This window comes from Bufo bufo, chromosome 10, assembly GCF_905171765.1.
Source record: "Bufo bufo chromosome 10, aBufBuf1.1, whole genome shotgun sequence".
Lineage (NCBI taxonomy): Eukaryota > Metazoa > Chordata > Amphibia > Anura > Bufonidae > Bufo > Bufo bufo.
Genome location: NC_053398.1, coordinates 57,960,398 through 58,032,486, shown reverse-complemented (window position 1 = coordinate 58,032,486; position 72,089 = coordinate 57,960,398).

Here is a 72,089-nt window from a genome sequence, read left to right as displayed (position 1 = left end):
CGCTTTATATGAAACATATTATGCTCTCTGCGGCTGCCAATGAGTGTTAGGAACAAGGAATCTGCAGCATGCTTGCTAATGAGACAGATAACAAGAGAGGTAGGGAGGGAGAAGAGTGAGAGAAGGAGGGAAAGAGACGAGCAGATATCGCCTATGTAAGATGGGCAGAGGATGTATATGTCTACATGGCTGCTAGGGCTTTACACACTACACACGCGGCACTAACCTTTCCATGGTAACTGGTTCCTGGGACTAACCCTCAAGAGTGTCTGTCTCATAGAAACACAGCTGAGTGCTGATGAAATATCGGGCACCCAAGTGGATTGACTTGGCTCCAAAACTCCATGCTGCATCAATAAGGCGCTTATGACTGCACGCCAATAAATACATTTCCAGATTTTCATAAAATACTTGCAAAATGAACTGGTGGTGTCACCACAAACAAGAAAGAGGAATAACAAGTGTTCTGAAAAGCATCTACAGCCATTATCTGGTCATCTAGAGGCACAGGCCACGCAAAGCTGAGCACGGGAAGAAAAATCTGCTAAAACTAACGTAAACCTAATCTAGATAAAGGATTCATGTAAAACATGAACATCGGACATCATATAGTACACAATCTCCTCTTTCTAACAAGCTTAGAACCAGCCCTGTACCTCCCATGGATCCAGAGATCTGCCCATTCATTGCTGCAGTTGCTCTGCTAGATTTATTTCAAGCTGGCAGCTGGAGGGATGGGCACTTTCTCACTGGGCGTGTCCTTTCTGCTGCAGCTGGTAGCAGTTAAAGGACGGCACTGAGCATCTATGTCCAACCTCAATGAGCTGGCCAGAGAATTTAGAAAAAGGGCAAACTGCAGGTGGCACTATACAGATACATTTTATTAAATAACTCAGTGGCTATGCAAATTTTTTAATTACATGCAATTACAAAAGTATTCAGATCCAGATGCTGGTGAGAAAAATGTAGAATATTTAAAGTCTCTGCTCAGATTGGCTGCCTTGTATAAACACAAGTCTATCCGAGGCTCATCAGTAACAGTCTCTTTTCTTTTGCAATTATATATTTAGGTAATTTTCAAAATAAACAATAATAGATAAATGGGAGCCATAACACTGTAAGTCCAATATAACATCATAAAAGAAAACATGTACCAGTGCAATGGACAAGCATAATACGCTTGCTTATAAAAAGAGAGGTACCCAAGGAAGGGGAGGAGAGGCGGAGAGGGTTAGGTAGAAGTCCACAGACGTTATTAATGCAGGTCAAGAATCATAAAATTGCAATTTATAACATGTAAAAATTGAGGACAGCAATAAAAGGTCATGTAACCCAGCACTATGAAATGACAATTAATAGTCTGACAAATTGAAGGGCTATGTAGATGGGAGAGGGGTCTGTCTGTCAGAACGCCTTCTATACTAATTAAGCCAGGGTATCCATATTGTTAAAGAAGTAGTCTGGTGTCTCAATTGGAGATCATTTGCAACCTGCATATCTGATGTGTTACTCCATTATTGAGTCTGATCCGAGCAGTGAAGTGGCATCAACAGTCTAGCCGCATCTCTTAGATCTGTGGGAAGGTTAGTTTTGGAAGGAGAGTATGATGAAAGGGGAGGGGGGGGGGTCATAAAGGGCAGAGGTCGTAAAAGCCAAGCCATTCCACCTCACTGCAAAACAGCTTAATGGCTTCCCAGCTCCACCATATAAGAACTATGGAACCTATCTGTGAATTACATCTCCATTTGCAAAAACCTGCTTTTTACGTCTGTCTTTTTTCCACCTTGTTACACCCGTGCGACAAAATATTGTCACACGGGCATTCAAAAAGTCACAAAAATGTTCATGAATGGCCACCACTGTCTGTTAAGTAGAGATGGTATAACTGGGGTCAGCAACCCCCAGCACTCTAGCTGTTGTTAAAGTATGCTGCGTTCACTTCTACTGTATGTTACTTTTGAGAACAGCCGAGCAAGGGTGCATGCTGGGAACTGTAGCTTCACATCAGCTGGAGTGCCAGAGGTTGCTGAACCCTGTGGTATAAGAATTCTGGAGCCCTGGACCTTCTGGATGTAAGTTTGAATGAGTAAACAATGTGAAAACCCATGTGAATGAGACAAAATAAGTGTGTGGACTAGAGATAAGCGAATTTCCGCTTATGAAATTCGCTCACAATTTGTTTGGTGGTAAAAGTTGAATTGCAATATGGATTCCGTTACCACGGACCATAACGCAATTCTATGACGGAATGCATAACGGAATGACTTTAGAGGCTTTCCATTATTCATTCCGTCATAATAGAAGTCTGTGGCCTGCATAACGGAGAGGACTCCCCTGCATAACGGAGACGGGACGGATCCGTTTTGCAGCCCACAGACTTCTATTATGATGGAATGAATAACGGAAAGCCTCTAAAGACATTCCGTCATAGAATTGCGTTATGGTCCGTGGTAACAGAATACATAACACAATTCACCTTTAACCAACAAACGAAGCGTGAATGAATTTCATAAGCAGAAAATCGCTCATCTCTAGTGTGGACACTTACAAACATATCTCCGCCAGTTTTTGGTATCAAAATGATCAGTATTTTGTCATAAAGGAGTTTTTACACTGTCCTCGCCACTTGGGAGTGGTGAAGGAGTAGCGGGGGCGTGGCAGTGGCTGGGGTCAATTTACTGAGATTTATGCCTGAAAACAGGCGTAAAAAAGGAGTAAAAAATACTCCAGTCATAAAAAAGCCAGTCTTTATAAGGCCTCGTTCATATCTTCGTTTTTCACTGATGTGGACAGCAGGCGTATCCATTGATTGTCTGTCTGTTCACACATCAGTATTTTTTTACTGACTGTGGGTCAGTGAAAAAAAATCACAGAGACATGCACTACTTTGGCCTGTGATCCGGCATAAACACACCAATTTTATAGTCACTGGGACCGTGAAAACACATGGACACAACACGGATGCCATCTGTGTTGCGTCCATGTTTGGTCTGTTTTTTACTGACCACTAATAGGAGATGCCGAGCAGTGTCCATGGAATACCGATGACACATGGAAGGCAAAAGAACGGACACATGGACCAAACGCGCATCTCTCAAGGATGAAACATGTACTGATTTTTTTTCACACACGTCAAACGGACATGGAAATGTGAACGAGGCCTTAAATGACCCCCAGCTACTGTTTCTGAAAATTTTGGGGGTCACTTACAAAGCCAGCAGTCCGTGTGCCTAGAGTAAAAACGACTCCAGGCCCCCACTGGAGTAGTTTTTACTCATCTTGCCAGGGTCAAAATACCAGCTCCCACTACTACCAAGTGGCGAGGACAGAATAAAATCGTCCATGTGACAAAATATTGTCACACAGGCATTTAAAAAGTCGCAAAAAGGGGTCTTTATGCCAAAAAACTGCACGTAAAAGACTCCTGTGTTCCCAATTAGACAGTAATTTGGGAATAAGCTTTGGCATCAAAATGTAAGTATCAAACCAAGTGAGGTCTCAGTTAGGGCTCATTCACACGACCGTGGTTTGGTTCTGCATCCGAGCTGCATTTTTTGCGGGTCGGGTGCGGACCCATTCAATTCAATGGAGCCGCAAAAGATGCAGACAGCACTCAGTGTGCTGTCCGCATCTGTTTCTCCGTTCCGTGGCCCCGCAAAAATTATATGTCCTATTCTTGTCCGTTTTGCGCACAAGAATAGATATTTCTACTGTATAAAGGGCATCAGATTTAGGGCTCATGCACACAGCCGAATGTTTTACGGATCGATTCTTCTGACGCCGATTCATTTCAATGGCATGCTGTCCGCATACGCACATCTGTTCCGCGGTCCCGCAAAAAAAAAAAAAAAAATTTTTTATCTTATTCTTTTTTGTTTTGCGAACAAGGATAGGACATTTCTACAGAAGTTTGCACTCAGCCAGTTTTCTGGATTTGCGGACCACAAACACTGAGGGCCGTGTGCATGAGCCCTTAACCTATCGTCCTGCAGAGATGATCTAACCAAACAAGCGAGCACCAAACACTAATTCAATTCTCTCACAGACTGTTGTAACTGCATCAATACGGGACCTTAGGAGACCATAATATCTCTTCAGAAAAACACAATGAAAGGTCACTAGGAAGCACTGAGCACACCTCGGCACAGCGGAAGAAGTGCTTTGGGTTAATAATGAGGTGAGCGTGGCACACACGTCTGCACATTGCCCATCACGTGTGTTAAATGCCTAATAGCAGCACCCAAGGGAACAGCGCCTCTTCATCACATTGACACTTTGCCGCATTATACTGATTTCATCCATTTATCCCTGCAATATCCCTCCCAATATATATGTTTAATATGTGTTATTCTGTAAGTAGATTGTAAAAGATAAAAGCATAATTGTATCACACACAGTACAGACTACACAAGTATGACATTAATGTAAAATCATTCAATATCTGTGCACGTGGGGGTGCAGCTGCAAAGACACTTCACAAGTCTAAACTTAGCTTTATTTTTAGGTGCAGCCTCATGGTAAGGTTTTTTAATGCAGTCTTTGAAGCCAAAACCAGAACAGAATTAGAAAAAAGACGATCGTAGTCTCCGTCCATAATGCTTTCCCTCCTAATATGATCCACTTCAAAAACTGCACAAAAAGCCTGAACATGTGGCAGCACCCTGAGGCGCAGTTGGATGCACTTAAAAACTGAATGTGTTTGACTGGGTTCTGTAACTGCATCAGCAAACATGCATTAACAATGCAGTTAAAAAAATTTAGCCAATTTAGAACCTAATTAACCAATAGTGTTCTACATAGAAAAAAAAATCATCTAAATTAATTAAAGGGGTTGTCCCATGAAAAATATTCTGCAGTTTTCAAACCAGCACCTGAATCCGAACACTTTTGTAATTGCATATAATAATAATGTTTGTATAGCCATTTAGTTATTCAATAAAATGTATCTGTATAGCGCCACCTGCTGGTTTTCTTTCTTATTTCTCTGCCCTGCTCACTGAGATGGCCGCACATGCTCAGTTTTATCCTTCAGCTGCCTCCTGAGCTGTGATAGGTGGAGCATGGACACGCCCCCTTAGCTGCAGCAGAAAAGACACTCCCCTTGAGCTGTTAGCTTGATATAAATCTGGCAGAACAATGAATGGGGAGATCCATGTCAGGTGCAGGGCTGGTTCTAGCTTGGTTAGAAAGAGACTGTCATGTACTATATGATGTCTGATTTTTATCATGGGATAACCCCTTTAATTTTGGCCAGCTAAATTCTTTCAGGGTGCTGACACACATCGCAGCTGTGTTCTGCATTTTGGATGTGGCAGAAAAATATAAAAAAATTCAGTTTTTGCAACTTTTTAAGGACCAGTTCAGGTCTGAAGTCACTTTGTGGGGATTACATAATAGAAACCACCCAAAAATGACCCCATTTTAGAAACTACGCCCCTCAAGGTATTAAAAACTGATTTTACAAACGTTGTTAACCCTTTAGATGTTCCACAAGAATTAATGGAAAATGGAGATGACATTAACGAATTTCACTTTTTTGGCCGATTTTCCATTTTAATAATTTTTTACCCGCTAACAAAGCAAAGGTTAACAGCCAAACAAAACTCAATATTTATTGCCCTGATTCTGTAGTTAACAGAAACACCCCATATGGACGTCGAGAATAGTTTTCTGGGGCCGCTATATTGATGATATACTGATATTTTGGGGCGGCTCCAGAAAACTATTCTCAGATTTTTTGACTGACCTAAATAACAATCAGATAGGTATTCATTTCACATCTGAGATAAGTGACCAAGGTCTGGCCTTTTTGGATTTGTATATCACCTTGACTAATGGCATTATTAACACCAAGACCTAAAGAAAACCTACAGCAACCAATAATCTACTAAGATGGGAAAGTCATCACCTTCGAATCCGCAGAAACTGTACCACCAAAAATGATTTTTATGATCAAGCCAGAGACTTGAAGATTAGATTTAATCAAAGAGGGTATCCGGACTGCCCGCTGCAAACAGCTTTTTGATAAGCCCTTAACGCGGAAAGAACAGATTTATTGTCCCCCAAAAAAGTGAGGAAACAGGAAATGGATCCAATCTTTCGAATAGTGGGAACCTTTGATAACTGTAACAGAGAAGTCAGAGACATTTTACAAAAATATTGGGAAATGTTGCTCATAGATCCTGACGTTAAGGATATTCTCCCCTCATATCCGGCTATAACGTACAGAAGAGGTAGGTCTTAAGGGGACAGGTTCGTCCATAGCCATTATACACCTATTAAAAAATCAGGAACTTGGCTGGATAGAAAACCTCTTGGCACCTTCAGATGTGGATCTTGTATAGCTTGCCCGCATATATGTCAAACCAAAACTTTTACCAGCAACACGACTAATAAAACATACACCATCAGAGATTTTGCAAATTGCAAAACAGCAGGAGTCGTGTATCTGTGTACATGTGTGTGCAAACTCCAATATGTGGGCAAGACGAAAAGGGAATTTAGGAGAAGGATTGGGGGCCACTTAGGAGATATTAGACACAAAAGAGATACAACTATTTCTAGACATATACAAAACTTCCATGAAGGAAATTAAAAATCATTAAGGTTTTGTGTAATTGAAGTTGTACGTCCCTCACCAAGAGGAGGTGATCTAAATAGAAAAATATTACAAAAAGAGGCAGAGTGGACTCAAAACGGTGAGCCCATTAGGCCTTAATGAGGTACTGTCCTTTGGATGTTTTATATAAATCTTGCTGTATCCATTTACTTTTGACCAATTGATAATATACAGGAAATATATGGACTTGTCAGAAAACAAATGTATCAGACCGAGAAAGGTCGAACAGTTATGTATCAAGAAGTAGGTGAAAAAGTTAATCCTGATAGGGCATATCATGAATTTTGTGTAAAATAATAGAATAGCCTTATATTTCTTATTTTTTCACCTGGTCCCCATTAATCAAACCGCTGAAGCCCTAATCTAATATACCCAAATCTTGTATAATTGACCCTGGCATTATTTTTAGTTGAAAGTCTCTCAGATATATACATATATATATATTAATTACACTGTGGGGAAACTATAGATTATATTATATAGTAGATTACTTGTGGAGAAAATTATAGATTATACCCTATATAGTAGTAATATATATATATGTAAGGAGACATTGAATATCCTGCCTAATACTCTTATTCTAACTTGCATTAAACCATAACTACTGGCAGAACAAATACTCCCTGAGCGCAAGCGCGGGGGAATCCTATATGACCTTATTTATATTGTGTATGCAATCGCCGAATATATCCTTATTTATATTGTGTACGCAATCGCCGAATATATCCTTAGGCGTCTGCGCACTAGTATGCGTTCCACCGTGGATAAATCTGCATACGTATTTCCGCTGGTCGCTCTTTCGGACGCACCTTAGTGACATCAATGCGTTCCACGGATACCGGCGCATGCCCCGAGCGATAAGCTTCCGGTTCCGCTTTGGCAAGATGGAACGCACGCCATGGAAAATGAAAGCGACACATGTGTACCAAATTTGTTTAATTTTATTGGGTATATTAGGGAGCAAGTTTCAGACATTGCTCTGGACTGCATCTAATCAGTTGGAGCATCAAATATAGCGATTTGGCTAACGGCTATTGAGCTGTACCTATATCTTTTTCATCCCCTGATGAATCTGACAGCATATCTTGACAGAGGAAACGCGTCGGGAATAGACGGAATATCTGGGTATACAGGCACTGGGAGGTACTAATATAGGGTGAGATTACCAGGGTCAGCCATCGATAAGTGGGGTCGCTCCTTAGGGGGTGATTCTTCCGCATATAGCCGGGAGACCTCTCTGCTTTTAGGCAGGGCCTAATAGATTATTAGGGATATATCTCCCAATACCCTGTTTCGTCTTTACAAAGAGGGGCAGGAATATTAACAAACCTTCTTGGACCCTATTTACAGCGGACGAAGTAGCAAACAAGGTCCAGGGATCCAAAAGGATTTCTTTCATCGAATATGCCCACCTGCCTAGGACTTAAAGCCTCCACATCAGCCTGAATAAAATATACATCAAACCGTGAGTGGTGATAAAAACTCTGTGTTTTTTTCAAAAACCATCATTGTATGTTGAATGTGGTACCTTGAACCTTTGAACACTTGCTTGTTTGCCAGATAAATCAAATGCAGTCATCTACAATAATTTTGAGGGACTTATTTTAGAAAATAACCAATATAAAAGTTACGTTTTGAGTAGGTTAATTATTCAGTGATAAACACCCCATATGTAGTCGTAAACTGCTGTATGGGCACATGGCAGGGTTCAGAAGGAAAGGAACACCATATGGTTTTTGAAAGGGCAGATTTCACTGGGATAATTTGCCAGACCCCCTGATGCACCCCTAGAATAGAAACTCAAAAAAGTGACCCCATTTTGGAAACTACGAAATAAGGTGGCAGTTTTGTTGGTACTACATTGCTCGAAAAAATAAAGGGGACACAAAAATAACACATCCTAGATCTGAGTTAATTAAATATTCTCATGAAATACTTTGTTCTTTACATAGTTGAATGTGCTGACAACAAAATCACACAAAAATAAAAAAATGGAAATCAAATTTTTCAACCCATGGAGGTCTGGATTTGGAGTCACACTCAAAATTTAAATGGAAAAACACACTACCGGCTGATCCAACTTTGATGTAATGTCCTTAAAACAAGTCAAAATGAGGCTCAGTAGTGTGTGTGGCCTCCACGTGCCTGTATGACCTCCCTACAAAGCCTGTGCATGCTCCTGATGAGGTGGCGGACGGTCTTCTGAGGGATCTCCTCCCAGACCTGGACTAAAGCATCTGCCAACTCCTGGACAGTCTGTTGTGCAACGTGACGTTGGTGGATAGAGCGAGACATGATGTCCCAGATGTGCTCAATTGGATTCAGGTCTGGGGAACGGGCGGGCCAGTCCATAGCATCAATGCCTTCGTCTTGCAGGAACTGCTGACGCACTCCAGCCACATGAGGTCTAGCATTGTCTTACATTAGGAGGAACCCAGGGCCAACCGCACCAGCATATGGTCTCACAAGGGGTCTGAGGATCTCATCTCGGTACCTAATTGCAGTCAGGCTACCTCTGGCGAGCACATGGAGGGCTGTGCGGCCCTCCAAAGAAATGCCACCCCACAGCATTACTGACCCAATGCCAAACCGGTTATGCTGGAGGATGTTGCAGGCAGCAGAACGTTCTCCACGGCGTCTCCAGACTCTGTCACGCCTGTCACATGTGCTCAGTGTGAACCTGCTTTCATCTGTGAAGAGCACAGGGCGCCAGTGGCGAATTTGCCAATCTTGGTGTTCTCTGGCAAATGCCAAACGTCCTGCACGGTGTTGGACTATAAGCACAACCCCCACCTGTGGACGTCGGGCCCTCATATCACCCTCATGGAGTCTGTTTCTGACCGTTTGAGCAGACACATGCACATTTGTGGCCTGCTGGAGGTCATTTTGCAGGGCTCTGGCAGTGCTCCTCCTGTTCCTCCTTGCACAAAGGCGGAGGTAGCGGTCCTGCTGCTGGGTTGTTGCCCTCCTACGGCCTCCTCCACGTCTCCTGATGTACTGGCCTGTCTCCTGGTAGCGCCTCCATGCTCTGGACACTACGCTGACAGACACAGCAAACCTTCTTGCCACAGCTCGCATTGATGTGCCATCCTGGATAAGCTGCACTACCTGAGCCACTTGTGTGGGTTGTAGACTCCGTCTCATGCTACCACTAGAGTGAAAGCACTGCCAGCATTCAAAAGTGACCAAAACATCAGCCAGGAAGCATAGGAACTGAGAAGTGGTCTGTGGTCACCACCTGCAGAACCACTCCTTTATTGGGGGTGTCTTGCTAATTGCCTATAATTTCCACCTGTTGTCTATCCCATTTGCACAACAGCATGTGAAATTGATTGTCACTCAGTGTTGCTTCTTAAGTGGACAGTTTGATTTCACAGAAGTGTTATTGACTTGGAGTTACATTGTGTTGTTTAAGTGTTCCCTTTATTTTTTTCAGCAGTGTATTTTAGGGTACAGATGATTTTTGTTGCTCTATATTACACTTTTTGTGAGACCAGGTAACAAAAAAATTGCTGTTTTGGCACTGTTTTGATTTTTTGTTATTTACAACGTTCATCTGACAGGTTAGATCATGTGCAATTCTTGTAGAGCAGGTTGTTACAGACGCGACAATACCAAATATGACTGAAAGCCATAGTTTTTACATTTTTTGGGCGACTGTCTTATGTAGCGGCTCATTTTTTTCAGTATGAGATGAAGGTTAATTAGTACTATTTTAGGGTGCTATTACACTTTTTGTGATGTAAGGTGACAAAAAAATGGCTTATTTTTTTTACGGTGTTCACCTGAGGGGTTAGGTCATGTGATATTTTTATAGAGCAGGTCCATTACGGATGTGGCAATACCTAATATGTATACTTTTTTTTGATTTATTTAAGTTTTACACGATAACAGCACTTTTGAAACAAACAAAAAAATCATGTTTTAGTGTCTCCATATATTTTTTTTAATTTTTTTAACGATTGTCTTAGGCAGGGTATCATTTTTGCAGGATGAGATGACAGTTTGATTGGCACTATTTTGGGGTGCGTATGACTGTTTGATCGCTTGCTATTACACTTTTTGTGATGTAAAGTGACAAAATGGCTTTTTGATACCATTTTTATTTGATTTCTTTTACGGTGTTCATCTGAGGGGTTATATCATGTGATATTGTTATAGAGAAGGTTGTTACGGACGCGGCGATACCTAATATGTATACTTGTTTCTATTTATTTAAGTTTTATACACTAATATCATTTTTGAAACAAACAAAAAAAATCATGTTTTAGTGTCTCTACAGTCTGGGAGCCATAGTTTTTTGTTTTTTTTGGGCGATTCTCTTAGGTAGGGTATCATTTTTGCAGGATGAGATGACGGTTTGATTGGCACTATTTTTGGGTGCGTATAACTGTTTGATCGCTTGCTATTACACTTTTTGTGATGTTAGGTAACAAAAAAATTGCTTTATTGACAGTTTTTTTTTTACGGTGTTCAGCTGAGGGCTTAGGTCATGTGATATTTTTATAGAGCAGGTTTTTACGGACGTGCCAATACCTAATATGTATTTTTTTTATTTATTTCAGTTTTACACAATAATATCTTTTCCATAGTCTGAGAGCCATATTTTTTTTTATTTTTTGGGCGATTCCCTTACATAGGGTATCATTTTTTTTTATTGACACAGTTTGTATTTTATCACATTGGTACAATTTTGGGGTGCGTATGACTTTTTGATCGCTTGCTATTACACTTTTTGAGATGTAAGGTGACAAAAAAATGGCTTTTTTGACAGCGTTTTTTTTTTCTTTTACAATGTTCACCTGAGGGGTTAGGTCATGTGGTATTTTTATAGATCAGGTTGCTATAGACGAGGTGATACCTAATATGTATACTTTTTTTCACATTTAACACAATAAAAGCATTTTTGAAACAAAAAAAATTATGTTTTAGTGTCTGCATAGTCGGAGAGCCATAGTTTTTTTATTTTTTGGGCGATTGTCCAATGTAGGTGCTCATTTTTTTGCGGGATGAGGTGACAGTTAGATTGGTACTATTTTTGGGGGCATACTCCTTTTTGATCGCTTGGTGTTGCACTTTTAGTGATGTAAGGTGACCAAAAAAAATTTTTATTATTGACACAGTTTGTATTTTATTTTTTTATGGTGTCTATTGGACGGGGTGGATCATGTGATATATTTATACAGCCGTTTTTTGTTTTAAACTTTATTTCTGTCCCACTCTGGGACTTCAACTTTTGGTGGTCTGATCCTCTCTGCAATGCATTACAATACATCTGTATTGTAATGCATTGCCTGTTAGTGGATTACACTGAGTAATACACTAACAGGTTTCTTAGGAGACCCAGCCTGAGGCTGGATCTCCTTGGCACCCATAGAAGGCAGGTCCCCATGCCTCGCAAGGCATTGGGCAGCCTCTGCACGGCATCGGGCTGCCTTGTCACACATCGGGTCCCCGTCACAGCAGCGCGGGGACTCGATGCGCTCCTTCACCTGCCGCAAACCAATTCTATGTCACGGTCAGCGCTGACCGCGGCATAGAAGAGGTTAATCCGCCGGCATCGCTGTAAACAGCGATGTCGGCGGATACAGCAGGGGCCAGGCTACCAGGGACTGCCGGACCCCTGCAGTGATCGGGCGGGCCCAGCTCCTGCACCCGCCCGATCAGCCCGCCATGCATGTATGGCGGAATGCATTCTGGCAATGCATCCCCCGCCGTACATGCACAGTATTTTGCGTTAAGGGGTTAAAGGGGTTTTCTAGGCTTTTAATATTGATGACCTATCCTCAAAATAGGTCATCAAGATCAGATTGGCAGGGGTGCCAGGTGTCGACCCCTGCCGAGCTGATCTTGATGACCTATCCTGATGAAAGGTCATCAATATTGAAACCCTGAAAAACCCCTTTAAAGGGACCATGTCACCGGGATTTTGTGTATAGAGCTGAGGACATGGGTTGCTAGATGGCCGCTAGCACATCCGCAATACCCAGTCCCCATAGCTCTGTGTGCTTTTATTTTGTAAAAAAAAAACGATTTGACACATATGCAAATGAACCTTAGAGGAGTCCTGTCCCTGAGATGAATCCAGAGTAAAGGAGCCCAGCACCGCCCTGCATCCTCAGAATCTCCTCCTTGCTTCCCGACGTCAGAAAGCTAGAGCGCCGTAATCTCGCAATGGGCGAGCTAGTGTATGCGCAGTTCGTTCCCTGAGGCTGATGCCAGCACAGGGAAGGAACACTATGACGACACTGCGCATGCGCTAGCTCGCGCATCGCGAGATTACGGCGCTCTAGCTTTCTGACGTCGGGGAGCAAGGAGGAGATTCTGAGGATGCAGGGCGGTGCTGGGCTCCTTCACGCTGGACTTATCTCATTTACAGGACTCATCTCAGGTTAATTATGCATATCTATCAAATAGTTTTTTTTACACAATAAAAGCACACAAAGCTATTGGGACTGGGTATTGCGGATGTGCTAGCGGCCATCTAGCAACCCATGTCCTCAGCTCTATACACAAAATCCCAGTGACAGGTTCCCTTTAAAGAGGTTATGCAGGAATTTGATATTGATGGCCTATCCTTGGGTCATCAACATCGGATTGGCAGAGGTGCCAGGAGTCGATCAGCTGTTTGAAGGTTCTGGTGAGCAGAGGTCGCACTATATTTTTTCCGGAAGAGTAAAAATACTCCTCTTACCATTTAAGGGCTCTTTCACACTTGCGTTCTTGTCTTCCGGCATAGAGTTCCGTCGTCGGGGCTCTATGCCGGAAGAATCCTGAACAGGATTATCCCCATGCATTCTGAATGGAGAGAAATCCGTTCAGGATGCATCAGGATGTCTTCAGTTCAGGACCGGAATGTTTTTTGGCCGGAGAAAATACCGCTGCATGCTGCGCTTTTTGCTCCGGCCAAAAATCCTGAACACTTGCCGCAAGATCGGATCCGGAATTAATGCCCATTGAAAGGCATTAATCCGGATCCGGCTTTAAGCTAAACGTTGTTTCGGCGCATTACCGGATCCGACGTTTAGCTTTTTCTGAATGGTTACCATGGCTGCCAGGACGCTAAAGTCCTGTTTGCCATGGTAAAGTGTAGTGGGGAGCGGGGGAACAGTATACTTACCGTCCGTGCGGCTCCCGGGGCGCTTCAGAGTGACGTCAGGGCGCCCCACGTGCATGGATGACGTGTCGCATGGATCACGTCATCCATACGCATGGGGCGCTCTGACATCATTCTGGAGCGCCCCGGGAGCCGCACGGACTGTAAGTATACTGCTCCCCCGCTGCCATAGTAACACTGAACGCATTTTGAAGACGGATCAGTCTTCAAATGCTTTCAGTTCACTTGCGTTATTACGGATCCGGCGGGCACCTCCGTCAAATGGAGTGCACGACGGATCCAGACAACGCAAGTGTGAAAGAGCCCTTAAGGAGTATTTTTAGCCGAGGAGGAGTATGAAAATTGCAGTTATTCATATATGTAATACGTAGACCTACATAACATTAAGGGGTTGCTATTTATGCAGGGAAACCATTATCAGTCTCCTCTATAATGTTTTCCATGCAGAAAAAGCTAATTTTGACCATTTTTAAATTTCAGAAAACTGAATCCCTACCTTTCATGAAGCACCAAATCTGTCACGCAGGGATTAGAGCAGTGGATTGTGCAAAACTCAATGCAATAAGAATTGAACAGGGACGTCTGGTCATTATGGCGGGGAGCAGTGGGTGGCTTGGTGGCACTGGGTGGGTCTGGAAGGAATGCACAGGAGGCAGTTATAGGACAGTCTTACATACAATATATTGGACTGTTGCACACTATAGAGTACCGTATAGTCCTGTCTGTGATCTCTGGACAGAGCGCTCCATACTTAAGCCGAATGCACACGTCCGTGAGCAGTCCGTGGTAACCCGGCCTGGATTCCTGCTGAGAGCAGGAGCGCACGGCGTCATTGGTTGCTATGACGCCGTGCGCTTCATGCCGCCGCTACTGTACAGTAATACACTCGTATAGATCATACGAGTGTATTACTGTAGTGCAGCGGCGGCATGAAGCGCAAGGCGTCATAGCAACCAATGGCGCCGTGCGCTCCTGCTCTCAGCAGGAATCCAGGCCGGGTTACCACGGACCGATCACGGCCGTGAAACACAGCCGTGTGCATTCGGCTTGAAACTATACAGGAAAATAGACCCTCAGTAGTCCACGGTACTTATATAGGAAAACTAATAACCAAGAGGCTAAACAAAACCCTGTTTCTGACCCTTATTTTAAAACCTAACTTTCATTTGATTGCTCTAATACCTAAACACCTAAAGGAAAAAAAAGAATTTTAAAAACCTGCTGTTTCTCTAGATGACCTTATGTTGATAGTAGTGTTAATAGGGTCTCAAAGGTCTAGTAGGTTACCTGCTTCTATAGACCCTTGAGACTCTATTAACACTACTATCAACATAAGGTCATCTAGAGAAACAGCAGGTTTTTTAAATTATTTTTTTCCTTTAGGTGTTTAGGTATTAGAGCAATCAAATGAAAGTTAGGTTTTAACATAAGAGTCAGAAACAGGGTTTTGTTTAGCCTCTTAGTTATTAGTTTGTCCATTCATAAACCTTCACATTGAGCTCCCAGCAGCAGATAGAAGCCTGCAGGGCATGCTGGGACTTCTGGTGTCACATCACCTGGGCACATGGTCTTTGCTCAGCAGAGGCTCTGTTCCTGCCATGCTGTCCCTGGCACTTTATCCGCAGCTGGCAATGGTGCAGGGGTGGCGTGTGCTCCCCGTTTTCATAACTGAAAAGGAAGCTGCTGCTACTGTGTTCAGTGCGCAAGAGAAGGGGGGGTGAGAGCAGTAGTCAATGGAGCGGCATCCCGCTGATACTGGCGAATCAGCAGCCTCTTCCCCAATAACAAAGCTCTGCACTGTGCGGAGCTTTGTTATTGGAGCTTTCAGGCACCAGCGCTACTGCTGTGCTGCCTGTACTGTTCACAGCGCTCAGAGCGCTCATGAATGGCAGTGAAATTATCCTGAGTATTCATACGCATTAGACATTTTAAGGGAGTAAAACTGCCTGTACAGGCGTTATTGCGACCTCTGCTGGTGAGTACTGCAGCCTCGTCACTGCTTAGCAAGCACACACGCCATACATTGTATAGTGGTTGTGCTTAGTATTGCAGATCAGCCCAGTTCACTTGAATGGGACTGAGCTGCACCTAGGCCACGTGACCAGTGGATGGAAACAGGAGTAAATGTTGGTGAAAAAGTACTTCAGTCAGGAGTTGAAACTGTTTTTACACCAGGTGCACGGACTGCTGAAGGTGCGCCTAATTCATGATGAGGCACACACCATTTCATAAATTAGGCAAATTCACCGGCAGTGCATGGGGGAATCAAAGACCGGTATAAAAAGCCAGTCTTTCTAAATGACCCCATTGTTTCTGGGCAGCAGATAATCCTGTATCAGTGATGATTTTTTTTATGCTGGCTGAAATACTCGATGTGATCACTGGCCTTTACACCAGACAATTATCGGGAACGAGCATTTCTACAAACACTGGGGCACATTTATCAAGACGCCTGTTTTTAAGCATAGAATTAGACCGGCATATTTCATTTGGTTGTCTTTCTTTTGCTGAGTATTTTTTACAAGTCGCACAGCCATTGATGATGTAGAAATTAGACTGTTTTTGCGATAAATTCAGGTGCAAAAAAGGTGCACCTAAATAAATGTTGGAAAAAACTTCTGCATTAGCTAAAGCATCAAAATAGGCGAACGAGGCATAAAAGCCTCCAAAACAGGAGCAATTTCAGTAGGAAATGCGACAAAAAAATAAGACTGTCTAAGGGTACTTTCACACTAGCGTTTTTCTTTTCCGGCGCTGAGTTCCATCCTAGGGGCTCAAATCCGGAAAAGAACTGATCAGTTTTATCCTAATGCATTCTGAATAGAGAGCAATCCGTTCAGGATGCATCAGGATGTCTTCAGTTCAGTCTTTTTGACTGATCAGGCTTTTCAGAAAACCGTAGCATGTTGTATTTTTACCTCCGGTCAAAAATCCTGAACACTTTGACTGAACGCCGGATCCGGTCTTTTTCCCATTGACTTGCATTAACGCCGGATCCGGCGCCGTGTGTTCAGTCAAACCGGATCCGGCTTTTGCATGTTAAACCCGAAAAATGTGAAAAAAAAGTTAAAGTCCATAAATGGCGGATCCGTTTTTTCCAATGCATTTTTTCACTGTGATCAAAATCCTGATCAGGATTCAAATGTAATCCGTTTTCACACGTTTTTCCGGATCCGGCGGGCAGTTCCGGTGTTGGAATTGAACGCCGGATTTAAACAACGCTAGTGTAAAGTACCCTAAAACTACATTTTTTTGGACTATAAACAGGCACAAACACTTAAATAAATGTGCCCCACTACTACTATGATTAGTCCATGGAAAAACACCTTTACACAAAAATGTACTGTGCTGTAGGGAATGGAAATGGCTGGCCCACTGTGATCTTCTCACCAGGTCCAGAAATAACCTGTATTTGCTGAGGGAACCTAGTTTTCCTGGATTCCTTTCACAGAATGACCTATACATTGTCTCCTCCTGCTGTGTTGCTCTATAAGATTCTGCATATCAGACAGCATTATCATCATGCCCAGTTACGTTTAGAAATGCCAGGACTAAGGCTATGTCCCCACGTATGGAAACAGCGTGGATTTGCTTTGTTCAATAACAGTGAAGTGAATGATATTTTTGAACTGGGCGATTATGGGAAAATAAGAAATTATCTTGAATACTTCAACCTTATGGGTGATTATCGATTATTTTTTCTTGCTAAATTAACTATAAATACAAAATGCTCAATGTGCCCCCTTATGTTGTGCAATTTTCTAACATTTAGTGCCATGGACTACTGAGTGAACCTCTGCCCGTATCAATCAATCAGATTTCACTTTCTAAGCTGCTGTAGTAACGACATCTGCGCTGTGGTTGGTTGCTATAGGTGACGGCGTTCCTCCTGTCTGTACAGTACCAATTGCCCCCACCTCCCCCGCTCTTCTATACTTGTGACATTTTATCTCCATATATGCCTGCCAGGGACCTGCCCACGCCCAACATGACAGGTGGCTCCATGGCACTGAAGCTAGCAGTGGCATAGCTTTGGGTGCGGGGCTAATTTTAGTGGCTCACCGGCTGCTGCAGCCACCGCTCTTCTGCAGGGTAAGATGGTGATTACCATTGGGGAGATAACGGTGGCATAGGACAGGTGACTGCGATGGAGCTGCTCAGACTGAGTCACCCAACATGCCAAGAGCCAGAGCGACTGGAGAAGACCATGAACAGTGAGGAGACCATGGTGAAGCAGCTGGACCTGAGCTCCCTGAAGTGTATGTGGTGTCAGTTTCAACCCTTAACAAAGCATATTTGGGGTCATTTATCAAAGACTGGCTTTTTACATCGCTCTTTGATAGCCCCTCTTCTGCCGGGAGGAAGGGACTAATTTATGGCAAAGTGCAGGCCTCATCATACGGTAAATTAGGTGCACCTCCGACAGTCGTGCGTCTGGAGTGAAAACAATGTCAGCCCCTGACTGGAGTAGTTTTCATTCCCTTTTTACGGCTGTTTCCATGTGTAAATGTTAGTAAATTTGCCAGGGGCTATGCCCAGCCAATCCCAGGTGGAGAGGACAGCGTACAAACCCCTTTGCAATACGAATATTTAAAAAGTCACAAAACGGGGTCTTGCAACTATTTTTATGCCAAAAACTGGCTTAAAAATGTCCACTTTGTCTGCCTTTTGATACACTTCTCCATGTCTCAGCCTCAGTACCTGTCTCCCCAAGGTTGTTTCCTTGGCACTGCTATTCCCTCTACCCAGAGCAGGTTACACGGGCACATTACAGCTCACACAGAGCAAGGAGAACATGCTAAGGTGTCTGCAATTAACACAGCTGTAATTACAGCGGTGACGGGAGCTCCGCAGCTGTACACAGAAGGGGCTCTCTGGTACATAAAGCCAAATGAGGGGCACATGCTGCATGCAAGCGTAATCACATCAAGGTGATACCATTACGGCACGCCCCATGTTCTGCTGCAAACCTAATGCATCGTATGGTGTATGTCATGTTGTATGTTATTAGCACAGACATCATGTGATACAAGTGTGAGAATGTGTCATGGCACTAGTATGGAAAATGACAGCCACAAAATGGTGAGACTCCATATAATGTGATGCAGTTATAGAAGTAGGAGGCGCTCAGCATTCAGAAAAAGCATTCGGCTTATTGACTAGACCATAAGGCTTAACACAAAACGGAATCACAGATCCTTTCTGTAGCAGCTCCTTGTAATTGTCTATGGCTCCATGAAGTCTTGTCTCGCTATGGTACAGCACTTTTGTATGAAATCTAATATTATTCTTTCACTTCTCCAGCCCTATACACACCCTTAAAGGGGTTGTGTCACTTCAGCAGATGGCATTTATCATGTAGAGAAAGTTAATAAAAGGCACTTACTAGTGTACTCTGATTCTCCATATTGCCTCCTTTGCTGGCTGGATTCATTTTTCCATCACATTATACTCTGCTTATATCCAAGGATTATGACCACCCTGCAATCCATCAGTGGTGGCCGTGCTTGCACACTATAGAAAAAAGCGCCAGCCTAGAAACTCCCACGATCTCGGTCACCAGAGAGGCGCCACCTTTTTCTATGGTACGCAAGCACGGCCACCGCTGCTTGGAGGCAATATGAACAATCAATCACAGTCCATTAGTAAGTGCCTTGTATTAACATTGTCTACATGATAAGTTACATTTGCTGAAATGACAACCACTTTAAGGACTAGGCCAATTTTCATTTTTGCATTGTCGTTTTATTTTCCTTCCCATATTCCAAGAGCCATAACTTTTTTACTTTTACAATCCCATTACCATATAATTGCTTATTTTTTGGACATGGACATAGTGTACAGAAAATGGGAGGGGAAAAAAATCTTTTTTGCGTGAAAAAACCCCCACAATTTCACCATATCTTTCAGGTTTTGCATTTCCAGTGTTCACTGTGTCATTCTTCTGTGAGTCAATATGATTACTGCAATACGAAATCCAGTAGTGCAGATCTTTGATAAATGACCACCAGTATGTATTGCCAAATTTATCAAATACTAGGGAATAAATTTGGGGCATATTTAAAAATAACACTTTTGTCTAGAGATGTTACTGCAGTTTTCATATAAACCCTGTATTGGACAGAGGTTGTACATTTGACAAATCTAGAGTATAGCTACTGGCCTGCCCATGCCAACTCACCCTCCCACTTTTCAAATATGATGAGAATGGTGTAAAATTAACAGCCAAAAACTTGGTCATTTTTTGCACCAGAAAACCTGCATACAGGGCTTTATAAATTCCCCCTTGTGCAACAAAATATTGCCCCATGGGTGTTAAAAAAAGTTACAAAATGGGGTCTTGTGACCTATTTTTACGTCAAACAGTGGCAAGGCACAAAGGACCCCTCTTTGTTTTTTCTGAGTTTATAAAAAGTGATCTGACATCTATTTTGTCTCTATGAGGGTACTAGTCTGTAACTACTGCTGTTCATAGGAAACTTCAGACTGAGTAACTCACAAAATGAAGACGTAGAAATAAACAGGATAAGGGCTCATGCACATGAGCTGCCCGTGGTCGTATTGCGGCCTGCATACTGCGGGTCCGCAATACACGGGCACCAGCTGGGTGCATCCCGCATCACGGATCGCAGACCCATTCACCCACGGGTCCGCAATCCGGGAGATGCGGAACGGAGGCACGGATCAGAACCCCACGGAAGCACTACGGAGTGCTTCCGTAGTGTTTCTGGCTGTGCCTCCGCACCGCCAAAAAGTAGCACATGCACTGCTTTTTTGCGAACCATCAGAAGTGGATCGCGGACCCCATTCAACTGAATGGGTCCGAGATCCGCATGCGGCTGCTCCACGGTCTGTGCCCATGCACTGCGGACCGCAATTTGCAGTCTGCAGCACGGGCACGGAGCCCTTACGTTCGTGGGCATGAGCCTTAACACCAAGACATATCCTGAGTGTTCCCTGTCACTGTACCGGGCCTGGAGCTGCCATAATGATTTATCTTAACCCCTTAAGGACCCAGGACGTACCGGTACGCCCTATTTCCCGAGTCCTTAAGGACCCAGGACGTACCGGTACGTCCTGACTTAAAATCTGTATTCCGGCGCCCCAGGGGTTAATTGGAACGGGATTTCGGCTGAAATCATTCAGCCGGCATCCCGTAACAATGCAGGGGGGGGGTCATTTGACCCCCCCGTATCGGCGATCGCAGCAAACCGCAGGTCAATTCAGACCTGCGGTTTGCTGCGCTTTTTGCAGTTTCTGATCCCCGCGGGCCCTGACCGCGGGGATCAGAAACTTTAGAGTGGCTAAAATCAATATTTTCGCATGCAGTGGGGGCGTTGCGGGAGGCGGGCGGTGCGGCAGGCGGGATCGCGATCCCCCGCCCGCCTCCCCATGAACGATCGTTGGCTTCTAGTGGGTATACCAGGGTGCCAGCACATTGCTGGCACCCTGGTATAAACGGCTGACATCTGTGAAGATGTCAGCCGTTTAACCCTTTCCATACCGCGGTCCGTACGGACCGCTGTATGGAAAAAGTTAACTGTCATCGGTCAGGGAGCTCCCTCCCTCTCCATCGGGGGGCTGCTGTGCCTTTGCAGCCCCCCGATGGAGAGGAAGAGAGCCCCCAGAGAGCCCCCCTCAGCCCTGTGCTTACCCTTCCCCGTCTGCGAAGTTGTGGCAGACGGGGAAGGTTCCCATGGCAACAGGACGCCTGCTCAGGCGTCCTGCTGTCCATGGTGCTGAACAGATCTATGCTAAAAGGCATAGATCTGTTCAGACAAGTGTAAAATACAGTACAGAACAATATATATTGTACTGTACTGTATTATACAGACATCAGACCCACTGGATCTTCAAGAACCAAGTGGGTCTGGGTCACAAAAATGTAAAAAAAAGTGAAAAAAGTTAAGATAAAAAAAACAAAACATTTATCACTGAATAAAAAAAAATAAAAAAAATACACTACACATATTAGGTATCGCCGCGTCCGTAACGACCTGATCTATAAAACGGTCATGTTACTTTCCCCGCACGGTGAACGCCATAAAAATAAAAAAATAAAAACTATGAGAAAATTTAAATTTTGCCCACCTTACTTCCCAAAAAAGGTAATAAAAGTGATCAAAAAAGTTGCATGTACGCCAAAATAGTACCAATCAAACAGTCATCTCATCCCGCAAAAAATCATACCCTACTCAAGATAATCGCCCAAAAACTGAAAAAACTATGGCTCTTAGACTATGGAAACACTAAAACATGATTTTTTTTGTTTCAAAAATGAAATCATTGTGTAAAACTTACATAAATAAAATAAAAAGTATACATATTAGGTATCGCCGCGTCCGTATCGACCGGCTCTATAAAAATATCACATGACCTAACCCCTCAGGTGACCACCGTAAAAAAATAAAAACAAAAATGGTGTAAAAAAAGCCATTTTTTGCCATCTTACGTCACAAAAAGTGTAATAGCGAGCGATCAAAAAGTCATATGCACCCCAAAATAGTGCCAATCAAACCGTCATCTCCTCCCGCAAAAAATTAGACCCTACTCAAGATAATCGCCCAAAAACTGAAAAAACTATGGCTCTTAGACTATGGAGACACTAAAACATTTTTTTGGTTTTAAAAATGAAGTTATTGTATAAAACTTACATAAATAAAAAAAATTGTATACATATTAGGTATCACCGCGTCCGTGACAACCTGCTCTATAAAAATACCACATGATAAAACCTGTCAGATGAATGTTGTAAATAACAAAAAAAAAAAACGTGCCAAAAAAGCTATTTCTTGTTACCTTGCTGCACAAAAAGTGTAATATAGAGCAACCAAAAATCATATGTACCCTAAACTAGTACCAACAAAACTGCCACCCTATCCCGTAGTTTCTAAAATGGAGTCACTTTTTTGGAGTTTCTACTCTAGGGGTGCATCAGGGGGGCTTCAAATGGGACATGGTGTAAAAAAAAACAGTCCAGCAAAATCTGCCTTCCAAAAACCGTATGGCATTCCTTTCCTTCTGCGCTCTGCCGTGTGCCCGTACAGCGGTTTACGACCACATATGGGGTGTTTCTGTAAACTACAGAATAAGGGCCATAAATATTGAGTTTTGTTTGGCTGTTAACCCTTGCTTTGTAACTGGAAAAAAAATATTAAAATGGAAAATCTGCCAAAAATGTGAAATTTTGAAATTGTGTCTCTATTTTCCATTAAATCTTGTGCAACACCTAAAGGGTTAACAAAGTTTGTAAAATCAGTTTTGAATAGCTTGAGGGGTGTAGTTTCTTAGATGGGGTCACTTTTATGGAGTTTCTACTCTAGGGGTGCATCAGGGGGGCTTCAAATGGGACAAGGTGTCAATAAACCAGTCCAGCAAAACCTGCCTTCCAAAAACCAAACCGCGCACCTTTCACTCTACGCCCTACTGTGTGCCCGTACAGTAGTTTACGGCCACATATGGGGTGTTTCTGTAAACGGCAGAGTCAGGGCAATAAAGATACAATCTTGTTTGGCTGTTAACCCTTGCTTTGTTAGTGGAAAAAATGGGTTAAAATTGAAAATTAGGCAAAAAAATGAAATTCTCAAATTTCATCCCCATTTGCCAATAACTCTTGTGCAACACCTAAAGGGTCAACGACGTATGTAAAATCAGTTTTGAATACCTTGAGGGGTGTAGTTTCTTAGATGGGGTCACTTTTAGGGAGTTTCTCCTCTAGGGGTGCATCAGGGGGGCTTCAAATGGGACATGGTGTCAAAAAACCAGTCCATAAAAATCAGCCTTCCAAAAACCAAACGGCGCACCTTTCACTCTACGCCCCGCTGTGTGGCCGTACAGTAGTTTACGGCCACATATTGGGTGTTTCTGTAAACGGCAGAGTCAGGGCAATAAAGATACAATCTTGTTTGGCTGTTAACCCTTGCTTTGTTAGTGGAAAAAATGGGTTAAAATGAAAAATTTGACAAAAATATGAAATTCTCAAATTTCCTCCCCATTTGCCAATAACTCTTGTGCAACACCTAAAGGGTTAACAATGTATGCAAAATCAGTTTTGAATACCTTGAGGGGTTTAGTTTCTTAGATGGGGTCATTTTTGGGTGGTTTCTATTATGTAAGCCTCGCAAAGTGACTTCAGACCTGAACTGGTCCCTAAAAATTGAGTTTTTGTAAATTTCTGAAAAATTTCAAGATTTGCTTCTAAACTTCTAAGCCTTATAACATCCCCAAAAAATAAAATATCATTCCCAAAACAATTCAAACATGAAGTAGACATATGGGGAATGTAAAGTCATCAAAATTTTTGACTTCATTTTACCAGTGTCATGAAGTACAATATGTGACGAAAAAACAATCTCAGAATGGCCTGGATAAGTCAAAGCGTTTTAAAGTTATGAGCACTTAAAGTGACACTGGTCAGATTTGCAAAAAATGGCCTGGTCCTTAAGGTGAAAATAAGCCCGGTCCTTAAGGGGTTAAATGCAATTTACACTGCAAAGTATGTCTGGATGTGGACAGGATAATGCCTGTCATGGCATACATGTTTCTTATTGGAACAATATTCTAGTCTAGGCTCCTAATTATTTTTCTTCTGGGGTCTCACCAGTAGTCAATGTCCATGTTAATACATCTCAATGTAACTTTAATTTGTCTCTTTCTTTACAATATGCACACAAGCAGTGAAATGTGTGGTGAAACCAGAAGCCAGAGAAAGCTCTGTTCAGCATATGATCACTGCAGCCAAACTGGGGGTTTGTGACGGAAACCCACCTAACAGTTTGAGAAGTAGTGGTCTAGTCTGTTGTAGATGTACTACCATATATTATATTTTATTAGCTGACACAGATACTGTACTTTAATTACATTAAAGGGGTTTTACCTTTCGGAATAACCCTTTATAACGTGCTATGTGCATGTTATATAGTTGTTAGCGGGGTACTCAAGGCCCTCTCTTTACAAGCCAGACCAAAAGACCTACTGCAAAGACTGTCTCTCTCTGTATGGTATCCAGCATGCCCATGTATGATACAGTCGCCCACGTAGATGAATGTGCACTGCGTGCTATGCATTTCCTTGCAGTGGCTGCTGCGAAACAAATAAGAAACTGCACAAAGATTTCCCTGTGATTACAGCTGATCACCAGGGATAAAAGAAGCCTGAACTGTGGAGATCCTTACATTTAGAACCCATGCACACAACCATATCTGTTTTGTGGTCCACAAATCATGGATCCACAAAACACAGATACCGGCGGTGTGCATCCCGCATTTTCCCGTTCCGCATTTCCCACCATACATTAAAAAATGCCTACTCTTATCTGCAAAATGGACAAGAATAGGACATAGGAAATAGGATTTGCTCCTGTCTTCAGAACAGGGCCCCCAAAATGAACAGAGAGCAGCTGGCCATGCATGGCCACGTTCACCGAGAGGTTGCCGAGAGCTGACTCTCATAGCAATGAATAGAGATGACACCACCCATACGCGGTGTGCTCTCCTTCACTACAGGGGCCCCATGTACTAGACACTGATGGCATATCTATGTGACATGCCATCAATCTCTCAGGTGGGAATACCCCATTAACCACCTCAGCCCCCAGTGCTTAAACACCCTGAAAGACCAGGCCACTTTTTACACTTCTGCACTACACTACTTTCACCGTTTATTGCTCGGTCATGCAACTTACCACCCAAATGAATTTTACCTCCTTTTCTTCTCACTAATAGAGCTTTCATTTGGTGGTATTTCATTGCTGCTGACATTTTTACTTTTTTTGTTATTAATCGAAATTTAACGATTTTTTTGCAAAAAAATGACATTTTTCACTTTCAGTTGTAAAATTTTGCAAAAAAAACGACATCCATATAGAAATTTTGCTCTAAATTTATAGTTCTACATGTCTTTGATAAAAAAAAAATGTTTGGGTAAAAAAAAAATGGTTTGGGTAAAAGTTATAGCGTTTACAAACTATGGTACAAAAATGTGAATTTCCGCTTTTTGAAGCAGCTCTGACTTTCTGAGCACCTGTCATGTTTCCTGAGGTTCTACAATGGCCAGACAGTACAAACACCCCACAAATGACCCCATTTCTGAAAGTACACACCCTAAGGTATTCGCTGATGGGCATAGTGAGTTCATAGAACTTTTTATTTTTTGTCACAAGTTAGCGGAAAATTATGATTTTTTTTTTTTTTTCTTACAAAGTCTCATATTCCACTAACTTGTGACAAAAAATAAAAAGTTCTATGAACTCACTATGCCCATCAGCGAATACCTTGGGGTCTCTTCTTTCCAAAATGGGGTCACTTGTGGGGTAGTTATACTGCCCTGGCATTCTAGGGGCCCAAATGTGTGGTAAGGAGTTTGAAATCAAATTCTGTAAAAAATGACCTGTGAAATCCGAAAGGTGCTCTTTGGAATATGGGCCCCTTTGCCCACCTAGGCTGCAAAAAAGTGTCACACATCTGGTATCTCCGTACTCAGGAGAAGGTGGGGAATGTGTTTTGGGGTGTCATTTTATATATACCCATGCTGGGTGAGAGAAATATCTTGGCAAAAGACAACTTTTCCCATTTTTTTATACAAAGTTGTCATTTGACCAAGATATTTATCTCACCCAGCATGGGTATATGTAAAAAGACACCCCAAAACACATTCCTCAACTTCTCCTGAGTACGGGGATACCAGATGTGTGACACTTTTTTGCAGCCTAGGTGGGCAAAGGGGCCCATATTCCAAAGAGCACCTTTCGGATTTCACTCCTCATTTTTTCCTGAATTTGATTTCAAACTCCTTACCACACATTTGGGCCCCTAGAATACCAGGGCAGTATAACTACCCCACAAGTGACCCCATTTTGGAAAGAAGACACCCCAAGGTATTCCGTGAGGGGCATGGCGAGTTCCTAGAATTTTTTATTTTTTGTCACAAGTTAGTGGAAAATGATGATTTTTTTCTTTTTCTTTTTTTTTTTCATACAAAGTCTCATATTCCACAAACTTGTGACAAAAAATAAAAACTTCCATGAACTCACTATGCCCATCAGCGAATACCTTGGGGTCTCTTCTTTCCAAAATGGGGTCACTTGTGGGGTAGTTATACTGCCCTGGCATTCTAGGGGCCCAAATGTGTGGTAAGTAGGTAAATGACCTGTGAAATCCGAAAGGTGCTCTTTGGAATGTGGGCCCCTTTGCCCACCTAGGCTGCAAAAAAGTGTCACACATCTGGTATCTCTGTATTCAGAAGAAGTTGAGGAATGTGTTTTGGGGTGTCTTTTTACATATACCCATGCTGGGTGAGATAAATATCTTGGTCAAATGCCAACTTTGTATAAAAAAATGGGAAAAGTTGTCTTTTGCCAAGATATTTCTCTCACCCAGCATGGGTATATGTAAAATGACACCCCAAAACACATTCCCCAACTTCTCCCGATTACGGAGATACCAGATGTGTGACACTTTTTTGCAGCCTAGGTGGGCAAAGGGGCCCATATTCAAAAGAGCACCTTTCGGATTTCACAGGTTATTTTTTACAGAATTTGATTTCAAACTCCTTACCACACATTTGGGCCCCTAGAATGCCAGGGCAGTATAACTACCCCACAAGTGACCCCATTTTGGAAAGAAGAGACCCCAAGGTATTCGCTGATGGGCATAGTGAGTTCATGGAACTTTTTATTTTTTGTCACAAGTTAGTGGAATATGAGACTTTGTATGAAAAAAAAAATAAAAAAAAAAATAAGCATTTTCCACTAACTTGTGACAAAAAATAAAAAATTCTAGGAACTCGCCATGCCCCTCACGGAATACCTTGGGGTGTCTTCTTTCCAAAATGGGGTCACTTGTGGGGAAGTTATACTGCCCTGGCATTTTCCAGGGGCCCTAATGTGTGGTAAGTAGGTAAATGACCTGTGAAATCCTAAAGGTGCTCTTTGGAATATGGGCCCCTTTGCCCACCTAGGCTGCAAAAAAGTGTCACACATGTGGTATTGCCATATTCAGGAGAAGTTGGGGAATGTGTTTTGGGGTGTAATTTTACATATACCCATGCTGGGTGAGAGAAATATCTTGGCAAAAGACAACTTTTCCCATTTTTTTATACAAAGTTGGCATTTGACCAAGATATTTCTCTCACCCAGCATGGGTATATGTAAAATGACACCCTAAAACACATTCCCCAACTTCTCCTGAGTACGGCGATACCAGATGTGTGACACTTTTTTGCAGCCTAGATGCGCAAAGGTGCCAAAATTCCTTTTAGGAGGGCATTTTTAGACATTTGGATACCAGACTTCTTCTTACGCTTTGGGGCCCCTAGAATGCCAGGGCAGTATAAATACCCCACATGTGACCCCATTTTGGAAAGAAGACACCCCAAGGTATTCAATGAGGGGCATGGCGAGTTCATAGAAATTTTTTTTTTTTGGCACAAGTTAGCGGAAATTGATATTTTTAATTTTTTTCTCACAAAGTCTCCCGTTCCGCTAACTTGGGACACAAATTTCAATCTTTCATGGACTCAATATGCCCCTCACGGAATACCTGGGGGTGTCTTCTTTCCGAAATGGGGTCACATGTGGGGTATTTATACTGCCCTGGCATTCTAGGGGCCCTAAAGCGTGAGAAGAAGTCTGGAATATAAATGTCTAAAAAATTTTACGCATTTGGATTCCGTGAGGGGTATGGTGAGTTCATGTGAGATTTTATTTTTTGACACAAGTTAGTGGAATATGAGACTTTGTAAGAAAAAAAATAATAAATTCCGCTAACTTGGGCCAAAAAAATATCTGAATGGAGCCTTACAGAGGGGTGATCAATGACAGGGGGGGTGATCAATGACAGGGGGGGTGATCAATGACAGGGGGGTGATCAATGACAGGGGGGTGATCAATGACAGGGGGGTTGATCAATGACAGGGGGGTTGATCAATGACAGGGGGGTTGATCAATGACAGGGGGGTGATCAGGGAGTCTATATGGGGTGATCACCACAGTCATTGATCACACCCCTGTAAGGCTTCATTCAGACGTCCGGATGCGTTTTGCGGATCCGATCCATCTATCAGTGTATCCGTAAAAATCATGCGGACATCTGAATGGAGCTTGACAGGGGGGTAATCAATGACAGGGGGGTGATCAGGGAGTCTATATGGGGTGATCACCACAGTCATTGATCATGCCCCTGTAAGGCTTCATTCAGACGTCCGGATGCGTTTTGCGGATCGGATCCATCTATCAGTGCATCCGTAAAAATCATGCGGACATCTGAATGGAGCTTTACAGGGGGGTGATCAGGGAGTCTATATGGGGTGATCACCACAGTCATTGATCATGCCCCTGTAAGGCTTCATTCAGAGGTCCGGATGCGTTTTGCGGATCGGATCCATCTATCAGTGCATCCGTAAAAATCATGCGGACATCTGAATGGAGCTTTACAGGGGGGTGATCAGGGAGTCTATATGGGGTGATCACCACAGTCATTGATCATGCCCCTGTAAGGCTTCATTCAGACGTCCGGATGCGTTTTGCGGATCGGATCCATCTATCAGTGCATCTGTAAAAATCATGCGGACATCTGAATGGAGCTTTACAGGGGGGTGATCAGGGAGTCTATATGGGGTGATCACCACAGTCATTGATCATGCCCCTGTAAGGCTTCATTCAGACGTCCGGATGCGTTTTGCGGATCGGATCCATCTATCAGTGCATCCGTAAAAATCATGCGGACATCTGAATGGAGCTTTACAGGGGGGTGATCAGGGAGTCTATATGGGGTGATCACCACAGTCATTGATCACGCCCCTGTAAGGCTTCATTCAGACGTCCGGATGCGTTTTGCGGATCCGATCCATCTATCAGTGGATCCGTAAAAATCATGCGGACGTCTGAATGGAGCTTTACAGGGGGTTGATCAATGACAGGGGTGTAATCAATGACAGGGGGGGTGATCAGGGAGTCTATATGGGGTGATAACCACAGTCATTGATCACGCCCCTGTAAGGCTTCATTCAGACGTCCGGATGCGTTTTGCGGATCCGATCCATCTATCAGTGGATCCGTAAAAATCATGCGGACATCTGAATGGAGCTTTACAGGGGGGTAATCAATGACAGGGGGGTGATCAATGACAGGGGGGTGATCAGGGAGTCTATATGGGGTGATCAGGGGTGATCAGGGGCTAATAAGGGGTTAATAAGTGACGGGGGGGGGTGTAGTGTAGTGGTGCTTGGTGGGACTTTACTGAGCTACCTGTGTCCTCTGGTGGTCGATCCAAACAAATGGGACCACCAGAGGACCAGGTAGCAGGTATATTAGACGCTGTTATCAAAACAGCGTCTAATATACCTGTTAGGGGTTAAAAAAAACACATCTCCAGCCTGCCAGCGAACGATCGCCGCTGGCAGGCTGGAGATCAACTCTCTTACCTTCCGTTCCTGTGAGCGCGCGCGCCTGTGTGCGCGCGTTCACAGGAAATCTCGGCCATCGCGAGATGACGCATATATGCGTGACTCTGCGCAGGGCTGCCACCTCCGGAACGCGATCCTGCGTTAGGCGGTCCGGAGGTGGTTAATGTACAACACACACATGTAGACTGAGACTTCCATTGCTTCCTAAGGCCTCACTGATTCCTTTGCTTAGTCTGATTTTACTGTTTGCTTTCTCTTACACTGAATGTTCTGAAATACACTTTTGACTTTTTATAATGATTACTATACTGTCCATACTGAGGAAAGAACTGTATCTGCTTTCAGTGGCACTCTAATGCATATTAATAATCAAAACTTAGACTAAGTTCACATCTGAATTGGGAGCCCAGTCAGGGACTTCCGTCACAGATCTCCTCAACACTACTGAACAAATGGTTCTGCGCGCAGACTATTGTGTCTGGTAAAATTAATGGCTCCTAACGGAAACTCGACAGACCCCATTATAGTCAATGGGGTCAGTCTGGCGCATTATTTTCAGTTATGTGCTGGATCAGGCACTTCCGTTATTGTCCCATAATGGAGCAGAACAACAGAAACCATTAGAAATCACTCTGTGTTCTGTTCTCTGTCAACCAGTTATGTCTTTTTTGTGTTTTTTAAGCAGCTACGGTGCTCTTATTTTTGTTACGGTTTCACGCAGAGTCAAATTAAGGCCTCTTGCACACGACCATATGGCTTTTTCAGTATTTTGCGGTTCGCAAAAAATGGATTTGCAATAAATACGGATGACGTCCGTGTGCATTCCGTTTTTTGTGGAACGGACCAGCTGGCTCCTGATAGAACAGTTCTATCCTTGTCCGTTATGCGGACAATAATAGGACATGTTCTATCTTTGAACGGAAATACGGAAACAGAAGGCATACGGAGTACCTTTCGTTTTTTTGCGGATTCATTTAAATAAATTATTCCGTATATGGAACACAAAAAACGGAACGGAAAAAACTGGATAGGGGCGCATCTACCTCTTGGGACCTAGACCTCACCTCACCACTATCCCAGCCACATGAAAGAGATGGGCGTGCATGCGTGTGGCCCTCAGTAGGGTCAATAGGCATTATAGAGACAGTTAAAGGGGTTATCCAGTAGTACAAATAACCCCCACAATGCCCTCCTATAGACGATACTTACCTGGTTCCTGGCATCCGCATCCCTCCGGATCCCTGCACGGCCACCTCAGCATCACAGGTGACGCTAGGGAAGCTGGTCACCCTCGCAGCCTGCTATTGGTTGCTCGCACCGAACCCACCCCGAGGGACCCAGAGGGACGCGGGTGACGGGGACCAGGTAAGTATCGTCTATAGGATGAGCCCGGGCATTGTGGGGGGTATTTGTACTATTGGATAAGCCCTTTAATACAGCAACTCAGACTTCAAGGAAAATATCATTGGCATGTGCGCACGCTCACCATTCCACATCTTCTTGGCTAGACAGGATCGCCAAACGGCCATGAGATAACTCCAGCTTTCTGGGGTCCCAGATGTGACCAATGCAAAACCTACAAGGTGCATGGCACCTGCCAGACAACCTGTTCTCCTAATCCAGTTGTGATTTTTACAACCATATCGGAAGAAATTGCCTTGGCATGGAATTTGGCTGGTGGAGGCCCCAGGACATGTGCTCCAGGCGCCTGCCCTGAAACCCAGTCCTAGGGTCACTCAAGCCCCTGGTCTTGTACGTATCATCGTGCTGGTTCCTCTTGTTCGGTTTATAGAGGACCTATCACCACAAAATGTAGTGCAATCTGCAGGCAGCATGTTGTAGACCAGGAGGAGCTGAGCAGATTGATATATAGTTTTATGGGAGAAGATTCAGTATATTTTACAGTTATATCTGCAGCTCTGTGAAGAACTATCGGTACGGGAGGGAGGTGTTACCAGTGACTGATAGCACTGTGTATATAAGAGTCCATACAGAGATAGCTGTCAGTCACTGATAACACCTCCCTCCTGTACCGATAGCTGTACACAAGAGGGGGGGGAAAGCAAAGATATAAAATGTATAAATTACAGGTTTTACTGAACCTTCCCCCCCCCAAAAAAAAAAATATATATATATATATAGCAATCTGCTCAGCTCCTCCTGCTCCATAGCATAGCGCTTTCAGATTGCATTGCATTTTGTGGTGAAAGGTCCTGTTTAAAGGGGTTCTCAGGGCTTTTAATATTGATGTCCTATCCACTGAAGTCTTAGTTGCTGTATTAAAGGGGTTATCCACTAGCACAAATACCCCCTTGCACACTGCGTGTGCCGTCCCCTCATGCAGCTGATTGGCGGGGGTGCCGGACCCCCACCGATAATGATATCCTGAAGATAGATCATCAATATTTTAAGCCTGGACAACCCGTTTTAAGATCAAAGTATCTAATTTATGGTATACTGGGGAGGTAAATTATAGAAAAAAGTTTCACAGAATATTAGGTTTGTTTTTAAATCAAAGCCATAGGATGAAATAGCAGATGTGCCTTAGTTATCAGATCCATGGTGTTGTACATACCGCACATCTCTTACACATCATTTCCTACGTATGATACTGTATAGTTACAAGACCCGAGAGGCCACATAAGCTAAACAGCATTCATGACGAGTTCTGCGCCATGTCACTCAATGTTGATTGGAATCAGCTCGCTGTCACTTGGATTAATCCAGAAAACTAATTGACTTCTTGTGACAAAGGCTTGTTTACCCGGGCATCTGAGAACGGCTACCCTCCGAGGAACACTGCGCCTTCTCTAGACTCCCCTATACCTAGATTTCCCCTGTTCCCTAGGCTGACATTTCTTCCCTTGCTATGGGGTGTGTGTGTTACATTGCTGAGGTTATGCTAGAGATTAGGTGTTTCCTCCATGGATCCTGCTCTTCTATCAGAAGCTGTGATGACAGGTGTGATCTTCTCACCCGGTGTCATTGTGACATGTGTGGGGACGCTGTCAGGTCATTAGCACCACACCAGCAGCTCTATTACCGCATACAATCCCCAATATTAGTAAGACATATGGTAATGTTTGTAAAGATCTTAATGAGCGGGATTACACAAATCATAACGCCAACACCGCAGCTCTGCCAGGCAGGCGGTGACGTTTAGTAACTCGATGCCACCCGCGCTTATGGTCACATCAACCTGTCCCTAACATCTCTGCCACCCAAAAATTCATTTTGGAAATAGACGTCGTAACTGATGCCATTTATTTCAATCCCAGTTCCGCTTTCACTAAAGTTGTTTTACGGCTGAATTCAGCGAGGTGATGAAGCGAGGCGGCAGGTATCAGTCATGACTTCCATTTTTACAACCTGATGTCCCACTGATTGCAGCGTTAAAATCCGCAAAAAGGGCAGCGCAACGCTTCAAGGGCGGAAAAGTAATGTTTTTCCATTTATTCGCAAACAAGGAATAACTGACGGGAAAACGGTATTTCACGTGTCATCTATTCCGCTACAAAACGGAAGATAAATGTCGCGTGACCGCTACCATCAGTGCGTTCTCCATGATACCCATTGAGCCCTATGAAATAAATACATCCAGATGTGTCGCACGATGAGGCGCCAGCTTCACACACAAGTCCTGCTGTTTTCTACAAACCCAAAGCATTTTTTTTCAGTTTTTTTTCCGATAAAAGGCTAGTCGCAGGTAACGTACTGTTCTTAAAGCTATACGCACCATTACTAGAGGCATACAAAACACATACATGGATGGCAGAGTGCAGCTGTGAGGTCGCTTAATGCTTCTCTGCGTAATATGCGTCGTACAACGTATTTATCAAAGCGATGCGCCATTGATAACTGCGCACACACCATAGTGACGTCACGTAGTGGACACGTTATTCTCAGGTGTAGCGGGCACTCACCACCTAAGAAAGCAGCAATTTGAGGCGTATTTAGCTGAGCCCCAGTATCCATCCACCAGTCTACCAGCGGGCACCTCAGATAACACAGGGCAGCACTTGTGCAGAATAACAGGTGCACCATACAAACCATGGCATGTTATTGCAGTGCCACCAACACAGGTGCCAGGGCAGCGAACTGGCAGCACCACAGGATAAGGCCAGTGTGGCACATAGAAAGCTGGCACACGCAGTGCCATACAGACTGCCACCCCGCACTAACACTGCACCCTCCGCACACTGAAAGCACCCTCAGCCCCTCCTCACCTGCAACCTGCCGATCCTATGGGCAAAGTTTAGCGATACGTGCACGATATTCCAGGAAGGGAAGACAGGGAAGACGAGGCAGACGCCGGGCACAATGCAGCAAGTCACCCACAAGCAGAACGGGGGAGCCCCCCAATGCCGTGCCTCCTGCTGCTTCACCCCCACAGGGGCCACAGATGCTGGAAGAGATGCTGATGGAGGTGAGGGGCAGCGAGCTAGCACTGTGGTACTGGCGCTGGATGAGGGGCGGGGCCTGGAGGAGGGAGGGGCGGGGCCTGGAGGAGGGGAGAGCTGGAGGGATGAGGAGAGGAAGGCGGGAAAGACGCGAGTAGCAGCAGACGCTGCCTCAGTAACCGCTCACCTGTGTCACTCACAGTCATGGCGCTGGGTGCTGGGTGCTGTGGTGGACACTGCTGCCTCCTGACACACCGGGGGCTGCTCGCTGGCGGTCATACAATGTCCTGTAGCGTTTATAAGGGGGGTTCTGCTTGTCAAATTTACCTCATAGAATAGTTAGTAATAGTATACGTTATATTATACCTCGACCGCACAACCCACCAGCTGGGACTCCAGCACAGGGCTGCAAACCAGAATTTTTAGGACAACTTATGACAAAATCACAGACAGGCAACATTCTTTACGGACAATAATGAATGATAGAGATAATCCATGTCTATAGCTCAGTATGCTGATTAAGAACTCATTACCAGCATTTGCTGTGAGCTGTAAAATGATGATGATTACCACCAAAATAATCTAGTCTAGTACCACCTGCCTAAAAAAAAATCGCAAACACAAATATTTTTTTGACAGACACAGGAAAAGAGTAACTTGTTTGTACTGCATGGACTTCTTTCTCTACTAAAGGACTGGATACCAAACAGAAACCGAACGGACCCCATTATAGTCAGTGGCATATGTTTGGCTCTATTCGGGTCAGTTATTTGCAGAATCCGGCACGTCTGCTAATGGCGCAGAACAACATAAATAGAGGTGCTGTGAACTCACCCATAAGATGTAGACCGTACTGACAAGTGATTGTCATCAAAGGTGGACCTTGTATTAGCTTTGGGCTCCCATTACTCCATTAGTGCCCATCACACCAGAGGAGTCTGAACCTGCACACAAGTGTATTTTCACGGAAGAATCCCAAAATGATAAGCCTTGTGAGACATGTCTATCAGTTCAATGACAGATCAGGATACTTACTGGCCATGTAAGTCTAAAGAGGTGTGGAAGAGGAGGGAGTTGCTGAAGGGAGAGACTCTGGGCCAGATTTATCATTACACTTACATCTTACTCCACTTTTACATATGTCCAAAGTAACTTTTGGCTAAGTCAGATTTATGAATGGTCCTTTAATACTGTGATAAATGTGGTTTGACGGTAGCAGTTTAGCCTTCAGTAAACGGATTTACAAAAGTCGCACGTCTTTACGAAAAATTTGCATGTTCTTTTAACCTCCCTGGCGTTCTGATTATGTCAGTAATTTTGTACCCAAAGCGGTACATTGTTTTGCATGGAAATTTGTTGTTTTATATTGTAGGCCTATAATTCTTAGGAATTACTTGCTTAAATATGTCTAAACAAAAGTCTAGTAGACCTTCCAGTTATGATAAAGTTTGAAACACAAAATCATAAATTATAATACAATAAATAATTTTCAAAAATAATATAATTTTATTCAATAATGTAATCAAATAAAAAACACTGCAATTTGTCAAACACGGGTGCAACTAGTCCCTGTAATAATAGACACTGTATATTGGTTCAATAAACCTCCAGGCTGTGAAAATTTTTGAAACATGGGACTGCACAAAGTCCGACCTCACAATCCGGACAATGGAACCTGGTTTCCTTTCGGATTCTCTTTCCATTATAATCTCACTTTGAGCAACAAACCACGCACATCCTTGTAGGTGCTGATTTTTTTTCAGTTGGTGGAATGTAGTCCATGAAGTGACGACCAGTCAGGCGTTCCGGGTTGACAACATCAACAGCACGACGTCCAGGTCTATTCACAACCATTGATGGTGTTTGGTGTTTCACAAAGATCCGTTCAGCAACTTTCCAAATTAAGTCAGAATGAACCAGAGGCTTGTCACTCTTTTCTCTTTGCAGAATGTAGGCATTCCACAAGCATTGCTCAAGAAGATGCCTAAGATCTTCTTGAGGTACTTCTTTTGCTGTTTCCGCATTGCTGGGTAGAATGTACACTGCTCAAAAAAATAAAGGGAACACAAAAATAACACATCCTAGATCTGAGTTAATTAAATATTCTTCTGAAATACTTTGTTCTTTACATAGTTGAATGTGCTGACAACAAAATCACACAAAAATGGAAATCAAATTTTTTAACCCATGGAGGTCTGGATTTAGAGTCACACTCAAAATTAAAGTGGAAAAACACACTACAGGCTGATCCAACTTTGATGTAATGTCCTTAAAACAAGTCAAAATGAGGCTCAGTAGTGTGTGTGGCCTCCACGTGCCTGTATGACCTCCCTACAACGCCTGAGCATGCTCCTGATGAGGTGGCGGACGGTCTCCTGAGGGATCTCCTCCCAGACCTGGACTAAAGCATCTGCCAACTCCTGGACAGTCTGTGGTGCAACGTGACGTTGGTGGATAGAGCGAGACATGATGTCCCAGATGTGCTCAATTGGATTCAGGTCTGGGGAACGGGCGGGCCAGTCCATAGCATCAATGCCTTCGTCTTGCAGGAACTGCTGACACACTCCAGCCACATGAGGTCTAGCATTGTATTGCATTAGGAGGAACCCAGGGCCAACCGCACCAGCATATGGTCTCACAAGGGGTCTGAGGATCTCATCTCGGTACCTAATGGCAGTCAGGCTACCTCTGGCGAGCACATGGAGGGCTGTGCGGCCCTCCAAAGAAATGCCACCCCACACCATTACTGACCCAATGCCAAACCGGTCATGCTGCAGGATGTTGCAGGCAGCAGAACGTTCTCCATGGCGTCTCCAGACTCTGTCACGTCTGTCACATGTGCTCAGTGTGAACCTGCTTTCATCTGTGAAGAGCACAGGGCGCCAGTGGTGAATTTACCAATCTTGGTGTTCTCTGGCAAATGCCAAACGTCCTGCACGGTGTTGGGCTGTAAGCACAACCCCCACCTGTGGACGTCGGGCCCTCATATCACCCTCATGGAGTCTGTTTCTGACCGTTTGAGCAGACACATGCACATTTGTGGCCTGCTGGAGGTCATTTTGCAGGGCTCTGGCAGTGCTCCTCCTATTCCTCCTTGCACAAAGGCAGAGGTAGCGGTCCTGCTGCTGGGTTATTGCCCTCCTACGGCCTCCTCCACGTCTCCTGATGTACTGGCCTGTCTCCTGGTAGCGCCTCCATGCTCTGGACACTACGCTGACAGACACAGCAAACTTTTTTGCCACAGCTCGCATTGATGTGCCATCCTGGATAAGCTGCACTACCTGAGCCACTTGTGTGGGTTGTAGACTCCGTCTCATGCTACCACTAGAGTGAAAGCACCGGCAGCATTCAAAAGTGACCAAAACATCAGCCAGGAAGCATAGGAACTGAGAAGTGGACACCACCTGCAGAACCACTCCTTTATTGGGGGTGTCTTGCTAATTGCCTATAATTTCCACCTGTTGTCTATCCCATTTGAACAACAGCATTGTCACTCAGTGTTGCTTCCTAAGTGGACAGTTTGATTTCACAGAAGTGTGATTGACTTGGAGTTACATTGTGTTGTTTAAGTGTTCCCTTTATTTTTTTGAGCAGTGTAATTGCTTGGTCTGCTCTGTCGACACCTCCCATGGTTTTATTGTAGTCTATCACTACTTGTGACTTCATGATTTCTTTCCCAGCTTTCGTGTGTACTATAACAGTAGAGGTATTAATCAACAGTACTCAATAGGCACACATCTTGTTTGTCCTGCCAACGCAGTGCCATCATCTTGCCTTTCTGCCAGGCAACTATTTCTCCAATTTTCAGCTCCTTCTTGCTAAACATTGATGGCATGTCACGGCGGTTAGCCCTAACAGTTCCATAGGCATCGGTTTTGTTTTTTAGAAGAAACTCATAAAGTTCAGAAGATGTATAAAAGTTGTCGGTTGTTACACAATAGCCCTGATTTAGCAATGGTTCAATGAGTGTGAGGACGGAAGATGTTAACATTCCATAGTCGCTGTACTTTGGATTAAATTTTGTGCCTTTTCCAGTGTATATAACTGAATTCCAAATGTAGCCAGTTGACGATTCGCAGAGCATATAGGATTTTATTCCAAATCGTGCCCTCTTTAACCCCTTAGGGACTTAGGGCGTACCGGTACGCCCTGTTTCCCGAGTCCTAAAGGACTCAGGGCGTATGGTACATCCTAACTTTAAACAGACATTGCGCGTGGCGGGGGTTAATAGGAACAGGATGCCCGCTGAAATCATTCAGCGGGCATCCTGTCACAATGCCGGGGGGGTCATCGCCGCAAACCGCAGGTCAATTCAGACCTGTGGTTTGCGGCTATTACCTGCGGTTGCGGCGGCGATGCCATCGGGTCCCCATGCCGCTGTAGGGGGGACCCGATGGCATGGAAGGCAGCGCGATGTCTAAGGAAGAGCCTGTGAGATCCAGCCCCCTGGATCTCACAGGCCGGAAGCTGTATGAGTAATACACACAGTATTACTCATACAGCCAATGCATTCCAATACAGAAGTATTGGAATGCATTGTAAAGGATTAGACCCCCAAAAGTTCAAGTCCCAAAGTGGGACAAAAAATAAAGTGAAATAAAAAGTTGAAAAAATAAAGTTTTCCCCAATTTTTTTAAAAAGTTTCATGTAAAAATAAACAAAAACGTCATTTTCCCCAAATAAAGTTAAAAAAAATTGGTACAAAATAGGGGGGGGAAGTATACATATTAGGTATCGCCGCATCCGTATCGACCGGCTCTATAAACATATCACATGACCTAACCAATTTTTTGTCACCTTACATCACAAAAAGTACAACAGCAAGCGATCAAAAAGGCGTTTGCCCACCAAAATAGTACCAATCTAACCGTCACCTCATCCCACAAAAAATGAGCCCCTACCTGAGACAATCGCCCAAAAAATAAAAAAAACTATGGCTCAGAATATGGAGACACTAAAACATCTTTTTTTTTTGTTTTAAAAAAGCTGTTATTGTGTAAAACTTACATAAATAAAAAAAAAGTATACATATTTGGTATCGCCGCGTTCGTATCGACCGGCTCTATAAAAATATCACATGACCTAACCCCTCAGATGAACACCATAAAAAATAAAAACTGTGTTAAATAAACCATTTTTTGTCACCTTACATCACAAAAAGTGTAATAGCAAGCGATCAAAAAGTCATATGCACCCCAAAATAGTGCCAATCAAACAGTCATCTCAGCCCGCAAAAAATGAGACCCTACCTAAGATAATCGCCCAAAAACTGAAAAAACTATGGCTCTCAGATTATGGAGATTATTAAAACATGATTTATTTATTTTTTCAAAAATGATATTATTGTGTAAAACTTACATAAATAAAAAAAAAGTATACATATTAGGTATCGCCGCATCCGTGACAACCTCGTCTATAAAAATATCACATGATCTAACCTGTCAGATGAATGTTGTAAATACCAAAAAATAAAAACGGTGCCAAAACAGCTATTTCTTGTTATCTTGCCTCACAAAAAGTGTAATATAGAGCAACCAAAAATCATATGTACCCTAAACTAGTGCCAACAATGCTGCCACCCTATCCCGTAGTTTCTAAAACGGGGCCACTTTTTATGAGTTTCTACACTAAGGGTGCATCAGGGGGGCTTCAAATGGGACATGGTGTCAAAAAAAACAGTCCAGCAAAATCTGCCTTCCAAAAACCGTTTGGCAATCCTTTCTTTCTGCGCCCTGCCGTGTGCCCGTACAGTGGTTTACGACCACGTATGGGGTGTTTCTGTAAACTACAGAATCAGGGCCATAAATATTTCGTTTTGTTTGGCTGTTAACCCTTGCTTTGTAAAAGTTAAAAAAATATTAAAATGGAAAATCTGCCAAATAAGTGAAATTTAGAAATTGTATCTCTATTTTCCATTAATTCTTGTGGAACACCTAAAGGGTTAACGATGTTTGTAAAATCAGTTTTGAATACCTTGAGGGGTGTAGTTTCTTAGATGGGGTCACTTTTATGGAGTTTCTACTCTAGGGGTGCATCAGGGGGGCTTCAAATGGGACATGGTGTCAAAAAAACCAGTCCAGCAAAACCTGCCTTCCAAAAACCATATGGCACTCCTTTCCTTCTGCGCCCTGCCGTGTGCCCGTACAGCGGTTTATGACCACATATGGGATGTTTCTGTAAACTACAGAATCAGGGCCATAAATATTGAGTTTGGTTTGGCTGTTAACCCTTGCTTTGTAACTGGAAAAAAATTATTAAAATGGAAAATCTGCCAAAAAAGTGAAATTTTAAAATTGTATCTCTATTTTCCATTAATTCTTGTGGAACACCTAAAGGGTTAACAAAGTTTGTAAAATCAGTTTTGAATACCTTGAGGGGTGTAGTTCATAGATTGGTGTCATTTTTGGGTGGTTTCTATTATGTAAGCCTCGCAAAGTGACTTCAGACCTGAACTGTTCCCTAAAAATTGGGTTTTTGAAAATTTCTGAAAAATTTCAAGATTTGCTTCTAAACTTCTAAGCCTTGTAACATCCCCAAAAAATTAAATATCATTCCCAAAATGATCCAAACATGAAGTAGACATATGGGGAATGTAAAGTAATAACTATTTTTGGAGGTATTACTATGTATTATAGAAGTAGAGAAATAGAACCCTGGAAATTTGCAATATTTTTTTTACTTCATTTTACCAGTGTCATGAAGTACAATATGTGATGAAAAAACAATCTCAGAATGGCCTGGATAAGTCAAAGTATTTTAAAGTTATCAGCACTTAAAGTGACACTGGTCAGATTTGCAAAAAATGGCCATCCTTAAGGTGAAATAGGGCTGAGTCCTTAAGGGGTTAATGTAATGTACTGTATCCAGTTGAGCCGCCCTTTGTAGGCCATTAGACTTTCATCTATGCTGATATCTCTTTCTGGCACATAGGTCTGTTGGAAATTCTTTACAATCATTTGATATATTTCCCACATTTTCTTTAGTTTTGGTGCAGGATGAGTAGTTTCATCAAATTCTTCATTTTTTGTGAAGTGAAAAAATTTCATAATCAGGGAAAATCTTTACTCTGACATGACGGTGCCAAAAAATTGAGTTGCAAGTAATTTATTAGTGGTCCAATACCATTTCTGCAGTGGTTTTCCCACCACTCCCTGAAGTATTATTAGGCCCAGAAATTTCCAAATGTCATCTTTGGTCACTGGTTCCCACTTTCTGCTTCTTGAAAACTTGTGACACAGAGTAGCGGATTGTTGCTCTTTGTACCGGTTTGTCTCAGTAACAATTTTTTCAATTACCTCATCGGTCAGAAATAATTGTAGGTATGCCAAAGGGTTGTTGTGCTCAACGTCTACTTTGATACTAGGTGTTCCAGTAAACAGGAATCTTGGGGGCGCTGCCTGACCCATACCACAGTCAATAGAGCAGCAGGTTCGCACATCGCTGAGCTCAGGTGCAGATTCGTCACTGTCACTTGTCTGATCAGTGTCGGATGAAGAATTTATCTGGTCTACAACTGCTTTTGCACTCAATTGACGCTTTTTTGATGCCATGGCCGAAAAATTTCCAGACAGAAATGACAGAAAAAGGGTAGGCAGGGCACTGGAGAATGATCCTTAGGAACAAATCTGAGGTGATTTGGTTTGATATAGTGTAATCCTCACAGATTACACTGTATCACTGTTTGTGTGTGTACTGTATGTCAGTTTATTGATTTGAATTTCCCTCCCAGTCTCATGCGATTCAGATGTCAGTATGAATGGTCTGCACCTGTTCCGCAATTATTCCTACCCATTCATTTTCAATGGGGCAGGAATCGATGCAGACAGCACACAGTGTGTTAGCAAATAGTAGTGTAGAAGCAGCACTATGCGGTCTCAGGATATTGCGTCTGTATCAATGCAGAAGCCTAACCGTAGGCCCTTGATCCATCAGGCCATATAGTATACATGTGAGAAAGAAGATGGCTTCGGCAGCATGTCGCAATATCAAAAAGATTCTTTAATCGTACCTCCAGACACAAATGGCAACGTTTCGACTGTACACCAGTCTTTGTCAAGCCTAATGACATACATTCTGGTAAGCATATATATACCCCCCACATAAAATACACACCCCATTACATCATTAGTGCACATCACTGGGCAATAGAATACACATGTTCATATTACAACTCACAGTCAATGTCATGTATACCAAGTTCATGTTGTTCGTCTCGGCGTTCCCTTGTCTGTAATGCGCAGCCACATCTCAATGTATTTGCATACCGGAAGTATCATGCGTCGCCATGGCTCCCGGCGGCGCCCGTGTCTCTAGCCAATGTACTGCAAGAAGCACTCACTGACGTCACAGCCTGCGTGTCCATCCCGTGACACTCATTCTAGTGCGCGCCTCAGTGCGTCGATAATATTGGTCACATGGGGTACGCGGCCAATGATAACACAGTGTGTTGTCTGCATCTGCATTTCCGGAGCGCGGATGCGAAATTCCGGTTCGCAGCTCTGCAAGAAAATAGCTGAGGACTTCTCTATGTAAGTGCCGGCCGCGTCTGTGTTTTGCGGTCTAAGTGTGGTTCGGGGTTACCGCTTCTGGCAGTGAAAGTTAACCCCGAGCCACACTCTGGATTACCGCCAGGGGGGGTTAAAAAGTCGCATAAGATAAGCATGCTCCTCACTGGAGTGAAATTGCGCAATTTTTTGCAACTTTTTAAATTGTCGCAATAGTAAATCTGTCTAGAGATTCATTTACATAAGAAAACATGCCCGCTTTCAGAAAACTGGTGAGCATAGCGCAGAGCCAATAAAAGTTGCAAATTTTTGCGCAGTTTTAGCGATTGCGCAAAAATTTGCGACTTTTTCACTCCATTATTTTGACTTGAGCTAATGATAAATCTGGCCCTCTGTGCTGCCTCTAGTAAGTTTTGTATGTCACCCAGTGCTGTATTCACAGCTACAGTGCTCAGTACTGCTGTATAGTCCACTTCTGAGGGTGTGTTACAGAAAGAGAGGGAATCTCCTTTTTTGTCTGTGTATGCAGTGTATGGTGGACATCATAGCAGCTAGTCTCCATCCGATCTGGAGCTAAGCTCAGAGAAACTGACAGAGATGATGCCTGCAAAGGGGAAATATTCAGAATACAAGTCAAATAATGGTTTAAGATTGATAGGAATAGCTCACTCCTATGTGATCAAGGGATAGGTGCTTAAGTCCCGTACACTGTTTCACCCTTACAGGAAAAATGTTTTGTAAAAAGATATTTAAAATATGGACTGGCACTCTAAATGTGTGTTTTAGATATGTTGTTGAGAATATTGCTATAATGTTGTATTAAATAATCATAAACATTTATTAATAAATAAAAGAAAATGTTAAAATCACAATCAGATAAAAAAAAACATACATATAATAGCCTATGTCTTAAATAGAATGAACATCTAAAATATATGGTTGACAGAATTTTGAACAGCTGATGAGTGTATGCTTCACAGTAGTAGAGTAGACTAGGGGTATTCAAATCCTCCCAAGGGTAAGTACATTCAATGTTCTTTAAAAGGAAACTCTAATAGTTCAGATGTCTATATGGGACTGTGTATATTTCACAGTAATAGGAAAAAGTCACATCTCCCATAAATAAATATTTTATTCATATAGCACAGTTACAAGTAGCAGGGTCTCGCGGGAGTTGATGCCGTAGGTCTGTTTAGAATATTTGTAATATTTGGAGCGATCCAGTTGTTTAAATAATTCAGTTGGACTAAACAGTCATCCGTGCAGAGGCCTCTTCTTACTGTTGGTTAAATGGGAGTAAATAGCTTTCACGCCAGACGCGTTTCGGCGACCTCTTTCCCCTTTCTCAGTGGCAGCTCACCATGAGGAAGGGGAAAGAGGTCCCCGAAACGCGTCTGGCGTGAAAGCTATTTACTCCCATTACAAATATTCTCAACAGACCTATGGCATCAACTCCCGCGAGACCCTGCTACAAGACATACGTTGAGATCCTGCTGCAAATCACGTGACACTCCAGCGTGCGTACCAGCGAGCGTACTAGGACAGCGGACATAGTAGCAAAACAGGGAATCAGCGCTGGGTATGTAATCAAGCCATAACCTGAAAATAAGAGAAGGTAAGAACTATCTACCAACATTAAGTGTTATGCCGCTTTTATACGCAAAGTATGCGGCTATCTGTTGAAATATAGTCCGGACTTTCTTTACCATACAAGTTGGATTATACACAAGCTGAGGAGCCATTCCAAAAGGCGCAATCACACAAGAAGATCGACTGCTTGTAACTGTGTTATATGAATTAAATCTTAATTTATGGGAGATGTGACTAGGGATGAGCGAACCCGAACTGTATAGCTCGGGTTCGTACCGAATTTTGGGGTGTCCGTGACACGGACCCGAACCCGAACATTTTCGTAAAAGTCTGGATTCGGGTTCGGTGTTCGGCGCTTTCTTGGCGCTTTTTGAAAGGCTGCAAAGCAGCCAATCAACAAGCGTCATACTACTTGCCCCAAGAGGCCATCACAGCCTTGCCTACTATTGGCATGGCTGTGATTGGCCAGTGCAGCATGTGACCCAGCCTCTATATAAGCTTGGGTCACGTAGCGCTGCACGTCACTCTGCTGATACAAGCGTAGGGAGAGGTTGCTGCTGCGACGTTAGGGCGAGATTAGGCAGATTAACTCCTCCAAAAGACTTAATTCAGTGATCGATCTCCAGCTGTGGATCATTGAAGTGCTGATATTGAATTGCTCACTTTTTTTAGGCTGCCCAGAGCGTTTTTATATCACTTTTTTCTGGGGTGATCTGCGGCCTTTTTGTGGCTTGTGGTGCGCCAGCACAAGCTACCACCAAGTGCATTTAACCATCAATAGTGTGGTTATTTTTTGCTATATCCTACATCAGGTGCAGGCTGAGCCTGTGTCACCCAAGTGCATTTAACCATCAATATTGTGGTTATTTTTTGGCCATATACTACATCAGGTGCAGGCTGAGCCTGTGTCACCCAAGTGCATTTAACCATCAATAGTGTGGGTATTTTTTGCTATATCCTACATCAGGGTCAAGCTTTCATCAAGTGCATTTAACCATCAATAGTGTGGTTATTTTTTGGCCCTATACTACATCAGGGGCACCTGTCACCCAGCGCCTAAAAAATAGGCCTGACATTTCTATTCCTCCAAATCAGTACAGTTTTAGCTGGTCAAGTTATATTTAGTGACCGTAAAAGCACAGTTTTTGTTCTGGGTTGAAAAACTATTCCCAAATTTGCCATTCTCAAAATTAGTAGTTTCTGCTATATCAGGCCTACTTTAAATCTATCCCAAAAAGGATATCTTAGATTGAAGGTGCTGATAGTGTCATTCTGAAAAACTTAACACACACGCTACCATGCAGATACAAGTCTAATTCTGTGATTAAAGGTATATCTGTCACACAGCGCGTAAAAAATAGGCCTGACATTTCTATTCCTCCAAATCAGTACAGTTTTAGCTGGTCAAGTTATATTTAGTGACCGTAAAAGCAGTTTTTGTTCTGGGTTGAAAAACTATTCCCAAATCTGCCATTCTCAAAATTAGTAGTTTCTGCTATATCAGGCCTACTTTAAATCTATCCCAAAAAGGATATCTTAGATTGAAGGTGCTGATAGTGTCATTCTGAAAAACTTAACACACACGCTACAGTGCAGATACAAGTCTAATTCTGTGATTAAAGGTATATCTGTCACACAGCGCGTAAAAAATAGGCCTCACATTTATATTCAACCAAATCTGTACTGTTTTAGCTGGTCAAATTATTTGTAGTGACCGTAAAAGCACAGTTTTTGTTCTGGGTTGAAAAACTATTCCCAAATTTGCCATTCTCAAAATTAGTAGTTTCTGCTATATCAGGCCTACTTTAAATCTATCCCAAAAAGGATATCTTAGATTGAAGGTGCTGATAGTGTCATTCTGAAAAACTTAACACACACGCTACAGTGCAGATACAAGTCTAATTCTGTGATTAAAGGTATATCTGTCACACAGCGCGTAAAAAATAGGCCTCACATTTATATTCAACCAAATCTGTACTGTTTTAGCTGGTCAAATTATTTGTAGTGACCGTAAAAGCACAGTTTTTGTTCTGGGTTGAAAAACTATTCCCAAATTTGCCATTCTCAAAATTAGTAGTTTCTGCTATATCAGGCCTACTTTAAATCTATCCCAAAAAGGATATCTTAGATTGAAGGTGCTGATAGTGTCATTCTGAAAAACTTAACACACACGCTACAGTGCAGATACAAGTCTAATTCTGTGATTAAAGGTATATCTGTCACACAGCGCGTAAAAAACAGGCCTCACATTTATATTCAACCAAATCTGTCATTACTTGTGTGCCTGTATTAGTGTAATACGGTACCTAAATAGATAGCCAGACAGTGTTAGGTGTCTGTAAAAAAAGGCCTGAATTTTAATTCAATACATTGGCCCGAATAATATTTTTCTTATTGTGGTGAACGGTAACAATGAGGAAAACAACTAGTAAGGGACGCGGACGTGGACATGGTCGTGGTGGTGTTAGTGGACCTTCTGGTGCTGGGAGAGGACGTGGCCGTTCTGCCACAGCCACACGTCCTAGTGTACCAACTACCTCAGGTCCCAGTAGCCGCCAGAATTTACAGGGATATTTGGTGGGGCCCAATGCCGTTCTAAGGATGGTAAGGCCTGAGCAGGTACAGGCATTAGTCAATTGGGTGGCCGACAGTGCATCCAGCACGTTCACATTATCTCCCACCCAGTCTTCTGCAGAAAGCGCACAGATGGCGCATGAAAACCAAGCCCATCAGTCTGTCACATCACCCCCATGCATATCAGGGAAACTGTCTGAGCCTCAAGTTATGCAGCAGTCTCTTATGCTGTTTGAAGACTCTGCTGCCAGGGTTTCCCAAGGGCATCCACCTAGCCCTTCCCCAAGGGTGGAAGAGATAGAATGCTCTAACGCACAACCACTTATGTTTCCTGATGATGAGGACATGGGAATACCACCTCAGCACGTCTCTGATGATGACGAAACACAGGTGCCAACTGCTGCGTCTTTCTGCAGTGTGCAGACTGAACAGGAGGTCAGGGATCAAGACTGGGTGGAAGACGATGCAGGGGACGATGAGGTCCTAGACCCCACATGAAATGAAGGTCGTGCCACTGACTTTCACAGTTCGGAGGAAGAGGCAGAGGTGAGACCGAGCCAACAGCGTAGCAAAAGACAAAGAGGGAGCAGTGGGCAAAATCAGAACACCCGCCGCCAAGAGACTCCGCCTGCTACTGACCGCCGCCATCTGGGACCGAGCACCCCAAAGGCAGCTTCAAGGAGTTCCCTGGCATGGCACTTCTTTAAACAATGTGCTGACGACAAGACCCGAGTGGTTTGCACGCTGTGCCATCAGAGCCTGAAGCGAGGCATTAACGTTCTGAACCTTAGCACAACCTGCATGACCAGGCACCTGCATGCAAAGCATGAACTGCAGTGGAGTAAACACCTTAAAAACAAAGAAGTCACTCAGGCTCCCCCTGCTACCTCTTCTGCTGCTGCCGCCTCGGCCTCTTCTGCTGCTGCCGCCGCCTCGGCCTCTTCCTCCGCCTCTGGAGGAACGTTGGCACCTGCCGCCCAGCAAACATGGAATGTACCACCAACACCATCACCTGTGTCACCAAGCATCTCAACCATGTCACACGGCAGCGTTGAGCTCTCCATCTCACAAACATTTGAGAGAAAGCGTAAATTTCCACCTAGCCACCCTCGATCCCTGGCCCTGAATGCCAGCATTTCTAAACTACTGGCCTATGAAATGCTGTCATTTAGGCTGGTGGACACAGACAGCTTCAAACAGTTCATGTCGCTTGCTGTCCCACAGTATGTTGTTCCCAGCCGGCACTACTTATCCAAGAGAGCCGTGCCTTCCCTGCACAGCCAAGTGTCCGATAAAATCAAGTGTGCACTGCACAACGCCATGTGTGGCAAGGTCCACCTAACCACAGATACGTGGACCAGTAAGCACGGCCAGGGACGCTATATCTCCCTAACTGCACACTGGGTAAATGTAGTGGCGGCTGGGCCCCAGGCAGAGAGCTGTTTGGCGCACGTCCTTCCGTCGCCAAGGATCGCAGGGCAACATTCTTTGCCTCCTGTCTCCTCCTCCTACTCAGCTTCCTCCTCCTCTTCTTCCACCTGCTCATCCAGTCAGCCACACACCTTCACCACCAACTTCAGCACAGCCCGGGGTAAACGTCAGCAGGCCGTTCTGAAACTCATATGTTTGGGGGACAGGCCCCACACCGCACAGGAGTTGTGGCGGGGTATAGAACAACAGACCGACGAGTGGTTGCTGCCGGTGAGCCTCAAGCCCGGCCTGGTGGTGTGCGATAATGGGCGAAATCTCGTTGCAGCTCTGGGACTAGCCGATTTGACGCACATCCCTTGCCTGGCGCATGTGCTGAATTTGGTGGTGCAGAAGTTCATTCGCAACTACCCCGACATGTCAGAGCTGCTGCATAAAGTGCGGGCCGTCTGTTCGCGCTTCCGGCGTTCACACCCTGCTGCTGCACGCCTGTCTGCGCTACAGCGTAACTTCGGCCTTCCCGCTCACCGCCTCATATGCGATGTGCCCACCAGGTGGAACTCCATCTTGCACATGCTGGATAGAATGTGCGAGCAGCAGCAGGCCATAGTGGAGTTTCAGCTGCAGCACGCACGGGTTAGTCGCACTGCGGAACAGCACCACTTCACCACCAATGACTGGGCCTCCATGCGAGACCTGTGTGCCCTGTTGCGCTGTTTCGAGTACTCCACCAACATGGCCAGTGGCGATGACGCCGTTATCAGCGCTACAATACCACTTCTATGTCTCCTTGAGAAAACACTTAGGGCGATGATGGAAGAGGAGGTGGCCCAGGAGGAAGAGGAGGAAGAGGGGTCATTTTTAGCACTTTCAGGCCAGTCTCTTCGAAGTGACTCAGAGGGAGGTTTTTTGCAACACCAGAGGCCAGGTACAAATGTGGCCAGACAGGGCCCACTACTGGAGGACGAGGATGAGGAGGAGGTGGAGGAGGATGAGGATGAAGCATGTTCACAGCGGGGTGGCACCCAAAGCAGCTCGGGCCCATCACTGGTGCATGGCTGGGGGGAAACACAGGACGATGACGATACGCCTCCCACAGAGGACAGCTTGTCCTTACCTCTGGGCAGCCTGGCACACATGAGCGACTACATGCTGCAGTGCCTGCGCAACGACAGCAGAGTTGCCCACATTTTAACGTGTGCGGACTACTGGGTTGCCACCCTGCTGGATCCCCGGTACAAAGACAATGTGCCCACCTTACTTTCTACACTGGAGCGTGATAGGAAGATGCGCGAGTACAAGCGCACGTTGGTAGACGCGCTACTGAGAGCATTCCCAAATGTCACAGGGGAACCAGTGGAAGCCCAAGGCCAGCGTTTTGTCTGAACGTGTATTCAGCACGGCAGGGGGTGTCATTACAGACAAACGCAGCCGCCTGTCTACAGCCAATGTGGACAAGCTGACGTTCATAAAAATGAACCAGGCATGGATCCCACAGGACCTGTCCATCCCTTGTGCAGATTAGACATTAACTACCTCCCCTTAACAATATATTATTGTACTCCAGGGCACTTCCTCATTCAATCCTATTTTTATTTTCATTTTACCATTATATTGCGGGGCAACCCAAAGTTGAATGAACCTCTCCTCTTTCTGGGTGCCAGGGCCTAAATGTGTGACAGTGGCCTGTTCCAGTGGTGGGTGACGTGAAGCCTGATTCTCTGCTATGACATGAAGACTGATTCTCTGCTGACATGAAGCCTAAATCTCTGTTATGGGACCTCTCTCCTCTGCCTGGGTGCCTGGGCCTAAATATATGACCGTGGCCTGTTCCAGTGGTGGGTGACGTGAAGCCTGATTCTCTGCTATGACATGAAGCCAGATTCTCTGTTACGGGACCTCTCTCCTCTGTCTGGGTGCCTGGGCCTAAATATGTGACAGTGGCCTGTTCCAGTGGTGGGTGACGTGAAGCCTGATTCTCTGCTATGACATGAAGACTGATTCTCTGCTGACATGAAGCTTGAATCTCTGTTATGGGACCTCTCTCCTCTGCCTGGGTGCCTGGGCCTAAATATGTGACAGTGGCCTGTTCCAGTGGTGGGTGACGTGAAGCCTGATTCTCTGCTAATACATGAAGACTGATTCTGTGCTGACATGAAGCCAGATTCTCTGTTACGGGACCTCTCTCCTCTGCCTGGGTAGCGGGGCCTAAATATATAACAATGGACTGTTACAGTGGTGGGTGACGTGAAGCCAGATTCTCTGCTATGGCATGAAGACTGATTCTCTGCTGATGTGAAGCCAGATTCTCTGCTATGGGACCTCTCTCCAATTGATATTGTTTTTTTTTTTTATATTTTATTTTTATTTTAATTCATTTCCCTATCTACATTTGTTTGCAGGGGATTTACCTACATGTTGCTGCCTTTTGCAGCCCTCTAGCTCTTTCCTGGGCTGTTTTACAGCCTTTTTAGTGCCGAAAAGTTCGGGTCCCCATTGACTTCAATGGGGTTCGGGACGAATTTCCCGAACCCGAACATTTCCGGGAAGTTCGGCCGAACTTCTCGAACCCGAACATCCAGGTGTTCGCTCAACTCTAGATGTAACTTTTTCCTATTACTGTGCAATATACACAGTCCCATATAGAAATCTGAACTATTAGAGTTTCCTTTTAAAGAACATTGAATGTACTTACCCTTGGGAGGATTTGAATACCCCTAGTCTACTCTACTACTGTGAAGCAAACTCTCATCAGCTGTTCAAAATTCTGTCAACCATATATTTTAGATGTTCATTCTATTTGAGACATAGGCTATTATATGTATGGTTTTTTATCTGATTGTGATTTTAACATTTTCTTTTATTTATTAACTAGACATTAAGCCCGTTAGTAGAAACAGTCTATATTAAATAGTAAGATAATTTAACCACAGTGTATTTCTTGAATTGATCTATTTGCTTGTTTTATTCTTTGTTTTTCAGCCTTTCTTTTTTTGATTTTTACTTGCTGACTTGCGGCACCTGAGGGGTTAATTGTGCGGATCACAGCCCCCCTTGTAAGAGATCGAGTGCTGCCTGGCAGCAGGGGGCAGTTATGTACACAGTTCTCAGTATATTCTAACTTGAAGTGTCCCCATCACCATGGGAACGCCTCTGTGTTAGAATATACTGTCTGATCTGAGTTTTCACGATCTAACTCAAATCCGATGGTATATTCTAACATAGAGGTGTTCCCATGGTGATGGGGACGCTTCAAGTTAAAATATACCATCGAATTGGAGAAAACTCCGATCCGATGGAGTGTGTGCTGATTGGTTTGTGCGCCACGCATGCGCACTTCACTAATTGGCACACACGCACGGACAACAGCCCTGATCACGTACACAGGGCTTTTATTAGTATAGATAAATGTTTATGATTATTTAATACAACATTATAGCAATATTATCAACAACATATCTAAAACACACATTTAGAGTGCCTGTCCATATTTTAAATATCTTTTTACAAAACAAGTCAAATAATACTGAGCTACTCCTCATGTACACTGGACAACTTATTCCGTAATGTCACCTGAAATTATAGGTATTCTTATAAGGGGTTTTCCACCTTTCTTACAAACTTTGTCTCCCCGCCAGACCTTTAGAGGGAAGCATTCCAGCTCCTTTAGTCCACTGCTGTATTTGGACTGAGCCGGAAGCAGGTGGCGTGGGCAGCCAAAATTTGTTAAAAAGGTGGATGACCCCTTTGTAGATACACTTCCATGAGAAAGGGGTATATGTTTTAACCCAATATTGAAAGAAAACATTGAATTTTTTTATTCTGGGCTTTTTTTTTTTGGCAGTGCCATTGAAAATTAAATACAAAATATTGTCCTTCTGTAGCAGTCAACACAAATGATAAGACTTCCTGAATAGATAGATATACCATTGTCAGTTTACTGCTGCTGTGAGGGGAAGATCTTATCTGATGGTTAACCATCATTATAATAGTAGATGTAGAATTGGGATGACATCTAGTCTACCCTTAGATTTTATTTCCTTTTTATTTTTATCTTATATATATACAGTATACACTACTCACAAAAAGTTAGGGATATTTGGCTTGTGGGTCAAATTTCAGGATGAACCTAAAATGCACTCTAAAGGTACTTTCACACTTGCGTTGTGAGGATCCGGCAGTCAGTTCCGTCACTGGAACTGCCTGCCGGATCCGGAAATCCGCATGCAAACGGATATCATTTGTAGACGGATCCGGATGCGGATCCGTCTGACAAATGCATTGAAATGCCGGATCCGTCTCTCCGGTGTCATCTGGAAAAACGGATCCGATATTTATTATTTACACATTTTTAAAGGTCTGCGCATGCGCAGACCGGATCCGTCAGTGCGGCAATTTTAATGCCGGATCCGGCATTCCGGCAAGTGTTCCAGAATTTTGGACGGAGAGAATACAGTAACAGGGACTGAACAGATGCATCCTGATGCATACTAAACAGATTGCTCTCCATTCCGAATGCATTAGGATTAAACTGATCCGTTTTTTCCAGTATTGAGCCCCTAGGACGGAACTGAATACCGGAAAAGAATAACGCTAGTGTGAAAGTACCCTAATCTTTAAAGGTGAACTTAATGTGACCTTCTCTAAACTTTTGAATGCACACGTCCAATTGTTCAATGTTTAAGTACTTTTTGCACAACTTGCTATTCTCTAACAAGGAGCTTAATGGCAAAATTCACAACAGGTGTTTGATCCATGAAACATCCAATTAATTTCCTGGTTCAATTAGAATTGGTATTTAAACAGTCCTCCTCGTAATGCTGTTCACATTTTGACATCGTGAGACCAAGACGACACCTAGCAATTGATCACCAGTACCTCACCATTGCGAGGCTTCAAACGGTATGTTCTGAGATGGAAGTGGCCACTGAGCTTAGAATGTCACAAAGTGTCATCAGCAGGTTACAACAGAGACACTGAAAACAGAAAGGCGTAGAAGTGGATGTCCTTTGGCTACATCACACACTGATGACCGCTTCATTGTGAACAATGCCCTGCGGAACTAGATGATGAATGCCAAAAAGTACATTTAAGGGAGGTGAGAGGCACCTAAGTGTCAAATCAGACCATTCAAAACCATTTACATCAGCATGGTCTGTGTACTAGATGACCTGCAAGTGTACCTGACCACAGGCGTCATAGTTTTGCATGGGCCAGGGAGCATCTACGCTGGATGAGGGACCAGTAGCCTCAGTGCTGTTCACTGATGAAAGTCGATTCACGCTGAGCAGAAATTATGGCTGCCAACTATGTTGGAAATGTCAAGGAGATCGCTATGCATCAGCCACTGTTGTCACCAGACGACCCATTGGTGGTGGTGGTGTTACAGTGCGGGCAGGTGTGTCTAGTCAATACAGAACTGCCCTACACTTTGTGAATGGTACAGTGACAAGCCCATACTACTTGAATAACATCATTAATCTAGTCATTGTGCCTCTGCATGAACAACATAGGCCTAATTTCATGGCTGACAATGCGCCAGCTCATCGAGGTCGCATCATTAGGGAACAGCTGTTGGAGACTGGAGGACCTCAAATGGAATGGCCTGCACTTTTATCAGACCTGAATCCTATTAAAAACCTATGGGATCAGCTGAGTTGCAGTGTAGAGGCTCGTAATCTGTACCCTAGAACCTCAATGATCTGAGGGCCGCCCTTCAAGAAGAGTGGGTTGCCATGCCTCAGCAGACAATAAGTCGACTTGTGAACAGCATGAGATGTCGTTGTCAAGCTGTAATTGTTGCTCAAGGCCACATGACAAGTTATTGAGACATTGACATTTTTTGTCGGGGCATATCTACCACTGTTGTTGGCTTTTGTTTCAATAAATTGTTTGAGATGAGAAAATCACCATTGCATGCTTCTACTTAAATGCCTTACTTTCATGATATAATATCACTGTAGCGTGAACTTTTTAAGTTTTCCATAAATTTTACCCAAAAGCCAAATATCCATAACTTTTTGTGAATAGTATATGGGACTTATATATATGTGTCTTAGGCCCACTTAAATCCCAAATGCTAGAAACCATTTGGACCCATGGCCAATGTATTGCTCTGCCCATGTCAGCTTCTGCTCTATCATCTCATGTTTAGGCTTCATGGACATGACTGTATTTTTATTTCTTTTTGCAAAAAATGTTTTATTAGAAGAAAAGATAAGAACAAAGATCAATTATTACCTTACAAAAATTACTTATCGACATTAATACTTTCTTCTTTTTCCCCCATTTAAAGCTTACCCCCCTTACCCCTACCCTCCCTCCCCATTGCATTGCGTCTCCTATCCCCTCCATCAAAAAGATGGAGACTGGATACTGATGAGGTGGAGGCAGAGAAAAATTAGGACTTCTAACTCCCCCATATCCTATTCCATTTCTCCTCAATGTTTCTTTGCTTGTATAAAATATTTTCATGTCTCTTGATCTTGTTAACCAAATTTAACCATGTAGATACGCTGGGTATATTTCGTGAAAACCAGACTCTTGTAATCAAGAGCATGGCCAAAAACATAAATTTTATCATTTTTTTATACTTATGACAATTAACCTGGGAAAGATCTCCAAAGTATCCAACATTGTTCCATAAACAGAATCATTACTTTCAATTTTTGGTTAAAGCAGTTATTAATTGCCCTCCAGTATTCTGTTAAATCTCTACAGGACCAGAACATGTATAAATAATCAGCTGCAGGTGAATCACACCGTGGACAATTGGAAGTGTTTCTCAAACCACGTTTATTAAGCCATATTGGTGTAACATATATTCTATGTAAAATATTAAATTGAACCACCTTGTGATTAAAATTATGAGACACCGTTCTTAAATTAGCTAATATATTTTCCCACTCACCTAATTGAATCGTTAAACAATCCACTCCCCAAGCTCTTTGTCCGGGGGAGCATAAATCCTTAAATAGTGCTTCCAGTAACAATTTATACAATTGGGAAATCTTAACCTGCTGCCCCATATTTCCCATCAAGTCATTGAGGGGTGTAGAAGTATCTACCTCAAGCAAATGTTTTCCCTGTAGACTAAAAGGTGCTGAACATAATTGAAAATACCTAAACCAAGATAAATAAAAAATATGTTCCCCTTGTGCAAGTTACAAAAATGGGAGTACCACTCCATTTCTCACCACCTGTGCAACATATAAAATATTATTATTTTGCCAATACTTATCCCCATCTAAACTGTCTAGTTCCTGTAAATGGTAATTTTCCAGAGGGGCGTACAGTAAAGGGATCCCCTAATTCCAAACCATTGTTTAATAGTGCCCCACGCTTTAGTAAATAGCTTCCCAGACTCTTTATAGTCCTGTTGGGTACGAGATAATCGCCCGGACCCTAACTGTGTGAACATATTATTATATGGAGAACTCTTAAACAAGGTCCGACAGAGTGAACTTTTCTCCCATTGGCAAAAAAAACCATAGCTGTGCAGCTATAAAATAGCCCTTAAAATATGAAAGATTCAGCCCTCCCTGTTCTATAGGTTTATAAAGGTACTCCAACTTTAACCTTACCCGCTTTCTTCTCCAAAGTAAATCATTAGTAATTCTTTCAATTAGTTTAAAAAACTTATCGTCAATCCATATTGGAGAGTTCCTAAGGACATAGAGGAGATGGGGTAGTATCACCATCTTCACTAGAGATATTGTATTGGCTCTAGATAAAGGAAGTCGAAGCCATACCGTAACTTTTGACCTCAATTTACTAATCAATGGGATCAAATTGAGCTGATAAAAATCTTCAATCAAAATAAGAGTTGTCTTTGACAAGTTAATATCAAGGCCCGAGACTGCACCAAAGAAATTAACTATTCGAATAAGTTCTGGAAGTACAATATTAGTATGATTTATGAAAAACAGAACATCATCTGCATATAAGGAGATACGGTCCTCTACTTCTAATATCCCAAACCCTTTAATCCTTGCCTAACCATAGCAGCAAGGGGCTCGATATAAATATCAAATAATGGAGAGAGTGGGCATCCCTGTCAAGTGCCTCTACTCAAAGGAAAACTCCTTGTCAGACTCCCATTAACACTCAGTCTAGCCATAGGGGACTTATATAGAAGCTTAATCATATTTAGGAATCTGGTACCAAATCCCATTTTCCCTAAAAACTTCCAGAGGAATTCCCAATCCACCCTGTCAAACGCCTTAGAGGTGTCTAAAGATAAGATGGAGTGAGACCCCCCCCTTCCCCGTAAGACTGTATATTGGCATACAACCGATGCAAATTATACTGAGTGCCTTTATTGGGAATAAACCCATTCTGATCAGGATGTATAATTGATGAAATAACCTTACATAACCTTGTGGTCAGAATCCTTGAGAGAAGCTTCATGTCTGTATTCAATAGGGAGATTGGCCTATATGACCCCATATCTAAGGGGTCTTTACCCTTTTTCAATATTAATATTATTACAGCCTCTATCATTGATTCTGGTAGCCTATCCTCCTCCAATGATCTGGTGAACACCACCCTATATTTACGATAGAATTCATATGGGAATCCATCGGACCCAGGGGAGGAGTTTCCAGAACATGCCTTCAAAGCTGCCTCTAGTTCCTCTAAGGAAATATCAGCATCAAGGGATTCTCTCTGGATATCTGTAAGAACTGGGAGGGAGATAGAATCCAAATATGAATCCATCGCTTCATCTGAAATGACCTTATCTGAATTATATAGTTCCAAAAAATACTTCAAAAACATTTCCTCTATGCGATTTTGATCCTCAGTAATTATGCCCTCAGGTGAGCGAGTACTAACTATCTCTTTTTTTGGTTCCTGGTTAGAGATCAACCTTGCCAGAAGTTCCCCTGGTCTACTCGATTCTGAACAGTATTCTTGTCCCTTGAAAAAAAGTCTCTGCTGGGCCTTTTCCAAGAGAAAATCAGAGTACGACTTACTTGTATTCTGCATAATTTCGCTATTTACTGTTGTTTTATTCCTGGAAAATTAATTCATACCAGCTAAGGCTGCTTCTTTTAGCTCTCTCTCTTTCCTACCATACCCCCTTCTTAAGTTAGAAATGTTACTAAAGAATATTCCCCTCATGAAGGCCTTGAATGCATCCCATACCAGTTGAATTTTCACAGAGTTGTAGTTATTTTCCCAAATTCACACCATCTCCCGTTTCACTAATTCATGATTAGCCATGATCCAATAGGGGTTCAATCTAAATGGAGCTCTTTCCCTATGTTCATGGATAATTCTAGGGAAAAAGGTACATGGTCCAATAGAGACCTGGCCTCATATTTCATCCGTTTCATATATTTAAAATACTTTTTGCTTATCAGGGCCAAATCTATCCTGGACATGGAATTTCCGGACTTATACAAGAGTAGGCTCTTTTCCCCTTTCCCAAAGATCCCCATATATCCACAAAGCCCAATTCCTTGCAAAAACGTGCTAGAGGTGACCCTTGGGCCGGGATATGTATATCTCCCCCCATAGAAATCCTATCTATCTCTGGGTTAATAACACTATTAAAGTCCCCATTGACTAGCGAGAGGCATTCAGGCCATCGATCCATGAAGGTTAGTAAACAATTAAGTACATGTAAAGAAAAGGGGGGAGGAATATAAATAAAGGCCAAAATAATTAATCTCCCAAAGAGCCTTCCATATAAAAAACAAATCTCCCCTGCTTATCAATAGAGGATGCCTCGCAGACAAAATCAATCCCTTTATGAATTAGAACTGTAACTCCTCTGCAATAACTAGTAAAAGTGGTGTGATAAGTCTGCACAGCCTATCCCCTACCGATTCGCGAGACTGATTCCTCGGTGAAGTGAGTCTCCACTAAACAAACAATCGCTGGCAAATGTCTCTGAACCAAGTCAAAGGCCGCTTGTTTTTTTATCCTATCACCGAGACCCCGAACATTCCAAGTAAGGATTCTAGCTGTCATCAAATCGAACATGATTGTATTTTTGATCCATGTGCTATACGCATTTTTTATAGGTAGTACACTGGCCCTTTTATTTATATGGGTCCATGAACACATCTCTATTTTTTGCAGATTTGTGTGTCTGTTATGCAAATTATAGAGCATGTCCTATTCTTGTCCATATGTGTGAATTATAGAGCATGTCCTATTCTTGTCCATAGTGCAATTGAGAATAGTCATTTCTATTGATAAAATACAGAATTCACCCAGAAGGTATCCATATTTTGCGGCTCCGTTGTTTTGCAGACACAGCTATGGTATGTGCATAAAGCCTTACACGCATGATTCGTCAGCTTAAAAAAAAAAGTAGCTTAAAATGGTTATGCACCTTTGGACAGACCTGCAAAAGGAAGCATACTTACCTGCTTCCTGACGCTGGCTCCTGCCTCCTTCTCTCCCCGGCCTCGGCTTCTCTGCTCAGTTCTCATGACCAACTGACATGAAAAAAGGGAGGCAGGTCACCACTGCAGCCAGCAATTGGCTGCAGCAGTGTCAAACAGAAGTTTACATCCATGGAGCCAAGGCTGGGTAGAGAAGGACCTGGGAGCCAGTGCACAGAAGAAAGCAAGTAAGTATGGTTCCCTTCGCAGGTTTGCCAAACACACCTGCCCTCCCAAAATGTGCACAACTCCTTTAAAAGGGTTTTCTGAGATATTTTTTTTACTGATGACCTATCCTCTGGATAGGTCATCACTATCAGCTTGGTGGGTGTCCGACACTCAGGACCCCCACCGATCAGTACTATACACACAGTGTTAGTCATCAGAGAAGACTCTACAGACAAGATTCCTATCACAATGATGTATCATGTAATTATTCTAATATAATTAATATTTAATTTAATCAAAGTAAAATACCTTATACAGTGTGCCATTAGCGTGACTGTGACAACCTCTCATTCATTTTAATTAGATCTACAAGATCATCAGACACATCAAATAAAAATTTATGAAACAGAATTTTCTTAGAAAGCTAAAGTACATATGGAAGTCTGATAGTTATTGTTAGGCTACCTTTCTGTGTATTATAACATTTGCATTTGTAAACATGTAGCATTTTACCATATTATATTTATAAAGCCACTCTGCTAAGGTGACATTCATATGACAGTGAAAAATGTCCGTCACACAGACGTTTTTTAGAACCATTGCAGTATATGGTTCTATCCACATGGCCATATCTTTAATGGGCTGTGGAAACGGACTTAAAAAAAAAATAGGAAATGTCTTATTTTGTTCATTTTCACGGCCTGACAGCCCCATACAATTGAAGGGGGTGTTTTTATGGTTGTTTTTTATTTATTTTTACTGTCATGTGAATGTAGCCAAATTGTGAAAATGGTTTTATACTTAAATCACTTATGCTTAAGCCATGATTTATGTAAAATGGAAACAAGACATCATATAATACATGACAGTCTCTTTCTAACAAACCTAGACAAAAGTATTATAGCAGTGATACCTCTATTGGCTAACCAGAAAAATTATGTTTGCAAGCTTTCAGAACACAAAAGAGCACTATCTTCAAAAGAACAATATATCCATAGAACTCTTCAAGTATGTTCTCCATCATAATTATTGTTCATCTGGGAATGACATATACCTGCAATGTATGGGAAGCACCATGGGCAGTAAAATGTCACAGCACTATGCTAACCTGTTCATGGATAAACCGGAGGGGGGGTTTTATCAACCGGTATATTGATGACCTGCAGAAAAAGCTCTGAAGAGGAGCTGCTGGACCTTCCACAAAAACTTCTGACTCAGACTCACTTTCAGCTACTCAAAATCCCCAGAACACTTCCCAGTGGATATAATAATAATAAAAATCTTTATTTATATAGCGCCAACTATATTCTGGCAGAGCTTACAATCCGGAGGTTCATGTACAGAGTCATAAATAACATGGCAACAAGGCTTCCATCAGAACACACACAGAAATCCATCCATTTACAGCCAAGCTCTGCAATATTTCCAGATCTACTCAGAAAACATCTGCTAACACTTAGGAATACATATTTACAACTGCTTCTTGAATTACAAAAAGAGGACAACAGCAGTGTGTCCCATGTGGTCACCTACAATCCCAGAATGGACATCTTGAGAAGAATTGCTGCCAATCTCCAACCAATATTTCACAAATATAATAGACTGAAACATGCTTTCCGATATCGACCTCTCCTCTCCTTCATACAACCTCCAAACTTAAGGAATATCTTGGTTAGAAGTGCCCTGTCATCACCATCAGAGATTGGCACATTCCCCTTTACCGGTAAGAAATACAAAACTTGTAGCCACATCCTATCAACAGACACCATCCACATATCCAACACACAACGGGACTACAAAATCACTGGCACTTTCTAATGTGTATCCACAAATGTGGTGTACATGATGCAATGCACAAAGTATATTGCAGTAGCCATGCAAAATCTCAGTTCGAGGATTAATGTACATAGCAGAGATGAGCAAAGTTTTGAAAAATTCAATTTGGCAACTTCGCCGAAGTTATTCAGGAAATTCAATTCGTTACGAATTAATTCATCACAAATCGCTATAAATCAGGTATACCCAGGCCACTCTGTCTTAGGGTATGGCCACACGGAACGACCATGCTGCGGAGAAGAACAGTGCGGCCAATTAACCCGCAGCTAGTTTAAGGGCTCTTTCACACCTGCGTTCTTGTCTTCCGGCATAGAGTTCCGTCGTCGGGGCTCTATGCCGGAAGAATCCTGATCAGGATTATCCCAATGCATTCTGAATGGAGTGAAATCCGTTCAGGATGCATCAGGATGTCGTCAGTTCCGGAACGGAACGTTTTTTGGCCGGAGAAAATACCGCAGCATGCTGCGCTTTTTGCTCCGGCCAAAAATCCGGAACGCTTGCCGCAAGGCCGGATCCGGAATTAATGCCCATTGAAAGGCATTGATCCGGATCCGGCCTTAAGCTAAACGTCGTTTCGGCGCATTGCCGGAGCCGACATTTAGCTTTTTCTGAATGGTTACCATGGCTGCCGGGACGCTAAAGTCCTGGCAGCCATGGTAAAGTGTAGTGGGGAGCGGGGGAGCAGTATACTTACCGTCCGTGCGGCTCCCCGGGCGCTCCAGAGTGACGTCAGGGCGCCCCAAGCGCATGGATCATGTGATCGCATTGGACACATCATCCATGCGCATGGGGCGCTCTGACGTCACTCTGGAGTGCCCCGGGAGCCGCACGGACTGTAAGTATACCGCTCCCCGCTCCTACTATGGTAGCCAGGACTTTAATAGCGTCCTGGGTGCCATAGTAACACTGAAAGCATTTTGAAGACGGTTCCGTCTTCAAATGCTTTCAGTACACTTGCGTTTTTCCGGATCCGGAGTGTAATTCCGGCAAGTGGAGTGCACGCCGGATCCGGACAACGCAAGTGTGAAAGAGGCCTAATAATGAAGACCGCACTTTATAGTCCTTCTTCATTGTTAATGCCTGTATGACTCCTTTAAACAGGTGCTGTGGCTGGTATAGGGTTTGGCTGGTTAGGTGGCGGGACAATATGCATATTATTGCTGTTCTGGCCTGCAATCTCCTGCAGGTTATTTAAAGAGGACCTTCACTGGTCTTGATATTACCATATAAATACCTGGCAGTGTAGGGCATATTGATGAGATGTAATATCACTTATTTATTTTTCTGTGGGCTGCTTTGCTCCTCTGCTGTGGCCATGGGCGTCCGCAGAAATTTTTCGGGGGGGGGGGGGGGGGGCATAATTTTATTGACATCCCTGCTCTGCTTGTTTATGAGAATTTAATGAAGGGGAGGGGCATATTCATTATCACAAAGTATAATAACACATGAGCTGTGCAGTGGCGGATCCAGAGCCTGGTCTCGGGAGGGGCACTTCCAGATTATTTTCTGTCCGCCGCCACAAGACTACACAGTGTAGCGGTATACTGTATATTGTGCGGCACAGTGTAGAGGTTTACTGCATATTGTGTGGCACAGTGTATGCTATATGTGTAAACATATTTCACATGAAAACTTACAATTTCTTGGCTTGGACCTTGGGGATCTCGGACACCACTTCAACACTTTGGCTGGGGGGCTCGGTGGAGCTGATGTTGTGTTTTATCGTAATGAGAAAGATTTCATAATAAGGATTTGGAGAAGGGGCAGAGGGATAGTAGAGCAGAGAGAGGCTGGTGCTGCTACTAGGGGGTCATACTATGGGGGAGTAATAAAGCCCCCCCAGTAGAAATAATTCTCCTTATAATGTGACAGTGCAAAAAATACCCCCTTGTAATGCCCCCAGTTGAGCTAATGTCCCCATAGTGCCCCCATAATGTGCCAGTATAAAATACCCCTATATAGTGCCCCCAGTAAATGCCTCTATAGTGCTCCTCTCCCCCCTTCCTCCTAGTGCCCCCATAATGTACCAGTATAAAATGCCCCAGTAGATGCCCTCATGTCCCCATAATTTGCAAGTATATAATGCCCCTTCTCAGTGCCCCCGTAGATGACCCCATAGTACTCCTCTCCCCCCTTCCCCAAAGTACCCACCATAATGTGTCCCAGTATAAAATGCTACTGTACAGAGCCCCCATATAAAACACCCCTTCTTTGTGGCCTCAGTAGATGCCCCTATAGTGACCCCAATAATGTGCCAGTAATAACAGCCCCCCATCATGTGCCAGTAATAACAGCCCCCCATCATGTGCCAGTAATAACAGCCCCCCATCATGTGCCAGTAATGACAGCCCCCCATTATGTGCCAGTAATGACAGCCCCCCCATCATGTGCCAGTAATAACAGCCCCCTCATCATGTGCCAGTAATAACAGCCCCCCCATCATGTGCCAGTAATGACAACCCCCATTGTGTGCCAGTAATGACAGCCCCAATTATGTGCCAGTAATGACAGCCCCCATTATGTGCCAGTAATGACAGCCCCCCATTATGTGCCAGTAATGACAGCCCCCATTATGTGCCAGTAATAACAGCCCCCCCCCCATTATGTGTCAGTAGCCACCAGTATTGTACACAAAAAAATAAACACTTATACTTACCTCCTTGGCAGCGATGCAGGCCTCTACCGGCCTGTGTCCCACGCTGTACGGCTCAGGCGGCGCAATAGGCGGCGCCATGACGTCATCGCGCCGCCTGAGTCGGCCTCTGATAGGCTGCCGGCCAAGTGCCTGCAGCCTATCAGAGGAAGGGAAAGGGACACGCCTCTCCCTCACCTGCCTCAGCACAGTCATCTGTATCGCTGTCCTGACGACGGCGATACAGATGACTATGGAGATGAGCGCTTCCACAATGGAAGCGTTCATCTCCCTGTGCCCCGCCGCCGCCCCCTCCACTTCTGCTGACCCCAGGGGGGGGGCACTTGCCCCCCCTTGCCCCTCCCTGCGGACGCCCATGGCTGTGGCCCCCGTTCTGGTTTCCTGTCCTGTAGGTAAAACCATAGCATCGGTACCAGGAGGGGGAAATTGATGTGTTTCTCACAGGGCGTCTCCTTCTCCCTGACTGTGAGCTGACCAATTGCAGCGGGGCGCGTTACAGCCATGGAGAAGGTGAGCTTTTTGTTCTCCCTGGCTGTGACGCTCTCCGCTGCGATTGGCCAGCTCACAGCCGTCTCCTCCTCACTGCACCGATGTGGGGAAGCACTTCCCTGTGTCATGGACTTAAAGGCTATGTACACCTTTGGGGGAATTTTTTTTTTATTATTGCAGTGTACAAATTGTGAGCTAAAAATCATGTTTTAAATTGGTCTTTATTACAAATATGGGGTCCTTGAGCTGAGATGCTCTAATAGAGGGATCTGAATTTTCTTTCTGCTTGGTCAGCCAGCACACCTGATGGGCCCCTTATCTCTGCTGTCTGACATTATAAACACATAGCTCAGTTCTTACTGATAAGAATGTGGCTTAAATAAATGTTTATGACCTTTTATGAAATTAGATATAAGGGTTATTAGATGACCAACACAAAGTGAAAGTAAAAAGTAGATAGACAAACTGTCTTACATTTAGACCTTTTTCTACGCTTGAAACAGGCATATAAAATGGTAAAATGCCGACCCTTCCCCGCCCACACCACACCCAATTGTTTAGACCTGGCGTGAGAGGGGAGAAGTAGCAGATTGCGGTGCAAGTAGCTGTTGCGTTGCAATCTGCGCCTGAAATACGCCTAATATAGGCTTGTTTCAGCTTAAAGGGTTTCTGTCACCCCATTAAACCGTTTATTTTTTTTTTCTTTACTAATAATCCCTACACTGCGATCTCATGATACATAAGCAAATTAATCATTTTGGTTCAGTAGAATTTGCTAAAAATCGATTTTTAAAATATGCTAATTACCTTGCTACCAGCAAGTAGGGCGGCTACTTGCTGGTAGCAGCCGCATCCTCCGATGGTAATGACGCCCCCTCGGCATGCTGATTGACAGGGCCAGGGAAGGGAATCGTTCTCTGCTGGCGCTGTTAGAATTTGAAATCTCGCGCCTGCGCCGTACCTGTCTTCAATTGGCGCAGGCGCACTGAGAGGCGGCCGCTCGCTCGACCGCTCCATCCTCAATGCGCCTGCGTCGATGACGTCATCAAGTACACCCGGAAGAGAAGACGCCGGCATCGCTGGAAGGAGGCGGAGAGTCTGGTGACGTAGGTAAGTATGTACATAATAAGCATGCTGCCACAAAAACCACCAACGAAATGGGAATAAATAATTTTATAAAAATGACAGTTATTAACACTATACCACCAACGATTATTAGTAATAAATCTCTTCCGGGTGTACTTGATGACGTCATCGACGCAGGCGCATTGAGGATGGAGCAGTCGAGAGAGCGGCCGCCTCTCAGTGCGCCTGCGCCGATTGAAGACAGGTACGGCGCAGGCGCGAGATTTCAAATTCTAACAGCGCCAGCAGAGAACGATTCCCTTCCCTGGCCCTGTCAATCAGCATGCCGAGGGGGCGTCATTACCATCGGAGGATGCGGCTGCTACCAGCAAGTAGCCGCCCTACTTGCTGGTAGCAAGGTAATTAGCATATTTTAAAAATCGATTTTTAGCAAATTCTACTGAACCAAAATGATTAATTTGCTTATGTATCATGAGATCGCACTATAGGGATTATTAGTAAAGAAAAAAAAAAAAATGGTTTAATGGGGTGACAGAAACCCTTTAATAAATGACTGCCATCATTTTTGTTGGTTATTTGTATTCAACATAGCAGATGGTAAAATTGTAGCAACTTATGTCATACAATGTTGCATCATGGATAGGACTTGATTGATCACGTTTTACTCCTCTATAGCTTGCAGACCTCCCGATCCAGATCCAGAATGGTGGCTCGGCTTGATGCTGGATGTGGGATGGGATTATAAACGGCAATTCCGCTGAAGTGTGAAAGTACCCTTAGAAATCTGTTTATGTTTTTTCCAATAGTATTATACATTGCTCCCCTATGCGTAACACACCTATTTTAATAAGAGGTTTACTATGATTCTATGATACTATGCCTATATCATCTGCTGTCAGCGCTGAATGCTGCAGCCCTGCTTCTCATCCCATAACCAGAAACCCACTGGGAAGATAAAGAGGGGCTGCCCTTACTGAAAGAGTACTGTTTGGCTGTGTTTAGCACTTAGGGGGGAATTTATCATGAGGAGAATATTTGAAGTCAGTTTTGCTTGAATCTGTGTTGGAATACTTTGTGCCACATTTATCAAATGTCACAGGTTGTTTGATAAATTTGGCTTGTCCTGAAACTCATTAACATAGCTAACCACACCCACTTTTCCACCCATATTACAAAACAGTGGTGTACACATGCAAAAAGTCGAAAAATTTTGCGCAAGTGAGTGTAAAAAATCACATTTTTGTGCAATCGCATACATTTTACGCAAGGGAGAGCAAAAAAGTCACAAAAGCCCTATTTTGCAACTTTTTGATGCCAGAATTCTGGAGTGAAGGTATGATAAATCAGGGCCTTAGTGTTAACTGTAGTGCTGTCCTCTAGCTTCCCAGCGCTGTCCCTGGTTAGTTAGTAAGAGCTGGGAAGATAGAGAACAGTGCTGCAGTGAGCAGTAAGTATTAAACACAGGCATACATTATAATTACTGATAACTGATCGCTGCAGCTCCTCTATATCTTCCTAATGAGTTAGTTACACTTAGGCCTCATGCACACGACCGTTGTTGTGTTCCGTTCCGCAAAATGGAGTTCCGTTGTTCCGTGATCAGTTTCCTTTTTTGTTTCCGTGTGTCTTCCTTTATTTTTGGAGGACCACCAGACATAAAGGAAAGTTCAAAAAAATCTAAGACAGGTTTTCCATGCAAATGATAGGAAAAAAAGGACGCGGATAACAATCTTGTGTGCCTCCGTGTTTTTTAGCGGTCCCATTGACTTGAATGGGTCCGCGAACCGTTTTCCGCGAAAATAATAGGACAGGTTATATTTTTTTGACGGACTGGAACCACGGATCACGGACGCGGATGACAAACGGTGCATTAGCCGAGTTTTCAAAGGACCCATTGAAAGTCAATGGATCCGCAGAAAATCACAAAAAACGGAACAACGGTCGTGTACATGAGGCCTTAGGGAGGAAATGGCTGGGGCAGAGAGCAGAGGCAGGCTTAGATACCAACCTCTACAGTAAACTGTGTCAAGTCTTAAATAGAATGTGTAACGGGGTGCCGAAGGCGCACTCGGTCTCCCATCAGCTGCAGACCTGCTGCTTAGCTTCGGGAGCGAGGATCTGTGTTTGACCTTGTTCCCAGGGCAGCTTTGCTAGCTGGGAGGCTCCCTGCTCCTAGGTCTGCCTTGAGCGCCGAGCTGATCACTCGGTGCTCGACTGGTCGGTCTGTCGGTCATGTGATGCTGGCCACGTCTCATGACCCTCACTCCCCACTATAAATACAGGAGGCCTGCTGGCCACAGGTTGCCTGTTAATTTTAGGTATCTGGTGATTGTTTTGTTCCTGCATACTTACCTGAACCTGTGTTCCCTGACTATTGTCTGCCTGCTCCTCCTGTACTGCGCATCTCTCCTGGTATCCTGATCCCGGCTTCCACCTGACGATTCTTTGCGGACTCCTGTTGTACTTCGTTTCTCTCCTGGTATTTGACCTCGGTTTTTCCTGACTATTCGCTGCTCATTCCTTAGTACTGCGTAGCTCTCTAGGTATTGACCCGGTCTGTTCACGTTCCATTATTTGTCTTGTCTGTCTTCCCAGCACGTATCCTAAGTTAGGGACTGCCGTCTAGTTGTCCCCTGTCATTAGGACTTGCGAGGCAAGTAGGCAGGGCCAGGGGTGAGGGTGGAGCGCAGTGGTCACTATCCTCCCCCCTGTGTGTAGTGTACGTTACCATCACAGAATGTTGAAGATGGATTCTCCTTAGAAACACCAAGAGTTTTGATAAGGTGAGAAATTTTTACAAATATTTCACTAGTAAAGTATATTAATGGTATGAATGCTGATGTCAAGCCTGGTAGTCTTTATCAGTTTCCCGTCTGCCATGGTCAGGGCCGTCTTTAACGCGGGCCAGTTGCTCCTGGGGGGCCCAAGGCAGCTGCCTCTTAAGCCCCGCTGGCCACTGCCCCATAAGACGCACTTTTTCCCCCCTAAAGTGGAGGGAAAATGCCCTTGCGTCTTATGGGGTGAATACTAATGAGCGCTTCCATTATGGAAACGCTCATTAGCACCGGAGGACCAGGAAGCGTTGAAAGCTCTGTACTCACCACTGCCTGGTCCTCTGCTGTCGTCTGTGAAGGCTGCGCACAGCGTGAGGGCGCTCTGTGCCCTCATGCTGTGCACGCCGGTTCATAGAGCACAGCTAAGAGCAGGAGGAAAAAGATTGCGGGCGGTGAGGAGAGGCGGCGCGCAGGAGAGATAAGTGCTTTATTTTTTTTGTGATCTGAGGCTGGGGGCTGCTGCTGCATTATGGCTGGGGGCTGAATACATATGGCTGGGGGCTGAATACATATGGCTGGGGGCTGATTACATATGGCTGGGGGGCTGATTACATATGGCTGGGGGCTGATTACATATGGCTGGGGGCTGATTACATATGGATGGGGACTGATTTCATATGGCTGGGGGCTGATATGAGGCATGGAGGACTGATATGAGGCATGGGGGTCTCTTCTGAAGTCTGATTAGGGGTCTTCTTTATATTGGGCTCTGATCTGAGGTCTTATTAACATTGGGGATCTGATTGGGGCTGTGAGCTGAAGTCTGATTAGTATTGGGGGTCTGATTGGTGGTCTGACCTGAGGTGTAATGAAAAATATTTTTCTCTTATTTTCCTCCTCTAAAACCTAGTTGCGTCTTATGGGCCAGTGCGTCTTATGGGGCAAAAAATATGTTACTTTCTTGCTCCTCCTCCCTACCTCCCCTGCTTTTTGCATATGCCGCGCGCCGTGACGTCACGCAGAGGCATTGCAATGCTAGGGTGAGTCGAGCCCCGGTCTCCTTCCTGAACTGCAGGGCGGTGCCCAGAGCACTGATCCTGAGCCTGCTGGAGTCTTCAGAACTGTAAGTATTTACAGTAATTCACTGTAAGCTATATTATATACCATATTTTTCACCCTATAAGATGCACCGGCCCATAAGACGCACCTAGGTTTTTGAGGAGGAAAATAAGAAAAAAATCATTTTAACCAAAAGGTGTGCTTTTGGTGGGTTTGAACTAATGGTGGTCTGTGCATGACACTATTATGGGGGATCTGTGGATGATGCACTGTTATGGGGTGGGGGATTTGTGGATGGCACTGTTATGGGGGGGATCTGTGGATGGCATTATGATGGTGGGGGGGATCTGTGGATGGCATTATGATGGTGGGGGATCTGTGGATGGCATTATGATGGTGGGGGGATCTGTGGATGGCACTGTTATGGGGTAGTGGATCTGTGGATGACACTGCTATATGTGTCATCCACAGATCCCCCCATAACAGTCCCATCCACAGATCCCCCCATCATAATGCCATCCACAGACCCCCCCCCCATCATAATGCCATCCACAGATCCCCCCACCATCATAATGCCATCCACAGATCCCCCCCACCATCATAATGCCATCCACAGATCCCCCCATCATAATGCCATACACAGACCCCCCCCCATCATTATCCCATCCAGAGATCCCTAAGGAGGGTCTGTAGTAGGCGGGGAGAGCGGCGAGCAGTGCAGGCACTGTACTCTGGCCCGCCGCTCAGTATGTACTGTATTATACCTAGTGTTAATCATAATATCTAAACTGCGCTCCCCCTGCTCCCCATCTGTACCGTACTTACCAGTACATGTCACACTCCGTCTCCTGTAGTAAGCACTAGCAGGCAGGCCGGGCTGCAGGCGGCCGTAACTCACTGAGGTCATGTGCCTGCTCCGCTTGCTTCATTCATAAAGTAGGCCTGCACTGCCCGCCGCTCTCCCCTCCTACTACAGACCCTCCTCCCTCTTCACTAATACATTGCATGCGATGTAAATTGCCTGCATTCGCCCCATAAGACGCAGGGGCACTTTTCCCCCATTTTTGGGGGGAAAAAAGTGCATCTTATGGGGCGAAAAATACGGTATACACTGCGTGTCCAAAAAAAAAATTGCCACTAAAAAAAAAAGGTCACACACTCTAATATTTCGTTGGACCGCCTTTAGCTTTGATTACAGCACGCCTTCGCTGTGGCATTGTTTCGATAAGATTCTGCAATGTCACAAGATTTATTTCCATCCAGTGTTGCATTAATTTTTCACCAAGATCTTGCATTGATGATGGTAGAGTCTGACTGCTGCGCAAAGCCTTCTCCAGCACCTCCCAAAGATTCTCAATGGGGTTAAGGTCTGGACTCTGTGGTGGCCAATCCATGTGTGAAAATTATGTCTCATGCTCCCTGAACCACTCTTTCACAATTTGAGCCCGATGAATCCTGGCATTGTTATCTTGGAATATTTTTGTCATGGTCTTACCTGCTTGCTGCTCTCCTTCGTTTGACATGTGCTGGCGGCCATCTTGGTTTCTGGGTTTCTTGTAGCCTTCCACCCTGCGGCTCCTCCTTCCCCTGGGAGGAGCTGGATGCCTAGCTCATATATATAGGAGGTCTGTGGCTTCAGTTCCTTGCTTGGTCCTCTTGTGTTCACATGCTTCTAAGACTGCTGCTGCTTCTGGTTCCTGATCCTGGCTTCGTCTGACTACCCTTCTGGTTCCTGATCCTGGCTTCGTCTGACTACCCTGCTGGTTCCTGATCCTGGCTTCGTCTGACTACCCTTCTGGTTCCTGACCTCTGGCTTCGCAAAGACTCTGCTCGGTTTCACCATCCGTTTGGACTTTTGCTTTACAGCTTTATTTTCAATAAAGCCTTCTTATTTTCACTTATCTCTTGTTGTACGTCTGGTTCATGGTTCCGTGACATTAGGACCAAGCCATGAATTCTGACGGTACAGGGCCATCCTCGCTACCCACGCTGGTTGCCAGACTTGATCAGCAGGATCACCTGTTGGGTCGGTTCGCTGTGGCGTTGCAAACCCTGCTTGAACGCACGGCTCATTTCGCTCCCGTTGCCGATGGGTCGGTTGTCGCTCCTGGGCTCGCTCCTACTGCCGCTCCGGTTGTTGCGCCAGAGTCTACCCCGACACCTGTTGTTGCGCCTGCGGTGTTTCGGGGTATGATCGGTTCTGCCCCTCTTCCACAGCGCTTTGGGGGAGAGCCAACTCAGTGCCGAGGTTTCCTTAACCAGGTGGGCATTTATTTTGAGTTGCTGCCACATGCCTTTCCTACTGAGAGATCAAAGGTGGGCTTCTTGATCTCGCTGCTCTCGGACAAGGCCTTGGCCTGGGCCAGCCCTTTATGGGAGAACAACAATCCGGTGGTTGCCGAGTTTTCCGGTTTTGTTGCTTCTCTTCGGAAGGTATTCGATGTGCCGGCTCGTGCTGCCTCTGCTGCGAAGCTCCTTATGTCCATCAGACAGGGTTCACGATCCGTAGCTGAATACGCCATTGAGTTTCGTACCCTGGCAGCAGAGGTGGGCTGGAATAATGAGGCTCTGGTCGCTGCTTTCTCTCATGGTCTCTCGGATGCCTTGAAGGATGAGGTTGCAGCTAAGGACCTACCAGTTGAGCTCGAGTCTCTTATTTCTTTCCTGATTTTGATTGACACCAGACTCAGGGAGAGACCTTCCTTTAAGGAGAGCCTGCGGAGGTCTTCTAACAGATTGGTGCCTACGTTTGCTGTCCCACCCGTGCCTCCCTCTCCTCCCACGCCTCCTGGGGATGACTTGTCTGGGGGTGAACCCATGCAGCTGGGGTTTGCTCGCCTGTCCGAGGGGGAGAGGGCACTCCGGAGACGTGAGGGCCGATGCATGTACTGTGGTCTCGGTGGGCATTTTCGGTTGGCATGTCCGAACCGTCCGGGAAACGCTCGTACCCTGAGATCCTGTCGGGGGCAGATCTTGGGTGGAGTCTCCTCGTCC